A 72,089-nucleotide genomic window follows, 5' to 3' on the forward strand; every position below is an offset into this window, starting at 1 on the left:
TATTCTCACGGATTTGATGTTATGAAATGTGGCAGATTAAATATAATCTATCTTGGAAGAACTACATGTAATTACTCTTCATTAACATCATTAGGCTGGCCACCATGCCTCCAAAAAATCTGTACACCGTCTGTCAACAATGTGATAAGATCATTGCACTATTATCAATGCGGTAAGCAGATCCTGCTTCTCCCTCTGTGTTAGATATTCATTATGTCTTTCTCTCCCCATAAAACCTGACATATTCATCGGCAGCGTGACAAATCAGATGTGCAGTGAAATGGAGTGTGACTGAGAAGAGCAGTGGAGGATTATATCCAACAGGCAATCTCTCCACAATCCCTTCATTTGACTGGGGAAATACCCAGGGACGAGAATGAGATTGAATTTAACTAAAGATAGATGAAGAAAAAGCGGTTGGAGGACAGTGTGCTATAGTTAAGTAATCATATATGCCATACAACAAACTTGGATCCTAATTAATTCAACCACGTAATGCAACAAAATAGGAAAAATGCCAAGGGGGTGAATACTTTTGCAAGGCACTGTATATACAGTGGGGAGAACAAGTATTTGATACACTGCCGATTTTGCCGATTTTCCTACTTACAAAGCATGTAGAGGTCTGTAATTTTTATCATAGGTACACTTCAACTGTGAGAGACGGAATCTAAAACAAAAATCCCGAAAATCACATTGTATGATTTTTAAGTAATTAATTCGCATTTTATTGCATGACATAAGTATTTGATACATCAGAAAAGCAGAACTTAATATTTGGTACAGAATCCTTTGTTTGCAATTACAGAGATCATACGTTTCCTGTAGTTCTTGACCAGGTTTGCACACACTGCAGCAGGGATTTTGGCCCACTCCTTCATACAGACCTTCTCCAGATCCTTCAGGTTTCGGGGCTGTCGCTGGGCAATACGGACTTTCAGCTCCCTCCAAAGATTTTCTATTGGGTTCAGGTCTGGAGACTGGCTAGGCCACTCCAGGACCTTGAGATACTTCTTACGGAGCCACTCCTTAGTTGCCCTGGCTGTGTGTTTTGGGTCGTTGTCATGCTGGAAGACCCAGCCACGACCCATCATCAATGCTCTTACTGAGGGAAGGAGGTTGTTGGCTAAGATCTCGCAATACATGGCCCCATCCATCCTCCCCTCAATACGGTGCAGTCGTCCTGTCCCCTTTGCAGAAAAGCATCCCCAAAGAATGATGTTTCCACCTCCATGCTTCACGGTTGGGATGGTGTTCTTGGGGTTGTACTCATCCTTCTTCTTCCTCCAAACACGGCGAGTGGAGTTTAGACCAAAAAGCTCTATTTTTGAATCATCAGACCACATGACCTTCTCCCATTCCTCCTCTGGATCATCCAGATGGTCATTGGCAAACTTCAGACGGGCCTGGACATGCGCTGGCTTGAGCAGGGGGACCTTGCGTGCGCTGCAGGATTTTAATCCATGACGGCGTAGTGTGTTCCTAATGGTTTTCTTTGAGACTGTGGTCCCAGCTCTCTTCAGGTCATTGACCAGGTCCTGCCGTGTAGTTCTGGGCTGATCCCTCACCTTCCTCATGATCATTGATGCCCCACGAGGTGAGATCTTGCATGGAGCCCCAGACCGAGGGTGATTGACCATCATCTTGAACTTCTTCTATTTTCTTCTATTTTCTAATAATTGCGCCAACAGTTGTTGCCTTCTCACCAAGCTGCTTGCCTATTGTCCTGTAGCCCATCCCAGCCTTGTGCAGGTCTACAATTTTATCCCTGATGTCCTTACACAGCTCTCTGGTCTTGGCCATTGTGGAGAGGTTGGAGTCTGTTTGATTGAGTGTGTGGACAGGTGTCTTTTATACAGGTAACGAGTTCAAACAGGTGCAGTTAATACAGGTAATGAGTGGAGAACAGGAGGGCTTCTTAAAGAAAAACTAACAGGTCTGTGAGAGCCGGAATTCTTACTGGTTGGTAGGTGATCAAATACTTATGTCATGCAATAAAATGCAAATTAATTACTTAAAAATCATACAATGTGATTTTCTGGATTTTTGTTTTAGATTCCGTCTCTCACAGTTGAAGTGTACCTATGATAAAAATTACAGACCTCTACATGCTTTGTAAGTAGGAAAACCTGCAAAATCGGCAGTGTATCAAATACTTGTTCTCCCCACTGTATAAAGGGTTTGAATGAATTGTGCCCTTGGCCTCTCTCTCAAAGGAATGAGGATGACGATGTAATCGAACACATCGATAAATTCCAATCAGTTTCCCTTCAAACATTGAAGTGTAATTTCACTGTCTTCATGATCTGCACAATATAGTAATTCTTATTACAATACATATTGCACATGCTAATCTATCAAACAATTTCACCCATATACCTTTTAGTTTGAAAATTAAGGTTTCAATATAATATATTAACAATAGCCTATTTTTGTACCCTCTCTGTACCTTTAACACACCAGCTGGCTCTTGAATATTCTGGGTTTCAGTAAAGCACAACCTACCTTGGTTAACAACAATGGAGTGAACTAACTCTGTCTGTTACCATGGATCCATCTACATTACTATCAGCATTCCCAAGGTTATATTCAGACATAGCCCTTATCAAAATCAGCTGGCTTAGTAACTACAATATCCAGTTGATTTAAGTTGGGAAAGATCAGTTGGGAAAGATCAGGTATTTTAGGTCTACATTCACACAAAACTTTAGAACCTGCCAGATGTCTCACCACTACCACCAGATGGGGATGTTTTCCAAGCCTTGCTTGAGACCTTGTACCAGGGCACTACCAGTGGAATAACATACTGTAAAAGGGGCTAGTATAAGTACATGCTAGAGGAGGGTGGTGGGAGGAGCTATAAGAGCACGGGCTCATTGTAATGGCTTGAATGGAATACATGGAAAGGTATCAAGCACATCAAACATATGGAAACCACATGTTTGACTCTGTTCCATTACATCCATTCCAGCCATTACATTGAGCCCGCTCTCCTATAGCTCCTTTCACCAGCCTCCTCTGGTACATGCAGTTATGGAAAATCACTTTTGTGCTTACTTTAAGTATTTTCTGATATCAAATACTACCAAATACTTAAAAAATTCTTAGGGCTAGGCCCCTTTTTTCTCCACTTCCTGTCTGAATGACGTGCCCAAAGTAAACTGCCTATAGCTCAGGCCCTAAAGCCAGGATATGCATATAATTGGTACCATTGGAAGAAAACACTTTGAAGTTTGTAGAAATGTTTAAATAATGTAGGAGAATATAACACAATAGATATGGTAGGATAAAATCCAAAGAAAAACCAACCCAGAATTTTTTTGAGAGAGAGACCATCCTCTTAGAAATGCAAGGGAAAGGTCACGTTGAAAATTATCTTGCTGGATGCAATTCCTATGGCTTCCACAGGGTGTCAGCAGTTGTTGTTCAAGGTTTCAGGATTGTAACTTCAAAAACTAATAAGAAATATCAGTTTTAGTAGAGGGACTAAGTCTTGGATATTCGTTTTTGCATGCGCCATGAAGACATTATGCACCTGCTAAAATTGGTTTCCTATTGAACATACTTCTTTCCGAAATAAATATTATAGTTTGATTACATTTTAGGGTATCTGAGGAGTAAATAGAAACGTATTATGACTTGTTGAAATAAAGTTTAGGGGTAGATTTTCAGATTCCTTTCTCTGCAAGTTGAACGAGTGGATTACTCAAATCGATGGCGCCAACTAAACTGACTTTTTGGGATATAAAGAAGGATTTGATCTAACAAAACGACACTACATGTTATAGCTGGGACCCTTTCGATGACAAATCAGAGGAAGATTTTCAAAAAGTAAGTGAATATTTAATCGTTATATGTGAATGTATGAAACTTGTGCCGGTGGGAAAATATTTTGATGTGGGGCGCTGTCCTCAAACAATCGCATGGCATGTTTTCGCTGTAATAGCTACTGTAAATTGGACAGTGCCGTTAGATTAACAAGAATTTAAGCTTTCAGACGATATAAGACACTTATTAGTACATAAATGTTTCAAATCCATAATATTTATGATTGTTTATTTGAATTGCTCGCCCTCCAGTTTCACCGGAAGTTGTCCTCCTAGCGGGACACCTAGCCCTAAGAAGTTTTAAGGTGTGCTTGATTTAGCTTGCCTGTACACAATTAACCATCGAATCATGTTGAAGTTCCAAATTGAAAATTGTGCCCACTCTGCACATCAGTCAAGCTAAATCAAAAAGATATTTGACATGCAGCTAACTGCCAAGATAAAGGAAGCACCAACATAAAGTGTCTTAATAGGCCGATGGGCCACCACCAGCTTCCAGAACGGATTCAATGCTCCTCTGCATAGATTATACTGGTGTCTGTAACTCAATTGGAGAGATGAGACACCATTCTTCCACGAGAAATTCCATCATATGGTGTTTTGTTGCTGGTGGTGGAAAACGCTGTCTCAGTCGCCACTCAATAATCTCCCATAAGTGTTCAATTGGGTTGAGATCTGGTGACCGAAACACACACACACACACACACACACACGCACGCACGCACGCACGCACGCACGCACGCACGCACGCACACACACACACACACACACACACGCACACACACACAATTTTAAACCCACTATGCTCCTTTGAGTCGCCACTTTCAAAGTCACTGAGATCTCTTCTTCTAGCCATGGTAGCCCAAATAATGGGCAACTGAAAATTTTTATACACACTGCATGACTCTAAGCATGATGGGATGTTAATTGCTTAATTAACTCAGGAACCACACCTGTATCCCTCACTTTGTATCCCTCATTTACTCAAGTGTTTCCTTTATTTTGGCAGTTACCTGTAGGTACAGGACTGCTGTACTCTCAAGAGAATTTGGAAACATAGTTCATATTAGGCCAGTCTTGCAGAGACATCTAGTGGTTGCACAATTAATAATGTATCCAACTTTTTCCATTAGTGTCTAAAAGGAAATGGTTTGATAACAAATACTTTCTGTTATACTTCAAATAAATCTCCACAGCTGGTAACTACCTGGTACCAAATGGTGCCATGTGGTGCTACTATTGGGTTATTAACGTGTAATTACCATTTCACCATGTACATTCTCAATAACTACCTCGTAATTGATGTACCATAAAGATATGTTTCATAAAGTTAGTATGGAGGTTAATCAAATGAACACAACATTCTTAACACATCAATATCAAAAGAAGTACCATTGAGACACATTGAGAAGATCTGATTTTGGAGCACAGACAAGCATGGCCATATAAATTGCACCCATTTAAGCTTCTATGGCTGCGTTTACACATGCAGCCCAATTCTGATATTTTTTCCGCTAATTGGTATTTTGACCAACCACATCAGATCTTTTTCAGAGATGATCTGATTGGTCAAAATACCAACTAGTGAAAAGAATATCAGAATTGGACTGCCTGTGTGAATGCAGCCTATGTTTGCAGACCAGATACAGATATAAATCTCCATAAGGGCTGGCTGCCAGTATAGGGGGCCAGTGACAGACGCATCTCAGGTGCAGAGCGTGTGGTATATATACAGTGCACTGAGTGCAGGAGGAACCCTACAAGGGAAAGGGATCCACGGTGAGTGACAGCACTAAAGGAGGTTTGGGGCTGGCGCCTGTTGAGACCTCTGCCTAGCAGCAATGGAGAAGAGTGGCTGTTTCCTTGACGAGAAGCAGATCCCTGTATCCTCTGTCCCCTCCCCCATCTCCCAATGCTACAATGAGATTCCTCTCCAGGGAAGTCTCAAAGCGGTCTGTTAGACACCCACACTAAAGATATACCATTTATACATATTCCAACAAATGAATCTAATCCAAACCTTCTAACTTCTTTATGAAGAAGTTGTAAAAATAATGCAGGTTAGCGTTTTCATCATGATTCTTGTTCTGGAGGCAGCTCTGCAGAGTGGTCACTAGCTCACACAGCCACAGAGTCATACAATCTGATTTTAAACCTAACCCTATCCTTAACCCTAACCTTAACCCTAACCTTAACCACACTGCTAACCCTAATGCCTAACCCTAACCATAACATTAAGACCAAAAAGCAAAACAAAGTGCATGTATTTTTACAATATAGACAACTTTGCAGCTGGCCCATCTAGTGGAAATCGCTAATTCCTGCCTCCAGTACAAGACTCAACCTGAGAAAATATGGGGGGAACACAAGCGTTGTATGTAACATAACACCAGTGAGGAGGAAGAAGAGTATAGCTTGGTCTGCTACTGGCAAATTAATAATTTCCACCTCCACACCAAAAGTAGACCTTTGCACCATCTCACAGAGCAGAGGTCCATCCAGCACACCCAGACTAACCAGCCCTAAACTATCAGTCTGAGAGTCACAGCCTGTCATAGTACACGTCAGAAGCCCTACTGTAAGCTGTGCCAATAGTAATTCTTCTCACTCTCATGGATGTGAATCTCACATAACATTTTGATGAAGATCTTTGGTGACAAATTGGTCATGAGAGAGGGGATTCTGCTTAAGTCAATGGATGATGAGTCGAGCTCTCATTTCAGCTGCTATCATCTCCCTATTTTGGAGTATGATTAATTAGGGTATTTTGTGGTAAACGTTACTTAACTGGCTTCTTATGTTACAGTGATGGGACAATTGATGGGATTAAGAGGGAAGGCTGTGCTGTAAGAGAAGAGGAGCTGCAGAGACTCAGAGAGCACTGCCTTCTGTAGGCTAATCAGCTCCAAGCGTTCACAGAACACAGGTGGGGTGTCATTAAGTCATTTAGTCATCAAACTGGACACCTTGAAATCCCCAAGGTAGCCTACTGTCTGCCTTCAAAACATTCCAAACAATTCCCAGCTGAAATGTATGCCTATAGAGTTGCTACATGAATTGCAGTATAGGAGCTTTGAAGTTTTTGCTTGCTTGTGACTAGTTACAGTGTATTATGTGAAATGTGCCAAAATGATCCAAATAAACAACTTTTGTCAAACAAACCTTTTTACCTAATGGTATTGGTTAAATAGAAAAGGGGATTTTGTTATTTGATTTATGAATGCCTCATTTTGAATTCAGCTATTTTAAATTTAAAAGGACAGTCTATAGTTCAAACAATAACAAAGCGAACACCCCACCACTGTGTTTGGTAAGCAGATGAGGGAGGGATGGGGTTGGAGAAATGTACCACTCTCAAACTCATAGACTGAACTATGGATGCAAGGACTGACAGACCATCATATCAAAATAATACTTTTGGTTACAATTACATTGTTTATAAACAATGGAGTAAAACAGGCTTATATTTTGGGTTCTGATGCGGTATGATAGTAGAACTAAGCTCATGCAGCATTTATAAGTTATCTTCTACAAGAATCAATGGGTATATATCATTAATTTAAAATGATCCACCCCCGAAAATGTGTCATCACAATAATGCCCCAGCCCTGTGCCTCATAATAAAGTTGGTTATATTTTTCATATTGTATTCTTGTTACAGAAAAATTATCCTAAAATCTGAGTGAATGACAGGTGAATTTTTTAAGTTCCCTTAAAACACATGTTGCTTCGATCACGCAGACATTTATTTCAAACATACATTGACAGGTTTATATGCCTCTTAGAAAAGACACTGACGCGTGAAACGAGGAGACAATCCTGCAAGTAAACAGGAATTGAGAGTTTTGATAAACTGGTGCAGCTGGTCAATAAATCTGATTTAAAACAGTTAAATTAATATTTTCTGACACCAAATTGTCTAAAAATATTGACTAACAAAAAAGCATTGGTCAAATATATTTCACTAAATTGACTTGGGTCGAATTCTATATTGTATTAATAAAATCGTGTTCTTATTTATTTAACCTGTATTTAACTAGGCAAGTCAGTTAAGAAAAAAATTGGATTTACAATGACGGCCTAGGAACAGAGGGTTAACTGCCTTGTTCAGGTGCACAACGACAGATTTTTACCTTGTCAGCTCGGGGATTCGATCTAGCAACCTTTCAGTTACTGGCCCAGCGCTCTAACCATTAGACTACGTGCCGCCCCAGCAGGCATCACGAGTGGTTAAAACAGTAAGCCTATACATACACATAACATATGAAGTAGTATTTTCGATTATTTGTACTAGTCATTTCCAACTTGTTTTGATAAAGGTCAGGAAGGACTACATGGAACAATTTATTACGTTTGATAAATTGTGGAGAAATAGATTGGGTATGGATTGGGGGAAAGTATGCACAAATTATAAGTAATTATTTAGTCTGAATATACTGTAAGCATTTCGATTTTATTACTGACGATTTCGATTGTCATGACTGATAAATAAATGAAAGAAACATGTGCAGCTGTTGGCTATGCATCTTTGCTACTGCTGGTACCCTATTTGAATTCCTCTTGTTGGACTTAAACGGAAAGTTTGGTTTAAAATCATAAGATCTCATATGTGCAAGCTCTTCCTAATTTAGGAAAATTGTAGGAGGCATTGCAAAGCTTCTGGACGTTGGGGTCAACTAATTTATATCCCATTCACGAATTCGGATAAAATATGTGAATGTCTTTATTATTTACTTTCCCCTTCCCTGCATTAGATGAGATAGAAATTGAATTGAGACCCTAACCTGTCTATTTCGTTGGGGCAGTGGAAGAGCTCATTAATGGTAAACCCTGGTCTCTCTTTTCTCTTCCGGCGCGTCTCAGCATTAGCCAAGCATTGCAGGCTGGCGCCGCGGCCTCTCCACTTCCACAACATTAGGTGTAATGTTACTGTTTGTTGTGGCCTAAGCATACTAATAGGTCGTTGGAAGTCAGCATCAGTGTAAACCTGAGCGACATCCACCTTGCCGGGCAAGATCACTCAACCATGAAGACCTGAACAACAATTGAGTAACCTACCCTGTCTCAACAGAAGCTCATGAATAGAGAACCACTGGTTTGGCATCATGCAGTCCATCAGGTTATGGATAGTTATCGCAGCTGCGAGTTGAATTTAGTTTGCTGCGGCTGCTATTAGAAGCACATCTGCTTCAAATTCTAAAATCCTCTTAAAACGCAATCAGCCTAAACTCCTCTGCAATAATCTCAGTTATGATGTCTATATCATACACTATTAGAAAACAATTGTTATATGCTTGTCTTGCTTCATATATGGTACCCATAAAGGCTTCATTCCGCATGCTTCCCATCCGAAACAGTTCGGGTCAGTTAATGCATATATTATGACGCCATTTTGTGACGTTTTTGTTCGTTTTGGTCTTCGGCAGGGTTTTTTTCAGCTGTTCCTGAACAATAAATGTTTTCTCAAGGCAAGCAGAAGTTCTGGAGCTTAAGTCTACGCCCTTCGTCGGTTATTGGTCAACAGTAGAGGTTCTTCAACAAAGAGCTTGTTGTCATTCAACAATAAACCATTCCTGTTTTTTCGCTTAAAAAATACTACACCAAACAGTTTGATGTAAAATTACGCATCTCCTTGGCAAAAGCGTCAAAATCAATGACAGATTTCTTGAGTTATCTTAGATTAATTCTGACTATTTTGAGGAAGTGCATACTGGCTATGGTGTCTTAAGATGGGACAAACAGTAGTCTACTATTGCCACTTTTTCTAATTTTTCTAGCGAAGGTCTTTTAAGGGAGTATGCAACCACACTCGTTCGGTTCGCCTAGCCAAGACACCAGCCGATCCGAAGCATGCGGAAGCCTTATAGGTTCTATATAGAGTCGACATGGCATATAGAACCGGATATGGAACCAATGTTGGTTCAGTGAAGAATCCCTAGGGTTCTGATAAAAGAACCCTACAAAAGGGTTATATATAGGGGTGCCATATATGAAGAAAGCAATATAACCCTTTTTGATTCTATCCAGAACCATTTTATCTAAGACTGTCCAACAGCCAAACGTTCTTCTTCGTTATCATCATCATCCTCAATAGCTAGGAGAAAATGTAGGTCTAATAACTTCCCATCCTCGCACCCCACCCCCATTCTGTCCATCCTTACCCAGATAAAGTGAGATGTCTCGTGTCACCGTGTAAGATGAGATAAAGGAGTGGTTAAAGTGCATGAGACAGGCGCATCACACACTTGGCTATTGGCAGTTTGGAGACGGTTTCTTCGAGTGCTGAAAGGTATGCCCTGATGATACGACACACGATAGTGAGACCAGGTTGACTTTCAGACCGTGCTTATCAACTCACCTAGATCTAAGGAATTAATTCATCCCTATTGAAGAACATTTGGAGAGCATCGCTAATATCTGTTGTATGATTGATTTCACTTGACCACGCTGAAACTGTGCAGTTACACATTTGTCTGTCTTTAAAATAGGCCTCTGTATAAACTAGTGATGCTTCCCAGTCCAGTGACTTCAACGCCATTCTCGGTAAAGGATATTCTAAAGATGGAGCAGCAACATCACCCCCACCAAGGATTCTTCTATCCAGATCAAGACGCACAGATGTCTCTGCAGCGCATGCACAGTGCACTTCGGAGCCTCGACTTACTTGACAGTCAGGATAAATCGTGCTTCTCGGGAGCAACACAGATGAAATGCACCCTGAGTTCGGAGGACATTGACATCCTGAGGGGCAGTTGTAGTTCAGCGGCTGAGGAGGAGACAAATGGGGACCAAGGTAAATTAAAACGATGTCGTTAAAACACGCAGCGCTGACATCCAATGACAGATATTTGAGAAACAAAATATTCGATTGGGCTCTGTCAATTCAAGAACTGAATTAAAATGTTTAAAAAATAATAATTAATCATTTTGAAACAGACTGAAGTACACCCTGAATTAAGCTTTATGGAATTGGCCCCAAATCCTGCCTCTTGATGCTGCATGACAGCCTCATGCCCCAACAAAATCTATTTTCATTAACAATATTATCATCATTTTTAAAGGGGCAATGAGCAGTTGCTACATTCATTTGTGTACTTATAAATTAATGATATGTACCCATTGATTATTGAAGAATATAACATATTGGTGCCTCATGAGTTTGGTTCAACTGTCGTACCCTATCAGAACCAAAAATATAAGCTTGTTTTACTCCAATGTATCTAAACAAAGTAAATGTAAGCAAACACCATATAGCCTCAAAACATTGTTAAAACTGTAATGTGTATTTCATGGATTGTCAGTCCTTACATCCATAGCTCTGTCTATGAAGTTGAGAATGGTTAACAAGCTGCGGGATGAGGCTGTAGAAATGTAACCAAACAGGTGCGGGTACGATGCTTTGCTATTGTTTCTACTGCTGAATGCCATTTTAATAGGCATGCACAAAATGATTAAAAAAATATATATAAACAAGCTAAACCTCCTATTTTAAAAATGTTTTCCAAATATAAGTTAATGGCAATGACGAGGCCTACCTATAGGAGAAAATAAAGGCTAGTAAAGGGTAATGAATTGACCTTCTCACCACATTTAAATTCATCTCCGTGTGAGCTTCATATTGTGACATTGCTGATATGCATAATGCGTAATGAAGTTAATCCTACGGAGTGCATGTGACGCAGCAATTTCAATTGAAGTAGGCCTAACCCACTGTGCAAAAACTGGGTGAATCAACGTTGTTTCCACGTCATTTCAACCCCCAAAAAACAATGGGATGACGTTGAATCAACGTGGAAAACTGATTGGATTTGCAAGAAGTCATCAATGTAAGGTAATTTCCTATTTTTTTACCCAACTTTTAACCTAAATCCAATGACATGGTGAATATGTTTGTTAATTTCACGTTAGTTGACCACTCCACCAAATGTAAATCTGAACTAGAAGGTGAACTGACGTCTGTGCCCAGTGGGAAGTTTTTCACAGGACAGTTTTCCAATGAAGGAATGTGTCTAACATTGCTATTTCTAATTATTGCAGGTATGCTTCTTGACGATTCGATGGGTTGTGATGGGAAAAATGACAATACCTACTCAGGCAAGCCAAAGCAAAGATTGCGCAGAAAACCACGCGTGCTATTTTCCCAAACGCAGGTTTTTGAGCTGGAACGGCGCTTCAAACAGCAGAGGTACCTTTCTGCACCAGAGAGGGACCACCTCGCCAATATTCTAAAGCTGACTTCTACTCAAGTCAAAATCTGGTTTCAAAACAGGAGGTACAAGTGCAAGCGGCAAAGACAAGACAAGTCTCTGGAATTGGCTGGATACCCGCCTCTACCACGAAGGGTAGCAGTGCCCGTGTTGGTTCGAGATGGCAAACCGTGCATGGGAGGACCTCATTTAGCGCCATACAACGTGACAATTGGCTCTTACAACACCTTATATGGATATGGTAATAACTCACATGGTTGCAGTTATCCGAGTATGCCATCCATACCAAGTGCCACGCAAATGTCCAACAACCATATAGTTGACATGAACCTCATGGAAAATGTAGAGGGGCCATTCCAACAAGGACACTTTCAGGCAACTTTACCGGGGATAAGAGCGTGGTGAGAAACTATTCCAAAACAACCACCCAACTCTCATCAAGTTTTTTTCGTTTAGGTTTTTGTTTAGGTTTGGCTATGCAGCTGCAAGGTTACTTGTTGAAAACATCAACGAATAGGCCAATAGGCAAATCCAAGTGTAGGCATATACTGTTTAACACGTTTATATTAGACTATAGGTGTTTTATTCTAACTATGTGTATTGGTCTACTATAATTTCTTGTTTAACTATTTAGTTTTGTTTAGTTTATTTAACTAAGTTGATAATATTGCTCTAACGGACTTTGTTCAAGACATGGTATTTTTGTACATGACAATAAACCTTGATTTAATATTTTATTGTGCTGTGAGATCACGCCATCCTCTCTCTGCAACACAATCATATTATATTTAGACTTGTATTAGACCTACAAGTACATCTACAACAAATAACACAAACGATTAAAACGATTAAAAACAACAATATCAAACAACAATATCAACAGTCAAGGCCTAATTGTTGTAGATGTACTTGTAGGTCTAATTGTATTATACGTGGTATTCTAAATTGCATTATAATTGTATTATTTGTCTTATAATACAATTATAGTTTTATTATTATTATTATTATACGGCCAAATTGATAATAAATGTTTAGGGTTGCTCTATGCAGGGGATAAATGGTCCAAAACAAATAGGCTATAACGTTGCTTCATCTCTATTAGAAGCATATAGTTCGTTGATCTCTTTATGAAGCCATTATAGGGTTTTCATCCTTGAGCCTGAACTTAGCTTACGAATTTGAGTATGACTTGAGTTGACGTTGACAATTAATAGCCTAAATCTATACTCGCCACAAATTGAGATTGGGCTTCTTCAAATAGCCTATTTGTAATGAGGTAGGACTAATTGCTCATCCAATTAACGACAATTGCAATCAACACGCTACTGCTGTATTTTTTCCACTTAACGAATTAAGTTATGTTTTCTTTACCCTGAAAACGAGAAGGGAAAAAAAGCTAACTTTTCCTCGCTGATTGTAGTGTAAAATAGCATTTTCATGTTTTTCAAATATTCGTTTTATATTGTTAGACCATATAAATTGTTGCTAAAGATATCTCTATATTGACATATGACCTGGCATAAGCCCAACGATTTAAATGGTTCCACAATCTTAATGCTATCAACCCAAAAGGTCATTATTGTTCCGTCGACAAAGCCGCTGAACAATGCCACACGCGATAAGGCCGAGGAGCCTGTCCTGTCATGGACCTTGGGTAAAGGTAAACAAACTCGTAGACACAGTGGCTCTTTACCTCTTAACTTTCAATCAAATAGGGAAACAGCTTCCAATCTAACCTGTCAGCCATCGATAGGAGGGAGATACTAACACCACTTGTGCTAACTGGATTGCACATTTTAGATAACTATCAGTGAATGTAGCCTAAAGTGCACCAAATTTGCACATTCACGTCAAGACTTGAAAAAAAAGATTCATGATAAAATGATATATAGCCTACTGCATTGTATCTTATGTATTCATATTCTGCTGACCTAAAATCTAATTATAGCTCTATAATTATATTTTTATCAAATTTAAAATAATTTGTTGGTCGATTTATGTGTCATCAATTTAATCATTCAGGGATCCTGAGTGGCACAGCGTCTAAGGCACTGCATCGCAGTGCCAGTGGCGTCACTACAGTCCCGGGTTTGATCCCAGGCTGTATCACAACCGGCCGAGATCGGGAGTCCCATAGGGCGGTGCACAATTGGCCCAGCGTCGTCCGGATTAGGGGAGGGTTTGGCTTGGGTTGGCCGTCATTGTAAATAAGAATTTGTTCTTAACTGACTTGCAAAGTTAAATAAATTAAAATTGTTATTTTATTTGGTAGCCAACCTGTGAATATGGATTCCCTGTGTGGCTGCCTGCCTTAGCCCCGTGGGGCAGATATAGTGCTGAGCTGAGGCACATCAGAGCTGAGATAAGGGAGAGAGTGTCTCAGAGCAGAATTTAGCAGCAGACAGAGTGGAGACCAAGACCTCTTGAGAAGATCAGATAAGATGTGTGTGTCGGAAGCTCAGTGTGAGGAGGAGATGGAATAAGGTTGGCACTTTGTTAAGGGCGAGATGAGACTCAGAGAATGGGGATGCATTACATACCCTTTTCAAAGACCAGGGCTCATCAGCCGGCTTAGGGCTTACATCACGGACAGAATAGAGCAGACTATAAATGGTAGATGCTGTAACCATCTCTGATCTGTAGTCATCACAGAGAAGTCCACCCTTTTGAGGATTGAAATGAATGGATTTTTTTCACAATGTTGATTACAAATCAGATACCCAATTTGCACTGAAGTAATGTTATTTATATTGAGGTGCTTGTTTTGGAATTGAAGACTAGTTACCAGTATGCTGTAATCTAAATGATTCAAACTCCATGAAAATAACTTGTTCTAACTGAATGGACACAAAACACAGTTACTTTGATAAGGTGAGGGCATTACACACTGATCCAAATGTGAGCCATGCTGTCACAGAGATCCTTTTGTACTGGACTGGAGCAAAACAGTTCAGCCAGGGAAAACATCATACAGTGGTGTAGTCATTGGGACTTACAGATTCACCTCTGCCACCCAGTATTTACATCAAAGATATCAGACAGTGAAATGTATGTGTCATCAACCTGAGGTAATCTCAAAGAACACATGATCAGTCAGTTCAAGAATGTAAATACCACATAGGACATAATGTATATGTGTCTAAGAAAGGCACAAAATAGAATGTGTGTAGTGACCGGAAGATGTACTTACAATCTAGAATGTTGACAATTTAGTATTACAAAAAAATAAGTACAAATCAGCAAGAATTGATCAACCATTTTTAATACATGACATATTAATAAGTTGAAGCTCGCATCCGCTACAAGACCATGGTGCTTGCCTACGGAGCTGTGAGGGGAACGGCACCTCAGTACCTCCAGGCTCTGATCAGGCCCTACACCCAAACAAGGGCACTGCGTTCATCCACCTCTGGCCTGCTCGCCTCCCTACCACTGAGGAAGTACAGTTCCCGCTCAGCCCAGTCAAAACTGTTCGCTGCTCTGGCCCCCCAATGGTGGAACAAACTCCCTCACGACGCCAGGACAGCGGAGTCAATCACCACCTTCCGGAGACACCTGAAACCCCACCTCTTTAAGGAATACCTAGGATAGGATAAAGTAATCCTTCTCACTCCCCCCCCCCTTAAAAGATTTAGATGCACTATTGTAAAGTGGCCGTTCCACTGGATGTCATAAGGTGAATGCACCAATTTGTAAGTCGCTCTGGATAAGAGCGTCTGCTAAATGACTTAAATGTAAATGTAAATGTTAATACATAATGCATCCACACACCAATAAGAATTTGAGTTTAAAGCCAGACATATTTTTTAAGCTGTTCAATGCGTTAACATGGTTTTCAGCCAGAATAGAAGTCTATGGACAAGGTAAAACAGCAATCCATGGTTTGGTTTAATTTCCCTTGCACCGTTTCTACATGCTAACGTTTTAGCATTTGCGGCACAAATCCCATTCAAGTCATGGGACCGATATTAGCATTTTTCGCGCATCACGTTCCAAACATCTATAAGAGATTTTGTTGAGCTTCACAATACATTTTACATACTTTCGGATTATCTGGACATGATGCGTGAAAAATGTTAATATCGGTCTCATGCCTTGAATTAAATTTGTGCCGCAAATGCTAAAACACTAGCATGTGGAAACAGTGACAGGGAAATTTCACCAAAGCATGGACTGTAATTTGCGTGAATTACCCCTTTAAATCTGGATCCCCCAACTGGCAGTCTGCCCGCAGATGGTTTTATTTCCCCCAGAAGTTTTCTGAGCAAAAAATATATAATTATATATACAATACCAGTCAAAAGTTTGGACAAATCTACTCATTCAAGGGTTTTTCTTTATTCGTACTATTTTTTACATTGTAGAATAATAGTGAAGACATCAAAACTAGGAAATAACACAGATGGAATATTGTAGTAACCTAAAAAGTGTTAAACAAATCAAAAAATATTTTAGATTTTAGATTCTTCAAAGTTGCCACCCTTGCCTTGATGACAGCTTTGCACACGCTTGGCATTCTCTCAACCAGCTTCATGAGGTAGTCACCTGGAATGCTTTTCCAACCGATTTGAAGGAGTTCCCACATATGCTGAGCACTTGTTGGCTGCTTTTCCTTCACTCTGCGGACCAACTCATCCCAAACCATCTCAATTGGGTTGAGGTTGGGTGATTGTGGAGGCCAGGTCATCTGATGCAACACTCCATCACTCTCCTTTTTGGTCAAATAGCCCTTACACAGCCTGGAGTTGTGTTGGGTCATTGTCCTGTTGAAAAACGAATTATAGTCCCACTGAGCGCAAACCAGATGGGATGGCGTATCACTGCAGAATGCAGACACAGCGACTGGAAGCAAACATCTCAAATTTGGACTCATCAGACCAAAGGACAGATTTCCACCGGTCGAATGTCCATTGCTCATATTTCTTGGTTTAAGCAAGTCTCTTCCTCTTATTGCTGTCCTTTAGTAGTTGTTTCTTTGCAGAAATTCTATCATGAAGGCCTGATTCACGCAGTCTCCTCTAAACAGTGGATTTTGAGAAGTCTGTTACTTGAAGCCTGTTGAGCATTTATTTGGGCTGCAATCGGAGGTGCATTTAATTGCCGATTTCTGAGGCTGGTAACTCTAATGAACGTATCCTCTGCAGGAGAGGTAACTCTGGGTCTTTCTTTCCTGTGGCGGTCTTCACGAGAGCCAGTTTAATCATTGTTCTTGATGGTTTTTGCTGCACTTGAAGAAACTTTCAAAGTTCTTGAAATTTTCCGGATTGACTGACCTTCATGTCTTAAAGCAATGATGGACTGTTGTTTCTCTTTGCTTATTTGAGCTGTTTTTGCAATAATATGGACTTGGTCTTTTAACAAATAGGGCTTTCTTCTCTTTACCACCCCTACCTTATCACAACACAACTGATTGGCTCAAACACATTAAGAAAGAAAGAAATTACACAAATTAACTTTTAACAAGGCACACCTGTTAATTGAAATGCATTCCTGGTGACTACCTCATGAAGCTGGTTGAGAGAATGCCAAGAGTGTGCAAAGCTGTCATCAAGGCAAAGGGTGGCTACTTCGAAGAATCTCAAATCTAAAATATATTTTGATTTGTTTAACACTTTTTAGGTTACTACATGATTCCATATGTGTTATTTCATAGTTTTGTCTTCACTATTATTCTACAATGTAGAAAATAGTAAAAATGAACAAAAACCCTTGAATGAGTATGCCCAAAACTTTTGACTGAAACTGCATCTCTTCCCCATTGCAAAATGAGTAGAATTGCTTTAAAGGTGTTATAAAATTGCTAAATGTTTTCTCTGCCCCATGACAAAATGTATAGAATTGCAGAAAAATTGCTTTAAAACTGCAACATTTTCTCTATGCCCCATTGCAAAATGTGTATAATTGCAGGAATATATATTGTATATATATATGTGTGTGTGTGTGTTAAAAAAGAAAAACTGTATAGTTGGAGATAAAAGACTGTAAAAACACTAGGAAATCAGCTTCAAGTGATTTTAACTTTGGAAACCATTTCCCAAGTATTCCCACGCATAATAGAGAGACATATGATCGTATTCAAATGAAAGCAAAGTTTGAAATTATTATGTTTTAGTCAAATATTATATTTGTTTGTGCTTCTTGCAGTCAATTTGCAGGCTACAATCCATCCGCTCAAGAAAAAATGATCCCGCAACTGAATCTAGTTGATGATCCCTGCTTTAAATGATCTTCATCTGTGATATCAAGCGATGTTCAGAACAGTTTGTCAAGCGATGTTTAGAACAGTTTGTCAAGCGATGTTTAGAACAGTTTGTCAAGCGATGTTTAGAACAGTTTGTCAAGCGATGTTTAGAACAGTTGGTCAAGCGATGTTTAGAACAGTTTGTCCAAATCAAACCAGGACATAAGCACTTCCCCCTCATGGCCTAGATCTAAACATCTGCAGATGGACATACTTTTACTCAAGAAGCATCACTCAACTGTCTACCATTCATAAACACTCTTTTGTCCCCTGGCTAGGATGTGCTGCAACTTACTGAAATACTGGAAAGACAACATTCTCAACAACTTTAAACAACTCATTAGTGTGCTGTTTGTATTGACAAGTTGTTTGATGCTGTTGTGAAAACAGTTAGAAAATAACTTGGAGTTCTCTCTATTTAATCAAAACTCTTCCATCTATTCCACCAATGACTGAAATCTGCGTCGCAGGATTAAAATGATGTTGAATAGAATAACAGTTGTAAAACTATGTCAACAGTGTCCGTGACCAGAGATGTAATTGAAACAGAGGCATGCCATCTCAATGTTATCTGTTATTGGGATAAAAGTATGAAAGATATACACAGAACAATGCAATGCTATGGAATGTGGACATTGGAAATGGCTTGATACTGACACCACTGTTCATTCATGAGGATGACTACATTCACACCATGAGGATGTGATACAGGCAGCCCACCAAAGGCTTTTGACTTACTTACTTACTATGGGCCTAAGTAAGTCAGTAAGTAAGTCAGCAAATAACCAAAGTCTATTTAGTTAGGGATAAAAAAATCAGGAGAGATATTACATTTCAGTCCTTTTACTTTACTTCTATTGCCCAAACTTTAACCAAACAGTAGCCATAGTACATTTCAGATTTCCTGTCCATCTAGCTACAATAAGAAAACAGTAAAAGATACCAACAAAATTGCATGTGAAAGATAATTCAGGTTGGAACGTTTAGTGCAGAGGAGACTGGTGGGAGGAGCTATAGGAGGACAGGCTCATTGTAATGGCTGGAATGGAATAAATGGTACGGTATCAAACACATCAATCATATGGAAACAGGATGTTTGACGTCATTCCATTAATTCCATTCCAGCCATTACAATGAGCCCTCCTCCTATAGCTCCTCCCACCAGCCTCCTTTGGTTTAGTGTGCAAATCAACCTAATATATTTGCAATGGAGCCTTCTGCCATAACACTGCAACTAATTTCAAGATGACAACCAACCAGGCGTAATCCATATCCATCCCCATGTTCACTCTCGTCTACAGTATATACTGTACATGCAGTGTCTGATTACCTTTTTGCCTGGGGAGTTGAACGTTTTAAAAACATAATATGGCCTTGGAGCCCCCTCTGCTGGCGAGACCACCATACTGTATCTCTACAGACACACACACACAATATATAAACAGGCAGAACCAAGAGCCTGACTGGCTGAAGACAATGTTCAAAGCGGCTTTCCTCCTAAAATCATAACTGTCAACTATGTCAGACTCTGAGCCAACACAAATTAGCCGTTGACACACAAAATATCACTGACAGACAGGCAGGAGAGCAGGAGTATTCATTCTCTATCTACTAAATAAACAACATCTGAAATAATATTTTCTCAACTACTTAAATACAGCAGTAATCATAACATTTATCCTAAATAGAGATAACCAACTTCCTCAGAATAGCATGACCCCACTTTTATGACACAATTGCAAGGAAAACAGCAACAAAATGCTACTGCACAACAAAAATGCCACAAGACTTGTAAGTGTGAAAATCCTTTTAAGCCTGGCTGTCTTACTACAACTATCATTAAATGTTTCCTTTTTTACATTTCTCACTGAAACAAGACTCATAACATATTACGGTACATAAATTATGACAACAGTGCAGTGATGATCGGTTTCAATTGACCTTTTGCTATGTGTAGATTATTACTGGATTGATTCTTAAAAACAAAGAACAGATGCATATATTTGGTAGGCCTAAATAACCCTACACAGTATACATAGATTCTATCTACCTTTAGTGCCTATTGACGATAGTATGTATCTTCTGGCCAGAGGAATTTTGTTAAGAGCCACTGCGCTTGCTCTTACACGCATCGGTACGGTTTTGTAATGCGCCTGTGTGTAGCTGGTGTAGATGAGTCAGGCGCAGGACAGCAGATATGAGTAATGTACGCAATTTTACTCAACAATAAACACAATACACATCAAATAAATCCAAGGCCACAATAATGGACCGCAATACAATAAACAATCACTCACAAATACACATGGGGGAACAGAGGGTTAAATAATGAACAAGTAATTGGGGGATTGAAACCAGATGTGTAAGACAAGGACAAAACAAATGGAAAATGAAAAGTGGATCGGCGATGGCGATGGCTAGAAGGCCGGTGACGTCGACCGCCGAACGCCGCCTGAACAAGGAGAGGGACCGACTTCGGCGGAAGTCGTGACAGTAACCCCCCCGTGACACGCGGCTCCAGCAGCGCACCGACACCGACCTCGGGGCCGACCCGGAGGACGAGGCACAGGGTCGATCCGGATGGAGACGGTGGAACTCCCGCAGCAATGAAGGGTCCAAGACGTCCTCCACCGGCACCCAGCATCTCTCCTCCGGACCGTACCCCTCCCACTCCACGAGGAACTGAAGGCCCCTCGCTCGATGCCTCGAGTCCAGGATGGCTCAAACAGCATACCCTGGGGCCCCCTCGATGTCCAGAGGCGGTGGAGGAACCTCCCGCACCTCAGACTCCTGGAGTGGACCAGCCACCACCGGCCTGAGGAGAGACACATGGAACGAGGGATTAATACGGTAATCTGGGGGAAGCTGTAACCTAAAGCATACCTCGTTCAGTCTCCTCAGGACTTTGAATGGCCCCACAAACCGCAGGCCCAGCTTCCAGCAGGGCAGGTGGAGGGGCAGGTGGAGGGTCGAGAGCCAGACCCGGTCCCACGGTATGAACACCAGGGCCTCACTGCGGTGACGGTCGGCGCTCGCCTTCTGCCGCCTCACGGCCCGTTGCAGGTGCACATGGGCGGCGTCCCAGGTCTCCTCCGAGCGCTTAAACCATCCGTCCATCGCAGGAGCCTCGATCTGGCTCTGATGCCAAGGTGCCAGAACCGGCTGATACCCCAGTACGCACTGGAAGGGGGAGAAGTTAGTGGAGGAGTGGCAGAGTGAGTTTTGGGCCATCTCTGCCCAGGGGATGAACGCTGCCCACTCCCCCGGCCGGTCCTGGCAATATGACCGCAGAAACCTACCCACATCCTGGTTTACTCTCTCCACCTGCCCATTACTCTCAGAGTGAAAACCTGAGGTGAGGCTGACCGAGACCCCCAGACGTTCCATGAATGCCCTCCAGACCCTGGACGTGAATTGGGGACCCCGATCAGAGACTATGTCCTCAGGCACCCCGTAGTGCCGGAAGACGTGAGTGAACAGGGCCTCCATAGTCTGTAGGGCCGTAGGGAGACTGGGCAAAGGGAGGAGACGGCAGAAAACCGATCCACAACGACCAGGATCGTGGTATTGCCCTGTGAGGGAGGAATATCCGTTAGGAAGTCCACCGACAGGTGCGACAATAGCCGTTGTGGAACGGGCAGGAGTTGTAACTTCCCTCTGGGCAGGTGCCTGGGAGCCTTGCACTGGGCGCACACCGAGCAGGAGGAAACATAAATCCTCACGTCCTTGGCCAAGGTGGACCAAAAGTACTTCCCACTAAGACAGCGCACTGTCCGACCGATGCCAGGATGACCAGAGGAGGGTGACGTGTGGGCCCAATAGATCAACCGGTCGCGGACAGCAGACGGAACGTACAGACGCCCAGCTGGACACTGGAAAGGAGTTTGCTCTGTACGTAACGCCCGCTCGATGTCCACGTCCAGCTCCCACACTACCGGTGCCACCAGGCAAGAGGCCGGGAGTATGGGAGTGTGATCCATGGACCGCTCCTCTGTGTCATACATCCGGGACAGTTCATCTGCCTTAGCGTTCTGGGAACCTGGTCGGTAGGACAGGGTGAACACAAAACGGGTAAAAAACATGGCCCACCTTGCCTGGCGAGGGTTCAGTCTCCTCGCCGCCCGGATGTACTCCAGATTGCGGTGGTCAGTCCAGATGAGAAAAGGGTGTCTAGCCCTCTCAAGTCAATGTCTCCATGCCTTCAGAGCCTTGACGACAGCCAACAGCTCCCGGTCCCCCACATCATAGTTTTGCACCGCCGGGCTGAGCTTCTTCGAAAAGAAGGCACAGGGGCGGAGCTTCGGTACCGTACCCGAGCGCTGAGAGAGCACGGCTCCTATCCCAGCCTCGGACGCGTCCACCTCCACTATGAGCGCCAAAGAGGGATCCGGATGAGCCAGCACGGGAGCGAGCCGAGGTAAACAGAGCCCTCAGGTGACCAAAAGCCCTGTCTGCCTCAGCCGACCACTGCAGTCGCACCGGTCCCCCCTTCAGCAGGGAGGTAATGGGAGCCGCTACCTGACCAAAGCCCCGGATAAACCTCCGGTAGTAGTTGGCAAACCCTAGGAACCACTGCACTTCCTTTACCGTGGTGGGAGTCGGCCAATTACACACGGCTGAAATGCAGTCACTCTCCATCTCCACCCCTGACGTGGAAATGCGGTACCCTAGGAAGGAGATGGACTTTTGGAAGAACAGGCATTTCTCAGCCTTGACGTACAGGTCATGTTCCAACAGTCGACCAAGCCCCCTGCGCACCAGGGACACATGCTCGGTGCGTGTCGCGGAGTATATCAGAATGTCATCGATATACACCACTACACCCTGCCCATGCAGGTCCCAGAAAATCTCGTCAACAAAGGCCTAGAAGACTGATGGAGCATTCATCAAACCGTACGGCATGACGAGGTACTCATAGTGCCCTGAGGTGGTACTAAATGCCGTCTTCCACTCGTCCCCCTCCCGGATACGCACCAGGTTGTAAGTGCTCCTGAGATCCAATTTTGTGAAGAAACGCACCCCGTGCATTGACTCGATCGCACTGGCGATGAGAGGCAGCGGGTAGCTATACCTCACAGTGATCTTCTTCACAAAAAATAAACTTGAGGAGGCAGGTGAAGTGGAGTTTCGAATGTATCCCTGCCCCAGGGATTCGGAGACATATGTTTCCATAGCCGCCGTCTCCTCCTGTGACAGAGGATACACGTGAATCTCTTGGAAGTGCTGCGTCTACCAGGAGATTTTTTCGCACAATCCCCCCATCGATGGGATGGTAATTGAGTCGTCCTATTCTTACAGAAGGCGAGAGCCAAATCAGCATATTCTGAGGGGATGCGCACGGTGGAGACCTGGTCTGGACTTTCCACCGTAGTCGCACGATGGAAACCCCTACACACCTCCCTGAGCACTTTCATGACCACCCCTTGAGAGCCCTCTGTTGCCACGAAATAGTGGGGTCATGACAGGCCAACCAGGGTAGGCCCAGCACCACGGGAAACGCAGGAGAATCAATAAGGAAGAGACTGATTCTCTCCGTGTGACCCTCCTGCGTAACCATGTCTAGTGGAGCGGTGGCCTCCCTAAACAGCCCTGACCCTAATGGTCGACTATCTAGGGCGTGCACAGGGAAGTGCATATCCACCGGAACAAGGGGGATCCCTAAACTATGGGCAAAGGAACGGTCAATAAAATTCCCAGCTGCGCCTGAATCTACGAGCACCTTATGCTGGGAATGCGGGGAAAACTCAGGAAATTTAATAAACACATACATGTGAGCAACAGGGGGCTCTGGGTGAGCCTGGTGCCGACTCACCTGGGGTGACACGATAGTGCCCTGCCTGCCGCCTCGACTCCCTGAGGATCCCCTCAGCACCGACCAGCAGTGTGCCCTCTGCGGTCACAGATGGTGCAGGGAATGACCCCTCCTCCGGTCGCCCTAATCACACCACCTCCCAGCTCCATGGGCGTCGGAGCGGAGTTGCTGGGGGATGGAACTGACAGGCCCTGATCCGGACGTCCGCGGGTAGCCAGCAGGTTGTCCAGCCGGATGGACAGGTCCACCAGCTGGTCCAAAGTGAGGGTGGTGTCTCGGCAGGCCAACTCCCGATGGACGTCCTCGCGCAGACCGCACCGGTAGTGATCGATCAGGGACCTGTCGTTCCATCCCGCGCTGGCGGCCAGGGTCCGGAAGTCCAAAGCGAAATCCTGCGCGCTCCTCATCCCCTGCCTCAGGTGGAACAGACGTTCACCCGCCGCTCGACCCTCAGGCGGGTGGTCGAAAACTGCCCGAAAGCGGCGGGTGAACTCTGCGTAATGGTCCAACGCCGCGCCTCCCTCACTCCATACGGCGTTGGCCCACTTCAGGGCTTTGCCTGAGAGGCAGAGGGCGAGGGCGGACACGCTCTCACGTCCCGAAGGAGCCGGGTGGACGGTCGCCAGGTAGAGTTCCAGCTGGAGTAGGAACCCCTGGCATCTGGCAGCCGTCCCATCATACTCCCTCGGGAGCGCGAGCCGAATCCCGCTGGGACCGGGTGAAGGAGGGGTGGACAGTGGGGCCTGCTGTAGTGGGGCTGGTGGAGGCGTTGGAAGACCTCCTTCTCTCTCCCATCTATCCATCGTCTGCAGCACGCGATTCATGGCGGTCCGCAGACGTTGCAACATGGTCGTGTGCTGCTGGACACACTCCTATATTCACAATACACGTCAAATAAATCCAAGGCCACAATAACGGACCACAATACAATAAACAATCACTCACAAACACACATGGGGGAACAGAGGGTTAAATAATGAACAAGTAATTGGGGGATTGAAACCAGGTGTGTAAGACAAGGACAAAACAAATGGAAAATGAAAAGTGGATCGGTGATGGCTAGAAGGCCGGTGAAGTCGACCGCCGAATGCCGCCTGAACAAGGAGAGGGACCGACTTCGGCGGAAGTCGTGACAGGTTTTGGAAACATGAGGAACGTATCTTTCATATCAGCCAGCTATAAATAACGCATTTTTAAAAAAGTTTAAAATACTACACACCTTTATAGGGTTAGGGTTTGTGTTCCCACATGGCCATATCTCCATGTTACAGCTCTTGTTTATGGAAAACAGAAGGAAGACAGGCGACCACCTGTGCTAATTAGCTATATAACATGCTCCGAACACCCGTGTTTAAGCGTAACTCGGGAAGTGTAGCTGAAGTGTAGTTTCGTCAGATGGGGGCATCCATAGCTGTATGGATCTGTGCAAAACTGCTACAGTAAGTGTTTTTTTTTTTAAGGATTCTTTCTCGCTGATGAAAGATAAGGGCCATATGCTTTGAGAACTGTGTCGCAAGCGATGATTATTGGCATTTCTAAATGTTAAAATGCAGTTTAGGATTGTAGATCACATGAGCCAGTTGTGGATGAAGCTAATGGCTGAAAACTTTAGGGAGAAGGCAGAATGCGGTCTAGAGTTTTCGAAAGCTATATCATACCAAAATGTAACAAATGTATAAAATGTTGCAATAAACGGTAAGGGAATGGTGTAACACTAATTGTTGTCAGATAATATGCCATATAGATTTAACAAATCTAGTTTAACTTGTGAAAACATCATGCATTTTCAATGCTCTAAATTGGTGGGAGTTTGGAGAGGGCACTAGTGGAGAGACATGCTTGCCTCGTGCTTCTTCAACACAGTCCAATAACCTTACATGTTCTGTATAGAGACGAATTGGCTCTGGCAGGCAAAACAGCCAATTACTCCATCTAAACGTAAATCTATTCTCAAGTGTTATGGTTCTAGAAACATAAAGCCCTCTACACATCACATTAAAATAATTTTACTAATGCCAAATATAAACCTACTGTACACTATTTTAACCGGTTTTAACACAGTTGCAGCGACAATATTTTTCAGTGACAACACGTTTATGGCGTCCGTCTTCAGTTTACACACAAGTATTCAGAAACACAGATAGCTAATTAGCACAGGTAGTCGACTGTCTTACGAAAACCACCACTGTAACATGGAAATATGGCTGTGTGGGAACCCTAACCCTAAAATTTTTATTATTATTTCTTGCTGATATGAAAGATGAGGTCCTTATGCTTCCAATACCCGTACCGCAAGCCATGCCTGTTAATGTTCGGTCCAAGCGTCAGGCTGTTAACAAAACCCCCCAATACAGAAGACGCCTTCGTCCAATGACGTATGTGTAATGTCATGGAACTGAGAGTGATGATCAACGGCTAGGTATGATATGCTATTGGTGCATTTCATTTACCTACCATTTCGTCCCATCTGAGTAGACACAATGTTAATAGTGCACATGAACATTCTCAAGACTCACGAGGAAGAAGTTTATTTTATTTTATTTCCATCCTCTTCTGTTAAATGCCTGGTCCTGTAGCTGGCGCGTTCCAATCTTTATATGTGGTCTTCCCGCCAGGATGCCAATATTGTGAATGAGTGGTCTGTAAATTGGTAATTAAATGTCTGCTTTGGACTATTATTATAGGCTTACAATGGAGCCTAATGTAAATATGACATTTGATTACTTTGTAAATTGAACATCTGGATCCCTATTGTCATCTGTAAATACAATCACAACTTCTGCACCTGATCCTGCCTGCCTCCTGCAACATTTATGTTGTACATAGCCCTTTTTTTACACACCCCTTTAGACCATAGGCTATGTGCCAAGTGAGAGATAAGTATTGGATCCTTTGCTGTGCTGCATTTGCACCAATAGAGGGCATCTCCACTTCATGATACAGTAGGTGTTTTGAGAACTTTTGACAGTATTGTATTGAGGCAAAAAGTAGAGAAAAGTGATTTGTACATTAAATGTGTAATGTGTAATTACAAACAGTATGAATTACACAAAATACAATTGATACTGTAGGCCTACTAATAACACAGATAGAACAATGAGCCAGACACAGTATTTCACCGGATGTATAAATGTGAAGCATCCGGTTGTAGTTTCCACTCACTACCAAATATGGTGATGAGAAGAAGCCCAGTGGCCGGCATTGGGAGAAAATGGAGCAATGTCTTTGGCTGACATTCTGCTCATTTTCTCATCAATGAAACATTTGCTCTACATAAAGTTTTCTGTTTCCAAAACTAGAATCTGTAACAAACAGAGTGGACTGCATTTTGTAGACTTTACCCTTTGCCAAAGTTGTCAAAAATGGCATTGTTTAGAAGAATTCAAGGGCGAATTGAGTTATTGCACACACACACTTCACAGTGCCCTAACGGAAATATGATAATAAATGCTAGAACACGCTAATAGGATCTCACTAGCTCATGCTTGGCTCTGCTCACCTCCTTGCTTGTTCGGCCCACTATGATTAATTTGCTCCCATTGGAAACAACAGGCTTTGGTCTATCTTGGATTAATTATAAAAATCTTTGATAATAAGGCAAAATGTGCAAAATATCCACATCCATTTTGTTTCATATTCAACTATTCACTCATCTCAGTCAGGAACATAGCACTGAGGTACTGAATAAAAACAGAAGTCTGATAGTCCAAACCAAGACTTCCTGACTGGGTGGAAACAAAACAACAGACTGTAACACATTATTATGTAGGGTGGAAGACTAATGCCTTCCTAGGCTAAAGGGTCAGATTCTAAAAAGCCAACATCTGGTGTGGCCGTGTGGGGCCAGCCAAGTGAAAGCTACTACATATCTGCACCATCCTATGAACTTTAGGCACACAATGGTGGTCTACAGGAGAGACAGAGACCAGTGTCCACATGATATGAGAAATGCTATCTTAATTACACAGCTTGTTTAATAGTCAGGGTAGAGGATGACATAGCCAGGATAATGGATAAACAGGGTTTGTGCATTTACAATTAAGATAGGCATCGGGGGAAAACATTAAACAGGAAAGAGACTCAAAGACGTACACACGGGATAAAGACACTGTGAGAAGATACATCTTACAGTGAAACTTACTCACAGAGGGAGCTGGGGGAGAGAGGCAGACAGAGAAAGAATTCAAGGTGAACCTTATCAAACAAAACATCTTAATACAATGTTTACATGAAAGCAACTCATGTTTGAAATGAAGTTGGACACTAAAATATCCATGCACTGGTAAAGTTGTTCTACTTAAAGTACTAGGCTACATGATCTACTTAGAAAGTTAACTCAAATCAACCTGACCTCCGTTGAGATCCAATCTGTCATATAAAATAAGGGGAATAAACAAAACTGGGGGTATAATGAATTGACAATAAATTCAAGTACATCTCTAAAGCAAACGTGTTATTTACATTTGACCTGCAGTGTAATAAAAAAAAGGGAAAGTAAAATTTAACGTAGAATGAGTAGCTTTCCATGGTGTGGTGTGGTAGGGAAGAGAGATGTCAAGGGAAGCTGATGGAGGTAATAGGCGAGGGCAGAGGGCATGTGGAGGAAAACGGATCTGTTTGTCATCCCTAGATTATTGTTATTACAAACAGAGTCTCAATTCTCAGAGGACTAGTGCCACTGCAACACCCCCCTTTCCCAGGCAGAGGTCAGGCTGAAAATGGTAGAGCACAACAAACAAACAGCCGTTGAACAATGTATTTGTTGGTTAAGGAGCCGGCCTAAATCTGCTGAACACATTACCCACTCCAAGACGGCTGGCCACCCACCCTGACCCCTCCCTGGCACTAGCAGCCCACAGCAGGCGAAGACACAAGGGTCACTTACTCCCCTAGACCTGAGGTAACAGGGGCCTTAAACCCAGGCCATGGCTGTAATGAATATGACTATCCTGTTACAAACACTATAATAAATCTCTCAATAATACATCTCACAGCTGCAATAACGAGCACAAGACAAAGGGCCACATCCCCAGATCTTCCTAGTTCTATCTGATCACATCACAATAGTATTTCCACTATTGAACAGTAATATTTTATTAATTAATCCTGGCATTTCTAAAGATTTCTAAAGATCAGGGAGACACTGGTAAATGCAGTAGTGCATTGAATTTCTTATACTAACAAATAAATATAAATATAAATAATTTCATCCATGCAATAATATTTATAGAATGGTTCATTTTAGTCACACATATGTCACACTTATGAACTGCCATGACATAAAGAGATTTTAAAATAATAAAACAATGTAAACTGAGCACAGCAGGTCTGTCCCTATCATTAGTCATCTAGGTCATATGGGTGGCAGGTAGCCTAGCAGTTAAGAGTGCTGGGCCAGTAAGAAAAAAGTTGAATCCCCGAGCTGACTAGGTGAAAAATCTGTCTGTGCCCTTGAGCAAGGCACTTAACCCTAACTGTTCCGGATAAGATTGTCTGCTAAATGACTAAAATAAAATCTAATGACATCAACACAGGGCCGGCTCAAGCGAGTCGAATCTTTTAGTGGCCCCCCTCTGGTCTGAGGAGAGAAAAATGTACTTTTTAAAGATAATTTCCTGCAATTATACACATTTTGCAATGGGGCATAGAGAAAATGTTGCAGTTTTAAAGCAATTTTTCTGCAATTCTACTAATTTTGCAATGGGGCAGAGATGCAGTTTCTGTCAAAAGTTTGGACATACTCATTCAAGGGTTTTTGTTCATTTTTACTATTTTCTACATTGTAGAATAATAGTGAAGACATCAAAACTATGACATAACACATATTGAATCATGTAGTAACCAAAAAAGTGTTAAACAAATCAAAATTATTTTATATTTGAGATTCTTCAAAGTAGACACCCTTAGCCTTGATGACAGCTTTGCACACTCTTGGCATTCTCTCAACTAGCTTCATGATGTAGTCACCTGGAATGCTTTTCCAACCGTTTTGAAGGAGTTCCCACATATGCTGAGCACTTGTTGGCTGCTTTTCCTTCACTCTTCATGGTCGAATTGCTGCAAAGAAATCACTACTAAAGAACACCAATAATAAGAAGAGACTTGCTTGGGCCAAGAAACACGAGCAATTGACATTTGACATTTGCTTTGCTGGTGACACTGTCTGTGATTTATTTAGAATTCAAAGCACAGTTAACCAGCATGGCTACCACAGCATTCTGCAGTGATACGCCATCCCATCCGGTTTGCACTTAGTGGGACTATCATTTTTTTCTAACAGGATAATGACCCAATACACATCCAGGCTGTGTAAGGGCTATTTGACCAAAAAGGAGAGTGATGGAGTGCTGCATCAGATGACCTGGCCTCCACAATCACCCGACCTCAACCCAATTGAGATGGTTTGGGATGAGTTGGACTGCAGAGTGAAGGAAAAGCATCCAATAAGTGCTCAGCATGAGTGGGAACTCCTTCAAGACTGTTGGAAAAGCTTTCCAGGTGAAGCTTGTTGAGAGAATGCCAAGAGTGTGCATCCAATAAGTGCTCAGCATGAGTGGGAACTCCTTCAAGACTGTTGGAAAAGCTTTCCAGGTGAAGCTTGTTGAGAGAATGCCACCTCAACCCAATTGAGATGGTTTGGGATGAGTTGGACTGCAGAGTGAAGGAAAAGCATCCAATAAGTGCTCAGCATGAGTGGGAACTCCTTCAAGACTGTTGGAAAAGCTTTCCAGGTGAAGCTTGTTGAGAGAATGCCAAGAGTGTGCATCCAATAAGTGCTCAGCATGAGTGGGAACTCCTTCAAGACTGTTGGAAAAGCTTTCCAGGTGAAGCTTGTTGAGAGAATGCCAAGAGTGTGCCAAGAGAATGCCAAAACTTTTGACAGAAACTGCATCTCTGCCCCATTGCAAAATTAGTAGAATTGCAGAAAAATTGCTTTAAAACTGCAACATTTTCTCTATGCCCCATTGCAAAATGTGTATAATTGCAGGAAATTATCTTTAAAAAGTACATTTTTCTCTCCTCTGCAATCTAGGGATGACAAACAGATCCGTTTTCCTCCACATGCCCTCTGCCCTCGCCTATTACCTCCATCAGCTTCCCTTGACATCTCTCTTCCCTACCACACCACACCATGGAAAGCTACTCATTCTACTGTCATTAAGGCAAAGGGTGGCTACTTTGAAGAATCTCAAATATAACATATATTTTGACTTGTTTAACACTTTTTTGGTTACTACATTATTCCATCTGTGTTATTTCATAGTTTTCACTATTATTCTACAATGGAGAAAATAGTAAAAATAAAGAAAAACTCTTGAATGAGAAGGTGTGTCCAAACTTTTGACTGGTAGTGTACATTTGTGAACTTTCTGCAGTTCTACACATTTTACATTGAGGCTAGAGAAAATTGTGCAACTTAATTCAACTAATTCATGCAATTCTAATCATTTGCCATATGGCAGAGATACATTTGCGTCGACGAGGAGACCCGCCTCGCCAGTCGCTGCTGCTGTCATGACCACTACAGTATTAGTATAAATTGAGGCGCCAGTAAGATATGAGTTAGCCCAGTGTCCGGGACAACATTCCGTACTTGGCTTGCGCGCTTCTTTCAAGCCTTAGTCTACATTCGTTGGCCAATAAAGTGGATTACTAACTGCAGAAATGTCGGAGACTGTCAAGCCACTAACTTCATTTTTCATCGAGGACATCTTGTCCATTAAAGAAAAGACACGGCTAAACGTAAGGTGCTCTTCTTCACACAAGTCCAAGGAGGGATACGCTCAATGGAATAACCAACAGCACGATCAGGTATCACAGTCAGCGGAACTTTGCGCAAAGCATACCGCATTTGGAGCGCGGAAAGGTGAGCACATTGGATCTTATTTAGGCTACTTAAAGAAAGTGTAGGCCTATAGGCACATTTATATTTTGACGGTGGTGTCCCAGATTCCCTGGAATCACACACATTTATAAAAGGTCATATTCGATATATGAACCTGTGGAGTAGGCAGCCTGCCTGTCAATTGCCAACTTTTGACGCAAAGCCACCACACCACAAACGGGCTAATCATTACTTTCTTTTACAGATTCCATTGCCAGCTCTAGTTCCAGTATCCCAGATGCTATGAAAAGTTTTACATCAGCGGGCAAACAGAAACGCTCGCGCGCTGCCTTTTCGCATCTGCAAGTGCTAGAACTGGAGACTAAATTTAACCACCAGAAGTACCTGTCCGCTCCTGAAAGAGCCAATCTTGCTAACACGTTGAGATTGACGGAGACGCAAATTAAAATCTGGTTTCAGAACAGAAGATACAAAACCAAACGCAAGCAGCAAGCTACGGAGTACTGTAAGAATTTATTTCAAAAGTCAGAAGGACTAAATACAGAGGACGATTTAGTCAGAGCATCACTTCTCACCACGTTGTACAAAACATATCAATTCCGACCATATGTGTATGACTTTAATCGCACATGGACACCAACACTGTGGTGAACATTAAATCTACTGGATAATATTAATGTCAATATGGTCACTATTCCTTATGAGGGAGCATGTTAAGCTAATTATGTAACATAGGTATTTGATCTACTTTTCTATGGCTATACACTGTAACCTACCTATGTCATAAACTGTCAGCTGTCATTTTCTTATTTGTAGCCTATACCTCTATAAGTATGTTATCACGGCAAAAATAATTATTTATTAGTTTTTTTCCTGAAAATGTATGTTGCAAGAAAATAAAGAGTGACTGATTTGAAGTTGAGACTAAGTAATTCAAATGATATTGCAGTGTCAAGGTCTATGAAAAGTTTTGCCAGCTGTAGTAATAGAAATCGTGCTAAATTTGTCAGTACCCATGCAGCTCACCATTTCATTTAGAGAGTAGCCTAGTTATGGTTATTAAAAATGAAACAGTGTTTACTCAAGTTGACTCTTTCCATGTTGCTGAGTTACAGCTAAGCAAGCATAAATGGCACTATTCTGAGCTCTGAGATGATTCAGATAAAGAACACTATGTACTGGGCCATGGCTAGTTGTGGAAATAAAGTATGACTCAACAGTTATTTTGCCATTTCTTGACAAACACCTCTCCCTGTGCGAGCCATGAGTGTCGCTTTAAACTGAATGTATATACTTACATGCAGGAATGAATGCTTGAAATAGGGTCTACAGAAACTGTTGCTCGAGGCAAACAATGGTTGTACCTGTAGTTAAACTCTGATAATACTAGCAAATTGCATGAGCAGATAAGGGTTTGGCTGGAAAACCTGAGTGATGAGGGCCTTCTCTAAACAACTATGCTTGTCTTCTTTAACAGATAAATAGCCCCTATCCATCAATTTAAACTGAGACTCGATTCGACATCAACTTGTCTTTAAAAAAAAACTAGAGTCTAAACCCTGTCTAAGCCGGGGAGGGGTTCTACTAAACCAGTGGTTCCCAAACTTTTTAAAGTCCCGTACCCCTTCAAACATTCAACCTCCAGCTGCTTACCCCCTCTAGCACCAGGGTCAGCACACTCTCAAATGTTGTTTTTTGCCATCATTGTAAGCCTGCCACACACACACTATACGATACATTTATTAAACATAAGAATGAGTGTGAGTTTTTGTCACAACCTGGGTCGTGGGAGGTGACAAAGAGCTCTTATAGGACCAGGGCACAAATAATAATAATCAATAATTTAGCTCTTTATTTAACCATCTTACATATAAAACCTTATTTGTTCTTCAAAAATTGTGAATAACTCAACACAGGTTAATGAGAAGGGTATGCTTGAAAGGATGCACATAACTCTGTAATGTTGGGTTGTATTGGAGAGTCTCATTCTTAAATCATTTTCCACACAGTCTGTGCCTGTATTTACTTTTCATGCTAGAGAGGGCCGAGAATCCACTCTCACATAGACACGTAGTTGCAAAGGGCATCAGTGTCTTAACAGCGCAATTTGCCAAGGCAGGATACTCTGAGCAGAGCCCAATCCAGAAATCTGGCAGTGGCTTCTGATTAAATTCAATTTTCACAGAACCGCTTGTTGCAATTTCGATGAAGCTCTCTTGTTCCGATATCGGTAAGTGGACTGGAGGCAGGGCATGAAAGGGATAACAAATCCAGTTGTTTGTGTCATCCATTTCGGGAAAGTACCTGCGTAATTGCGCACCCAACTCACTCAGGTGCTTCGATATACTACATTTGACATTGTCCGTAAGCTTGAGTTCATTTGCACACAAAAAAATCATACAATGATGGAAAGACATGTGTGTTGTCCTTGTTAATGCAGACAGAGAAGAGCTCCAACTTCTTAATAATAGCCTCAATTTTGTCCCGCACATTGAATATAGTCGCGGAGAGTCCTTGTAATCCTAGATTCAGATCATTCAGGCGAGAAAAGACATCACCCAGATAGGCCAGTTGTGTGAGAAACTCGTCATCATGCAAGCGGTCAAGTTTTTATATATTTTTTAATGTGAATCACATTTTTATTTGGCGTACCCCCGACGGCATTGCGCGTACCCCAGTTTGGGAATACCTGTACTAAGCTATATGGGGTTGTTTTAAGAAGGTCATACCAAGGATCATTTAGCTGTTTGATTTTTAATTACGACCCCTTGAAGTATCAAAAAAATATTCAAAACATGTATTTGATGAAAAAATATTTTTGTCCTAACTGCTATTAGCCCATACAAACGCATTGAATAACAGATTCACTACATGGAACAACTGATAGTCCCCCCCAAAAAATCTAAAGGAAGTTTGTTATGAAGTGTCTGTCCTATATCTGAGAGATATAAGAAAGATCAGGAAACATTACTATATATTTTTTTTTACATGTATTTAACCCTTTTTATTTGGCACTAAACCTTGTCTATATATACACTTCCATTCATTTTTTCAACTGGTACTGGGGGACCTTCTGAGGAGTGGGCTTCCTAGAGCAAAACAACAGACATGTATGTGTTCGTGAGAGTCTCATCTTTCCATAGAGGGATCATAATAGTTCGGACACTACAGACGATTTTGTAAGACCAATTTTCCGGATGTCTCACCGTCGGACAAATACCGCTCTAGCTCTGTCACCTTTCACCGCAAATGTGGAAGTGTTACATAAGAGGATGCGGTTGATTGAGACACATCCCATGCAACAAAAACATATCTCTAGTTTAAACTGACAGATTTTTATGGGGATGTTTGTATTATGCTAATTAGATCTCCACGGTGGCTCGGAAATCGACCTTAGTTAATTGACCTATACTGAAGGCAGTTCCTCAATGTGGTGACTACGTGAAATGTGAAATGGTTTCCCCCACAATCACACTTGAGACAGGCAAGGGATGTGAGACAGGCAAGGGATGGACACATGGAGCTATGGGGGAAATCAAAGTTAGTGTATCCTTCAGGATCAAATATGGGGTAAAACTGCCCACAATTAAATGGTTGTTGAGTTAAGCATGTGACTCTCGCATGGCAGCCAGGCAATCTTACACGTAATTGTGGTGATACTTTGGTAACATTTTAATTAAGGTGCATTTTTATAATGGTTTATGAAGGTTTTGCAAATGCTTTATAAGTAGGCTACTATAGTTAGTTTTTGTTTATATTTTATAAATCAGTAATAAACACTTATAACATATTTGATGATGGAACAGGACCAGGAAATACAGATACTGTAGGTAGCCACACCTTCAGCATAAAAAACAACATCTATCTAGGAAATGTCTTGTCTAGATCTGTCTCTCTCAGACATTATTGTTGTCCTGTCCTGACGTCAAATTGATACACAAGATAGCACTATTGTCCTTGCCACTAGCATGTGGTTATGTGTAAAACAGAGCCACCCAAACTGTATTTCTCAGCAATGTCAAGCCAGTTAATAATAGCAATCTCTGTACTGACAATGTTTTCATTGAGATAGGCAGGGTAGCGTAAGGGTAGCCTAGAGTAAGATATCATGGTGAAAAATGGAATGCCACCCACTCACCTCTGTGGCAGCCATGGAATGTACTCTCTCCAGTTGACTGTTTCAAGCAAACTCTGAAATCCATGGCTTGTATTTGGTGCCTCCTCACCCCACTCAATCACATAGCCTCCTGTAGGCATGTTGCCAAAGGGCAAGGGTCTCGCTTTTATCAGCAGAGACAGAGACACTGCTTTCCCAAGCCTGAGGTCTCAGTGTCTGGAGGGGCTGTCTACTACTCCATCTCAATTTAGCTCAATGTACCTTGATTGTCATTGGCCTGTTCTTGTGACTCATTGTACATGACTCAGACGTGTTTTGAGTTGGTGGTTGTGTCCTCCAGAAGCCCCTCTCCTGGTGCTCTCCTGGACAGATGAGTTCTCATCCATGACACTCAGAGTGAGGGCAGGAACAATGGGCCATGACGCTGAGTCAGACCAAGCAGCATTCACCTGCAGCACAGGCCCACTCTGATCCCCTCCCCTGATAACCACTGGTTCCCCTTGCTCTAGCAGAGCCTGTCTTGATTTGATCTCAGATACAAAGAGGGTAGTGGGTGCAATGCATTTTTATCATCCCAGTGTAGTCAAAATTCTGTTTTCCTGTGTGAATCGTATCATATGTACAACAGCTGATGAAACTAACTGTAAAAGTATGAAAAAAAGTGATCAGTGTCATTTCCTATTAGTTGCTGGTTGAAAAAACAATTTACACAGGACCTTCTAGTCAGCAGGTTGTTCTTGGTTAGAGTTTTGGCCTGCCTGGTGACATCACCAGGCGTAATAAGTTAATAGACCAATAACAAAGAGCTATCCAAACGTCTCTGCCAATTACAGCTAGTTTTCAGGTTACATATCCCTTCCATTAGGCTCCTCCAATTAGGGCCATCAGTTAAACCACTCTCAGACAATCCTAGCAAAATTCATGCTTGAAATGTCTTTTTGTGCTAAAAAGCTATTTTTGTTTCTTAATTTCAAAGGAAAGATATTTTTATTTTTTTATTTTTTATTGATCCATTATTTTACCAGGTAAGTTGACTGAGAACACGTTCTCATTTACAGCAACAACCTGGGGAATAGTTACAGGGGAGAGGAGGGGAATGAATGAGCCAATTGTAAACTGGGGATTATTAGGTGACCATGATGGTTTGAGGGCCAGATTGGGTTATTACAGTAAGGTACTTAATTATTACCCAGAAATGATTTGATATTGAGATAAACGACTGCATTGGGCCTTTAAACAAACATGCAGAGAACAACATTTCAAAGAACAATACAAGGTAATTGTCATTCACAATATTTACAGCATAACTCAAATGGAACTGCAAGAGCCACTCAGCCAGACTGAAATTAAATAGTTTATGGATAAACAGGATTAACTTTAACTCTAATGAAGAGTTTGACTTATTTCACAATGTTTTTAAAGGTCAGGCAGAGTTTAAGAATGAGTGTCTCAAAACTCAATCGACTTTCATTACGTTTTGATAGAGCCATCGAATGACTACCGACATGCTCTTTAAGTAATTACCCAGTGGCGACCCGTCATTCAGGGCAGAGCCTCACCTGTTTTGAGCCCCACATTTTTAGATAAAAAAAAAAGTAATAATATATATATACATTTAAAAGAAATTGGGCTTGCCTGTTTTGCATGTTATTTTGCCATTAATACGTGTCACATATCAGTTTGCAAACAATGTACAAAAATATATATCTCATTGAGTTAATAAAGCCGCATACAAACATGGTCTCTTTTTTGTTTTCTTGAGTGAGGCAGCTCAAAAATGCAGGTGTTTCAGCCTAGCTCAGTGCTTTCTGTGGCGGTGCGGCGAGCCAGGAGAAAATAGGAGCATTGTGCCGTGATTGGCTCAGTGTTCTGTCACTCATGGGGACATTACATCATTGCCAAGTTTAAGTCCTTAGTAAGGGTAAACATCCAAAATGTCAACCCTTTGGGTTAGCTAGCAGTCATCATCATGAATCAAGTCGACATCGGCCATTGGACATAAAGATTACACAACAAGTTGGAAATCGCATATTCAACAATAAGTGGTTTGTAAGGAATCAGTGGCTAAATGCAAGCATTGCAAAGCAACCATTAACGTTAGCCTGCTATTCAATGGAGTGGAGTGGAGTGGCTGTGTGTTTTTATATTTCAGAGTTCCCACCATAAATCCAGAGAATGCCAGACTTTGATGACAAAGTTTGATGACAAAATTAGCCCACAAAGTACCGCCGCGCCAACTTCACAAGGTGAGTCCAAAAATATATTGTATGCTGCTGCATAAATGATGTGATATGCAAGGGAGATATGCATACTATAGCTAAGAAAGTAATACTAAGTTTATGTTGTATAGTAAGCTGTTAATAGCCCATGTGCCTCACTCTAATAATTTGGTCTATTTTCACCAACGCGGTATTGTAAACACATCGTTCGTGGCCGGTGTGTGCTTGTTTGCAAACTTTTTTTGTAACTTACAGCTTTGACAGTGCTACTGATAATAGTGGTGGCGCTTGGCTTGCACGTGCAAATTCACCACACACAACATTCTATAATAGAATTGTGCTATTTGATGTGTCAAATTAAAAGCTTATTTAACGCGTCAAATAGTGTTATATGACATGTATCTTTTTTGACACGGAAAGACCCAAATGCCGTTCAATGTGCCTCACCCTAATAATCTATTTCACTTCTTAATTTCCCCTACTGTTCAACTTGGTGGTGTACATGTAATCATCGAATATTGAAAGAGCTTTCATTGTCTGCTTATATGCCCCCTTTATTTATCCTACGGTTCTGACTTGGTGTAGAGGGAGAACACTGTAAGAACAGCCAATGTTCTGAATTCTGTCGCTGTACATTTCAAAAGTGCTAAACAAATAGTTATATTGACTACGTCCGTCGTCGCTCGCTCATTAATGTCTTAATCGAAATTACGGATTGCATCTTATCCGCTTGTCGTCCCCTTATGCCATAGTTTGTACATCTCAATTGTCAGTAGAAACCACATTAGTTGAACAAGTCAGCCATATCAGCTATGTTTTTTTAAAGGCGGTAAATGAGGCTGAATGAACTGTTTCGCTCCCAGACAAGGCTCCGCTGATAGCCAGGTGTAGCAGTGGTCAGGTGTTGGGACTGCTGTTGGGACAGATTTATGTAAGCCCTAACAATTTGTGGGCACCGTTTGTCACCGTTATAGTGCAATTAATGTATTGCTTCGTGTTGTGTAGTGTAGTGGCTTTTCTGGCATGCATCCCAATATGTTGTTGTTGTTTGCCCCACCAAGATTTACATGCTAAAATCATCACTGGAAGCACCCTTCATCCATCATTGAAGAGGTAATAAAGATTTTTCCATTTGGATATTGGAGAGATTGCATTAAAAAATATATATGAAATCGACATCACTTTACTTACAGCGCATTTGGAAAGTATTCAACCCCATGATTTTTTCCACATTTTGTTACGTTACAGTCTTATTCTAAAATTGATTAAATTGTGTTCTCCCACTCATCAATCTACACACAATACCTCATAATGACAAAGCAAAAACATTTTGGGGACATTTTTGCAAATGTATAAATAAATTAAAAAAAATATCACATTTACATACTGTAAGTGTTCAGTCCCTTTACTCAGAACTTTGTTGAAGCACCTTTGGCAGCGATTACAGCCTTGAGTCTTCTTGGGTATGACGCTACAAGCTTGGCACATCTGTATTATGGGTAGTTTCTGACATTCTTCTCTGCAGATCTTCTCAAGTTCTGTCAGGTTGGATGGGGAGCGTTGCTGCACAGCTATTTTCAGGTCTCTCCAGAGATGTTCGATCAGGTTCAAGTCTGGGCTCTGGCTTGGTCACTCAAGGACATTCAGAGACTTGTCCCGAAGCCACTCCTGCGTTGTCTTGGCTGTGTGCTTCGGGTCGTTGTCCTGTTGGAAGGTGAAACTTCGCCCCAGTCTGAGGTCCTGAGCGCTCTGGAGCAGGTTTTCATCAAGGATCTCTCTGCACTTTGCTCCGTTAATCTTTTCCTTGATCCTGACTAGTCTCCCAGTCCCTGCTGCTGAAAAACATCCCCACAGCATGATGCTGCCACCACCATGCTTCACCGTAGGGATGGTGCCAGGTTTCTTCCAGACGTGACGCTTGGTATTCAGGTCAAAGAGTTCAATCTTGGTTTCATCAGACCAGAGAATTTTGTTTCTCATGGTCTGAGAGTCCTTTAGGTGCCTTTCGGCAAACTCCAAGCGGGCTGTCATCTGCCTTTTACTGAGGAGTTTATGCCACTCTAGCATTAAGGCCTGATTGGTGGAGTGCTGCAGAGATGGTTGTCCTTCTGGAAGGTTCTCCCATCTCCACAGAGGAACTCTGGAGCTCTGTCAGAGTGATCATCGGGTTCTTGGTCACCTCCCTGACCAAGGCCCTTCTCTCCCGATTGCTCAGTTTGGCCGGGTGGCCAGCTCTAGGAAGAGTCTTGGTTGTTCCAAAATTATTCCATTGAAGAATAATGGCGGACACTGTGTTCTTGAGGACCTTCAACGCTGAATACATTTTTGGGGTACGCTTACCTAGATCAGTGCATCGACAGAATCCTGTCTCAGAGCTCTAGACAATTCCTTTGACCTCATGGCTTGGTTTTTGCTCTGACATGCACTGTCAACTGTGGGACCTTATATAGACAGGTGTGGGCCTTTCCAAATCATGTCTAATCAATTGAATTTACCACAGGTGGACTCCAATCAAGTTGGGGAAACATCTCAAGGATGATCAATGGAAACAGGATGCACCCGAGCTTAATTTCGAGTCTCATAGCAAAGGGACTGAATACTTATGTAAATATTTAGCAAATATTTCTAAAAACCTATTTTCGCTTTGTCATTATGGGGTATTGTGTCTAGATTGATGAGGACTTTTATTTATTTACCAATTTTTGAATATGTGGAAAAAGTAAAGTGGTCTGAATACTTTCCGAATGCACTGTAATATCTGGTAGATTTAAATAATTATTTGAAAAATAATCCCACACTAAAACAAAACATTTGTGAGGAACACAGCAACAAAGTGAAGTTTTAGCTATAAGAGTAGCCAGACAAACAGAAAAAGAAATGAGGACAACATCCTCCAAACAGTGCTGATAAGATGACATGGTCTGGGGCTGTATGAGGAAGGGGTATGTTTACAGTTGCACAACTCCAGTGTCGACAGAGGTCTGATCCAGTTCAGATAACCAAAGCCTTTATCTGGAGGTTTGAAGAGGCCATGCCAATAACCTGTTTGAGACCGATAACTAACTCACTGAGCTTAGGTTCCTCCTCAGGCAACGTACCCAACATGTTACATACAGTGGTATTTAACTGGTAACCCCAATATCAAATATAGGGATCATATCCCCATCTCAATGACATGCTGTGAAATCAGCTTCTTGATATGCCACACCTGTCAGGTGAATGGACTCAATGACATGCTGTGAAATCAGCTTCTTGATATACCACACCTGTCAGGTGGATGGATTATCTTGGCAAAGGAGAAATGCTCACTAACATGGATGTAAACAAATTTGTGCACAACACGGAATAAGCTTGCAGTAACCTGTTTACAAATAATGTGTAACTGTACGGTTATAAAAAGTGTAATACTTACATGGTTACATTGAATAAAAATATAAACGCAACATGTAAGGTGATGTTTCATGAGTTGAAATAAAAGAAAGCAAACATTTTCCATACGCACATACGCAAGCTTATTCCATACGCAAGCTTATTCCGTGTTGTGCACAAATTTGTTTACATCCATGTTAGTGAGCATTTCTCCTTTGCCAAGATAATCCATCCACCTGACAGGTGTGGTATATCAAGAAGCTGATTTCACAGCATGTCATTGAGTTGGGGACAATAAAAGGCCACTCTAAAATGTGCAGTTTTGTCACACAACACAATGCCACAGATGTCTCAAGTTTTGAGGGAGTGTGCAATTGGTATGATGATTGCGGGACTGTCCACCAGAGCTGTTGCCAGATAATTGAATGTTAATTTCTCTACCATAAGCCGCCTCCAACGTTGTTTTAGAGAATTTGGCAGAACGTCCAGCCGGCCTCACAACCACAGACCATGTGTAATCACGCCAGCCCAGGACCTCCACATCCGGCTTCTTCACCTGCGGGATCGTCTGAGACCAGCCACCTGGACAGCTGATGAAACTGTGGGTTTTGCACAACCGAAGTCAGAAACTGTGTCAGGGAACATCTTCTGCATCATCTCGTCGTCCTGTCCAGGGTCTTTTTTTTCAACAATTGTTTACAGACAGATTATTTCACTTATAATTCACTGTATCACAATTCCAGTGGGTCAGAAGTTTACATACACTAAGTTGACTGTGCCTTTAACAGCTTGGAAAATTCCAGAAAATTATGTCATGGCTTTGGAAGCTTCTGATAGGCTAATTGACATCATTTGAGTCAATTGGAGGTGTACCTGTGGATGTCTTTCAAGGCCTACTTTCAAACTCAGTGCCTCTTTGCTTGACATCATGGGAAAATCAAAAGAAATCAGCAAAGACCTCAGAAGATAAATTCTGGTTCATCCTTGGGAGCAATTTCCAAACGCCTGAAGGTACCACGTTCATCTGTACAAACAATAGTACGCAAGTATACACACCATGGGACCATGCAGCCGTCATACCACTCAGGAAGGAGACGCGTTCTGTCTCCTAGAGATGAATGTACTTTGGTGTGAAAAGTGCAAATCAATCCCAGAACAACAGCAAAGGACCTTGTGAAGATGCTGGAGGAAACAGGTACAAAAGTATCTACAGTGGGGAGAACAAGTATTTGATACACTGCCGATTTTGCAGGTTTTCCTACTTACAAAGCATGTAGAGGTCTGTAATTCTTATCATAGGTACACTCCAACTGTGAGAGACGGAATCTAAAACAAAAATCCAGAAAATCACATTGTATGATTTTTAAGTAATTCATTTGCATTTTATTGCATGACATAAGTATTTGATCACCTACCAACCAGTAAGAATTCCGGCTCTCAAAGACCTGTTAGTTATTCTTTAAGAAGCCCTCCTGTTCTCCACTCATTACCTGTATTAACTGCACCTGTTTGAACTCGTTACCTGTATAAAAGACACCTGTCCACACACTCAATCAAACAGACTCCAACCTCTCCACAATGGCCAAGACCAGAGAGCTGTGTAAGGACATCAGGGATAAAATTGTAGACCTGCACAAGGCTGGGATGGGCTACAGGACAATAGGCAAGCAGCTTGGTGAGAAGGCAACAACTGTTGGCGCAATTATTAGAAAATGGAAGAAGTTCAAGATGCCGGTCAATCACCCTCGGTCTGGGGCTCCATGCAAGATCTCACCTCGTGGGGCATCAATGATCATGAGGAAGGTGAGGGATCAGCCCAGAACTACACGGCAGGACCTGGTCAATGACCTGAAGAGAGCTGGGACCACGGTCTCAAAGAAAACCATTAGTAACACACTACGCCATCATGGATTAAAATCCTGCAGCGCACGCAAGGTCCCCCTGCTCAAGCCAGCGCATGTCCAGGCCCGTCTGAAGTTTGCCAATGACCATCTGGATGATCCAGAGGAGGAATGGGAGAAGGTCATGTGGTCTGATGAGACAAAAATAGAGCTTTTTGGTCTAAACTCCACTCGCCGTGTTTGGAGGAAGAAGAAGGATGAGTACAACCCCAAGAATACCATCCCAACCGTGAAGCATGGAGGTGGAAACATCATTCTTTGGGGATGCTTTTCTGCAAAGGGGACAGGACGACTGCACCGTATTGAGGGGAGGATGGATGGGGCCATGTATCGCGAGATCTTGGCCAACAACCTCCTTCCCTCAGTAAGAGCATTGAAGATGGGTCGTGGCTGGGTCTTCCAGCATGACAACGACCCGAAACACACAGCCAGGGCAACTAAGGAGTGGCTCCGTAAGAAGCATCTCAAGGTCCTGGAGTGGCCTAGCCAGTCTCCAGACCTGAACCCAATAGAAAATCTTTGGAGGGAGCTGAAAGTCCGTATTGCCCAGCGACAGCCCCGAAACCTGAAGGATCTGGAGAAGGTCTAGATGGAGGAGTGGGCCAAAATCCCTGCTGCAGTGTGTGCAAACCTGGTCAAGAACTACAGGAAACGTATGATCTCTGTAATTGCAAACAAAGGTTTCTGTACCAAATATTAAGTTCTGCTTTTCTGATGTATCAAATACTTATGTCATGCAATAAAATGCAAATTAATTACTTAAAAATCATACAATGTGATTTTCTGGATTTTTGTTTTAGATTCCGTCTCTCACAGTTGAAGTGTACCTATGATAAAAATGACAGACCTCTACATGCGTTGTAAGTAGTAAAACCTGCAAAATCGGCAGTGTATCAAATACTTGTTCTCCCCACTGTATATCCACAGTAAAACAAGTCCTATATTGACATAACCTGAAAGGCCGCTCAGCAAGGAAGAAGCCACTGCTCCAAAACTGCCATAAAAAAGCCAGACTACGGTTTGCAACTGCACATGGGGACAAAGATCGTACTTTTTGGAGAAATGTCCTCTGGTCTGATGAAACAAAAATAGAACTGTTTGGCCATAATGACCATCATTATCTTTGGAGGAAAAAGGGGGAGGCTTGCAAGCCGAAGAACACCAACCCAACCGTGAAGCACGGGGGTGGCAGCATCATGTTGTGGGGGTGCTTTGGGGCAGGAGGGACTGGTGCACTTCACAAAATAGATGGCATCATTTGGAAGGAAAATGATGTGGATATATTGAAGCAACATCTGAAGACATCAGTCAGGAAGTTAAAGCTTGGTCGCAAATGGGTCTTCCAAATGGACAATGACCCAAAGCATACTTCCAAAGTTGTGGCAAAATGGTTTAAGGACAACAAAGTCAAGTTATTGGAGTGGCCATCACAAAGCCCTGACCTCAATCCCATAGAACATTTGTGGGCAGAACTGAAAAAGCATGTGCGAGCAAGGTCTACAAACCTGACTCAGTTACACCAGCTCTGTCAGGAGGAATGGGTCAATATTCACCCAACTTATTGTGGGAAGCTTGTGTGAGGCTACCCAAAACATTTGACCCAAGTTAAACAATTTAAAGCCAATGCTACCAAATACTAATTAAGTGTATGTAAACTTCTGACCCACTGGGAATGTGATGAAACTATACTATTATTCTGACATTTTACATACATTTTTTACTAGTATTAAATTTCAGGAATTGTTGAAAAACGGAGTTTAAATGTATTTGGCTAAGGTGTACATACACTTCCGACTTCAACTGTATCTGTGACCAACAGATGCATATCCGTATTCCCAGTTGTGAAATCCTTAGATAAAGGCCTAATGAATTTATTTCAATTGACAAATTTCCTTATATGAACTGTCACTCAGTAAAATCTTAGAAATTATTGAATGTTGCGTTTATATTCTTGTTCAGTGTAGTTTCACTATGCATGTTTCATAGTCTAACAATAAGTTGTACTGTACAGGTGCTGCTCGCTTATGGTTTCTCATTATTATGTCAATGTGAAGTCAAATCTAAACAGATGTTCTAAATGAAAGAATAACTGTAAAAATGATGACTACATCCCCATTCAAGTGCTCAAAAAGTGGTCTCCCATCATCTCTAGTAAGCTATATTTTGTGAACAAGGCCCTTGGAGGACACAGGTAGTGAAGAGGAGATAGCATCTGTTTTGACGAATTAGAAATCTGACAGTATCTCTCAGTGTGTCTCTGGCAACATGGTGTAAAAGAACATGCCCATCAAGATAAAGGAGCTTGTTGACAGCCATAGCTGAAGGTTAGAACTATAATAACCCCACGTGCTATTGTGTAGCCTGCACTTCCAGGAGCTGTGAGGGACATGGTACATTGATTTACAAACACAGTAGAGTAAAACAACCTCCTCCCTGTCTGTCTCTTCCTCCACATCGTATTTCTTTATGCTCAGACAGAGGGAGTGTCTCTCCGCCACCGGTAGTCTTTTCCAAAGTCAAAGATGAGGGGTTGAAAAGGGGGAGGTCCCAATGCACCTTCCCAAACAGAGGCTCATAAGCCCCCATCGTAACATGGAGCCATCAAAGCATACCATGAGTACCATGAGTACATAGTTGCCATACTGTAGAAAGAGGATCTGCATGGAAACAGAGGGACACCACATAATTTTAATACTCATGCCTGTGATATCAATAACGAGGAAATAAATGTTGCTTTGAAGTATATCTATGACTATAAAGTGAAGTGAGAGTTCATGGAAATGTGCCCCTAATGTCTGAACAGAAACAAATAGACAGAATGAAAATTTTTACAAAAAATACCTGCACTTTTCCTCTGTGCTTTAACGGTCTGTCCTATCTCCCCGTGAATATGATTGGCCCTTAAGATTCAGCACATAGTGTTGTCGTGACGCCATCATGCTGCTCTTCATGGTACCCACTCATACTTTGGAAAACAAAGAGATTACTTCCTTTACTGAACTCCACCACAAAGACAGGCATTGTCAGTGCTCCAATATGCCGTGACTGGCTAACAAATTTGCTGGAGCTGATAGTGGTTTAAATCAGCCCTGATCGTTGCACAAAGGAAGATTCATAAACTTCCCTGGACAGCAGTGAAACTGGATCCCTAATGTACGTACCATGGCACCAGCACAGCTCCTTTTTTTCTCCCATCAGCAGATATACTCTTGCATCCGACTCGTCAGATGGTTGTCATTGATTTTATGCCCTGTCCTTATATTATGTGTGAGTGGTTAGTGATTACATTCATAGCATTGTGGTTCATGTATAACAGCATACATTTATAACAATGATACAACACAATACGCTATAAAAGTGATACTGCATTTTCCAGGAAGTAGCCTTGTCAAACTGTCATAGGCTTTTTGAAAGGTCTTCAACGGGCAAAAATGTAGCGCATTGGTCTTCAGCACAAAAACTTCATAAAAGGCATCTGGCATTTGTAAATTCACCCACAAACACCTAATTTTATATACATCTTAAGTGACCACATCTTCACGAATTTGATGACATAATCGACAAGCCCATTCAAAAGATTAGGGGACTGACCCCTAAAGTGCTGTAATGTCGCATCGCTTTCATAGCCTATACAAATAAAGTTATTTTAGATGTTATTCAAGTCACAACAGCTTTAAAAAAAAGGTCAAAGCATAGGTGAGACAAAATTAGGTGATTTCAAAATTATTTCACAAGGCATATAGGTCAATATTATACCTTATCAAATGCAACAATTAAACATAGGGAATTTTTTACAAACTCTCACCATAGAATATTAACCTCACAATTTTTAGAAATAGACACCTGGCTACAACTAACAACACATGTGAGCAGTGTGCTTTGAGGTGACTATCCATTATGAACTATAGTGCCCTCTATTGGTTCTAAAGCAATAAAGTTAAGGTACAGACTGGTCTTTCCACATACTTTAAGATTGAGAGCCCTCAGTGACACTCCATTAAATCACATTGTTTAACAATAATAATAGAATCCAGTACATAATCATTTATCACCTGCATTTTATTTCAGCTCCAGTGTTATATACACTGTAGCAGCATTACCACTATCATTTAACATTCTTGTGCTGTAGATGGCACTCTAGTCATAAATCTTCCCAGTTTCCCCCGGTGTTTTGTGCGCAAAAAAAGCAGCAAAGATGTAACATGATGAACATCCCTAGATAAGATATAAATTCACCAAATCTCCATTAACACAATCACTCTTATTCATGGGGCATACATAATAATTAAAAGTACATTATATTGAAATGATCTCACAGACAAGTTATACAAGCTAGACAATAAGCATGGGTTTAAGACTTATTTTTCCTTAGATCTCTAGGGCTAATGTAATGTGTCTGAACAAAACAAGACCTGTGTTCTGTGGATACTTTATCAAAAATGATTCAGAAGCTAAAGTAAGACTAAATACCTGAACAAGATTAGTCTAATGACCATTTGAAACATTTGATTATCATCCATTCCATGTAACTATCCATTTCTATCTCCAAGTTTCTTAAAAAGGTCAGTTCTGCTCAACATTAATGCATAGGAGCAGTATTGTTTGAAGGGGTTGAAATATCTGGCTAGTGGTTTTTAATGGAATTAATTATAATCAACTGTATGACCAGCATTTCTTAAAACATAAGATTCATTAAAATTGAATGAAATGCATAGAACAGAAATGGCATGTTGGCATTTGTATAGTAAGTAACATACATTACATTTGTCTGGAGTTCCCCTTTTCAGAAATAGTATTAAACGATATGCCAAAAAAAATCAAATGAATGAACTGTACAGTATTGTTGTCAATAAGATTGACTTTAATCAACCTAAATGTGTTACTGTGTTGCATATTCATTTACATAAACAATAGCTGTGATATTTAGCAAAAACATTTGTGTAACTCCATAAAAACACCCACCCACAGGGCTCAAAAGGACTTAAAATTGAAATGAAGAGAAATGGTCATGCAGTGGGCCAACTTCTCTCCATAATGAATACTGCAACATTGTAGGTTTGACCACTGCTCCCCTGCTAGTCTCAGTTCAGACTAAATGTCCCCTTTAACCAAACACTTCAGCCTTCACAGAAACATTTGAAGAAATTCTCATCTCTAACTCTTATGAAAATGCTGAGGCACAAAGTGACTTTTTAAACATCATAAGGCAATACGCCTCAAGACAGCTAAATGACCTGCTCAACTAAAGTAGTCCAAAGAATAAGAAGCTACAGCTTTTTTGGTTGCAGATTATGCTTGTAATGAGAGGACTGCCAATAAGTACGAGCACAAGAATGAGTGCTTCATTTTACAGGTATGTTCACCACTACAGGTTTGCAAATAGGAATCCTACAATACAATGCCTATCTTTGGGATCTTTAACAAGGAATAAACCTATATTTGAGGGACTGTGACCTTTGGAGATCTCATAGAACCATCCGTACTTCACTGGTGAAAAAACCCAACAACATTTAATTAAAAACCCAACATTTAATTAAAAGCAAACAAACAAATCTTCCAGCTTTGTGGATTACAGCAATATGTGGAGGAATGTCTGCCTTCTGAGTGGAAAACTCAGAGCCAAGAGGCTGGGAAGAGAGCAGGGAGAGCACAGGAAGTGACTAAAATGGGCCCAAAAAAAATTCTAATAAATAGAGCGTGCCAACCAGCTGATCTGGTAACCCATTAGTAATGGGCCCATTGTCACAGGCTGTACCCAATGCTTAAAGGAGTCGCCCGATTAACTGCCCTGGGCTGCAGTGGTACTCATTCCAAATTCTGCTGTCTGGAACATTGAATGTTTTATTTATTTAAGTAGTTTTTTGAGAATCTGTCAAATTTGCTCATCTCACATTAAATCTCTATTAAAAGGATTTTAACTAAGTACATTATTACAAGCATGATATTTTACTCAAAAGCTAAATATGAACATCACAGATGTGTCTGAATGCAGAGATGAGGCGGTCCATGCCACCAGCCTCTTACAGGTTTGGTGCTGAGGTTTGGTTCACCTGAGGACCTGCATAATGAAATGCCTCCTGGGAAACAATCACTCACTAAAATATACAAACGCTACCTCTTCTCTGCAACATAGATTGTTATATAATATACTCTAATACTCACATTGGTGAGAGTCCAGAGCATACTACTGCGCTCAAACAAGGCTAATATTTGGCCCGTTATGGCCTATACACCTTTATTATTGAGAGGGATTCCGGTAACCTCTCAGGAAAGGGAGGCAATACTCACTTCACTGTGTGGTCAAATTAAAAACTACTGAAACGGAACTACTAAACTACTGCAGACTTTGACTGGCGCAGAGGTTTGAATGAAGACCTATCTAAAGTGGAAAAACCCAGCACAACATTTAGGGGTTCAGCCAAAAGGAAATGTAACTCTCAGAACGGCATTTCCAACACAGAATAGAAAAAAAGCCCTCATCTTGAAAGGTTTAGGCTAGCTCAGATTATAGGCACATTGTATGATGCCAACCTTCTGGCCAAGGAAAAATAACATGGTCCTATTTCAGTACATTTGGTTTTGACGAGTGGTTTCTTGCTATGATTGATGAAAAGGTAACATACAAATCATATGATTTAATCTACATTTCAATGGCAAACACTGATTATGTTAATAGTGACTGATCCAATCCATTTCTATTAAGGACCTAGACAACACAAAGCTTTGAAGTTGTGGCTGCCTTCAATGCTAAAGAGGCACTTAAAAAGCGCAATTGTGTCTACTGTGCAGCGAAACTCAGGAATGTGTTCAATAAAACAGTCCTTTATAAATACACAAAGAAATAAAACAAGCAAACAGCTATGTGTCTCTTCCAAATCCATAAAATGCAAGCCCTGGTAAGCAAATCAAATAAATAAAAAGTTCCCATATCAGATCTACAAACATACTGTATGAATGTAACCCAACATAATCATGAAAATACTGTCACCAGATAGTGATAGACGAAGTTGGTAGTGTTGTGTGCTTAGTGAACGGGTGATTTGGGAAAAGGGCCTGTTGCCATATGAAGACAACCTTTTCTCTGTATACATCTCTGTACAGTTCCTGTAACAGCCTCCACTCCTCTAATGAATGACTGTGCACAATGGAAGGGCTTGCTGGGTAGGAAAGTGAAGGGTAAGGAGTGCCACGGTCTACCACAGCAAGTCTTTCAAAGTTCCTCCATTGCAGTGACTTCCCTTTGAGTTATTATACAAAAGCACACACAGATATAAATTATGAACACGATGTCACGATGAGGCTTTTTGCGTTGATTCCACAGGAGAACCAGGAGCCTCTAGTACAGGTGTGGTCACATGGCGGTCTCCACAGCCCTTCCTCAGACTGGGCCAGCTGGCCCAGCCTCTCGCTCCATCTGCTGCTTGGTCAGGACGTACTTAAAGAACTCATAGACTGACCAGGCGATGGCAGTGGAGGGCATCTGGTATATGACCCGGGCTTGGATCCCTTTGAAGAAAGCAGCCGTGCCACCGAGGCGATACACTGTTCTGAAGGCGTTGGCCATGCCTGTGAGGTGACCACTGATGTGTATGGAGCTGAGCGCTACGTTCTCCTGTGTGTTGAGCAGGGTCTTACACACGTCCAGCGGGGTGGTTATGGCTGCAGACACGGCCCCCGCCGCAGCCCCAGACAGCACGTGGCTGCCGGGGTGGTACTGTCTGTGGGGGTTGAGCCGCTCCTGCATCAGCTCATAGGTCATGAAGTGGACAGCCTGGAAGGGAATGTTCATGGCCAGCTGTGTGCTGTAGCTGCGATAGAAGGCTGTGAGCCCCTCAGTGCGCTGTATAGTCCCAACGCAGTCTAACAGGTTCCGGTAGGGAGAGTTGTACATCTGCATCCTCTGTTTCACCACTAAGACACCATGAAGGACAGCACCACCACACAAACAGGGGAACAAAGAGAAGGGGGTTAATATACTGTACAACCCCCCCCCCCCTCTCTCCCCTCCAGCTAGAACGGTTTGTTACCATCTTGATTTCTAATTGAAAAAGTCACAAAAAACCCAAAGCCCCCTTTGAAAGCCTTACCTTCAGCTGGGTTCATGACTGCGTCATGCAGCACAGTGGCCACACAGCCTGCCAGTCCTAGTTGGAACAAAGACAGTCAGTCAGGCCTCCGCATGTTACCACCCATCAACATACAATACCTCACGTAATAATACATCAGTTCTCACCAAGCCAATTGTTTATAATGTTAGTTTATCAAAACTGCCAGCACAACTACCAAAACAATTAACTTCTTCCTGTGCCATGTTCCCTGACCTTCCAGTGGTCAGTATGTAATGCGAGTTAGAATTCCAAGGGAAACAGAACTGTACTGCACCATTGGCTATGTGGCTGTTTCCTCCATTCTGAATGACCTCGCTGAGTGTGCGCTTGACATGTTCGTAGCAGGCAAAGTAGAGGGCGTGGGCAGGGCCGGCCCCCAGCATTGTGATGTTGAGGCCCCTCAGGGGTCTGAGGAGACCCTCCGTCCGGACGATCCTTCTTAGGGCCTCATACACGCTGCTGTACTGAGCCTTAGGGTCTGGCTGCAAACTTTGCATCCTGGTCTAGAGAAAGAAGAGGGATATTTTAAGTGAGAGACCCTAGCTTCTCATGAAGTAGTCTATACAACCTGCTAAACTACAGACTGTAGTCAAACCTACACACTCACCTGGGCTGTCTGTTTCTGAGGTAATTGTTTCTCCTGTGATGTGATGTCTCACCATGTTCTTGATAATATCTGTTCTTGGCAGAACTGATGTACTTTCTGAGTGATGCATGTCTGTCCCAGGCCTAGGGTGGGGGGCCGGGGCAGTTCTTTGTTATACCCTGACACGCCAATTTATTTGGACAGCACAAACAATGTTTTTTATTTAGCCCAAAATGTAGTGCAGCCCAAAAGACATGCCATTTTTATCTTTCTTAGCATATTGCCTTTATTTCCTTCCAAGCCCTCAACAATAAAATATCAATTACATTTGCTTCAGATACATCTGGAGGCTTGAGGGATTCATAAAACTTTGAGTTTAAGTTTGTCAAACTGAACTAAAACTCTACACAAATCACAGACATTGATGAGCTCTACCTCAAGAAGACAATGATTTCTGCATGTGCCTTCAAGACTGCTTCTGTAGTCATCTTTACTTATAGGTGACATTACTCATTTCTCTCAACGCATCTTTGAAAGGGTGAATCCAATGTCTTATCTGTAGTCTATACAAAACATTAACACCTGCTCCTTCCATGAAAGACTGACCAGGTGAATCCAGATGAAAGCTATGATCCCTTATTGACGTCACTTGTTAAATCCACTTAATTTTTTTAAGCATTGAAACATTTTTTTCACCTTTATTTAACCAGGTTGGCTAGTTGAGAACAAGTTCTCATTTGCAACTGCGACCTGGCCAAGACAAAGCATAGCAATTTGACACATACAACAACACAGAGTTACACATGGAATAAACAAAATATACAGTCAATAATACAGTAGAAAAATAAGTCTATATACAATGTGAGCAAATGAGGTGAGATAAGGTAGGGAAAGTTTAAAAAAGGCCATGGTGGCGAGGTAAATACAATATAGCAAGTAAAACACTGGAATGGTAGATTTGCAGTGGAAGAATGTGCAAAGTAGAAATGGAGTGCAAAGGAGCAAAATAAATAAATAAATACAGTAGGGGAAAAGGTAGTTGTTTGGGCTAAATTATAGATGGGCTATGTACAGGTGCAGTAATCTGTGAGCTGCTCTGACAGCTGGTGCTTAAAGCTAGTGAGGGAGATAAGTGTTTCCAGCTTCAGAGATTTTTGCAGTTCGTTCCAGTCATTGGCAGCAAAGAACTGGAAGGAAAGACGACCAAAGGAGAAATTGGCTTGTGTATGTTTGCCATTCAGAGGGTGAATGGGCAAGACAAAATATTTAAGTGCCTTTGAACAGAGTATGGTAGTAGGTGCCAAGCACACCAGTTTGTCAAGAACTGCAATGCTGCTGGGGTTTTCATGCTCAACAGTTTCCCATGTGAATCAAGAATGGTCCATCACCCAAAGGACATCCAGCCAACTTGACACAACTGTGGGAAGCATTGGAGTCAACATGGGCCAGCATCCATGTGGAACGCTTTCGACACCTTGTAGAGTCATGCTCAGACGAATTGAGGCTATTCAGAGGGCAAAAGGGGGTGCAACTCAATATTAGGAAGGTGTTCCTAATGTTTGAGATATATAGAGATATATATATATATATATATAGATAATAGTACTGTTATTACTTAGGCAAAATGTATGGAATAAGCTAGCCTACCCACCATAACAAGGCACACCAACTAGCCAGAGACAAGATTAGACAATTGAACTGGAAACAACTACCTTCATTCATTTATCAAACACGTGTACGTGCAGATTTGCTCAAACAATTCCGTACAAGGACTTTGATCCTACTCCAATATGTGGGCAGCTTTGGTCCTCAACTGTTAAGGTTTTTGTGTTAACCTTTTTTCCGCATCTGATCGACGCCTGGGAGAACAGAGAGATATTGTCACAAGGGGACAAATTAGTTAGCCTAGTGAGCGTACTTTAGTAAACAAAAAAGCCTCTACTCAGGAAAACCTGGCTCACTAAAGTGGCTCACTATTTAACAATGTAGGCCTAATCCTTGAGTGAGTTAGGATTCAGCCCTTAGTTACCAGTAGCAAGCCTACTGCATGTCTGTAGCTTACCTCCCCATTATGTTATTATGTCAGCCTCCACATCCAAGTAATTCCATCTACTTAGCAGCTTTGCTCTAGAGAAACCACCACACAGGACAGCTTCACAGTATTATCTCTGCATGATATCAGTTAGGGTGCATGATGTACTGTATTACAGACAAATATACCATTTTGAAGGTTTATATTTAATACTATTTACTTTAATAATATAATCAGATTCCTGCAGGAGTGCTACAGTAGTTGAGTTCTAAAGGGAAAAAACAACAACACACAAGCAGTTGATATGTGTGGAGGATGAGATACACCTGCAGACGGTAGGTGGGAAGGGGGCTCAAAGCTGTAATACTGATACATGTTTGACCTCTGCCCAGGTTCTGGCAGATCCTACTTTAAGTGATAAGAGTCTCTCTTAAGCACAACTGAAGCAAAATGTTTCAAAAAAAAAAAGAAATTGAGCAAAGAGGTGAAGAAAGAGTACAGAATGAGACTGCTGTCAAACATCTTACTATTGTGTGATACTCTATGCTCATTAAGTACGCCTGGGCTGTGTGTGTGTGTGTGTGTGTGTGTGTGTGTGTGTGTGTGTGTGTGTGTGTGTGTGTGTGTGTGTGTGTGTGTGTGTGTGTGTGTGTGTGTGTGTGTGTGTGAGTGAGTGAGAGACTTTGCCTGCCTCTGTCTGTAATCATTAGGCAACTTGACAAAACAGAGCTAGCTTTATCCCAGTTGGCGTTTATCACAGTGACGGTACAATGCCTCTGGCCATTAAAATGGCTACTCTTTCTGGCTGTGCCGTGCCAAAGAACCAGGAAACTAAACTATTGATTGAATATTAGACAAACTTGGTGACTTTACTTCATTTGGTTTATTTCCTCACCTTGTCCGACAATTAAGTAAATGTAAAATCTCCAACAATGTTATAATTAGGAGAAATAAATCTGTTGCATGGCACACAATGAGTCATTTGTTTGCGTTGTTCTACTGCCACTGATCTTAGTTTACTACCAGGAAATGCATTCCTGATGGGCTTAAAGGCACAGAGCAGTCAAAGATGTGATTTTCCTGTGTTTTATATATTTTTCCACACTACGATGTTGGAATAATACTGAAATTGTGAAAATGATAACACCCTTTTAGTGTAAGAGCGGTTTGAAAAGGCCGCCGGAAATATCAGCCTGCTTTGGTGGGATGGTGTTTTGGCCTGCCTGACAATATAAGTTAATAGACCAATAACAAAGTGGGTTCCAAACCTCTCTGCCAATAACAGCTACTTCAGGTTACATATCCCTCCCATTAGTCTCATCCAATGAGGCACCTCACCCACAGTCCTAGATAAATTCTTGCTTGAGAAATTGCTCTTCACCAAGAAGCGATGTTGTTTTAACATTTTAATTGAAAACAAAATCGCAGTAAGGTACTTATTTTTTTACTACAAATTATTTGATATTGAGATAAAGGTCAAATGCAGCTGTTTTTTTTATTTTAAGAACTACTTCATAAGAGGAAGCAGTAGATTACTCAAAATAAGACATTTTGGTGATGACACAGTAATAAAACTATTAGTAAATATATGCTACCAGGATCTAGGGCTAGGCTAACCCTGTGAAGCCATTATAACACAAGTATACCCCAACTCCCATCTCCAATACAGCCACCTGATCAACTCAAATAGTTTCAGTAACTGTATTTCTTACAGAAGATTTTGGTTCAAAAACTCTATCAGTTTTAACATTAATGGCACCCTTCCAACTGGCGAGGAGGAAGGGGACCCATTGGGTGCTGGAGTGGGAAAATCGCACCAGCTCATCCTGCTTGTTTTGGGCTGGAGAGAAAAGCAGGGCTGGCGACAGCAAAATTCATTAAGGTTCTATGGCCAGCATAAGAAGTACTGTTTTTCCCCCCCACTCTTCCATGACAATGAATGGAGGTTATAGTGTAGACATGGGGCAGGGAATCTCTGTTTCTGTGTGCCACCACTGCTTTAACTCTTCAGCAGGGAGTGACTCATCAGTAGCAAGCTAACTTCCGATTTTGATAAACCTCACACACTGTAGGGGTTAAAGTCTGTGATAGAACTGGGAGACCAGAACCTACTGGTGGCTGTGGACGTCAGTGTATTCTGTGTTTCTTTTAAACGAAAAGTAATGATTAAATGTGTGTGCATGGCATGAGTGTAAATGCATTTCAGGAGTTAATCCCATGGCTTGCAGAGGCTGTATGACAGTTTGCTAATCAGCTGTATAAGAGAAAGACAGTGCACACACCCTTTTTCTGACTGATTCCAAATGCTTACGCCCATTAGGACATGAAGATAACACTTCTAGTAGTAGCACAGAGGGACGTATAGTTACTAGTTATTAGAAGTAGGTCTATAGTATATCTACTTAACTCTAAACCATTCCTTCATAAAAAAAATAAGTTCATAGCAGGGTCGTCCACAAAATGAGTGCCTTTTGCATCCATTTCATACGTTAAGTAGAAATTGTACACCAATATTTAATTTTAAGAGGAATAAGACTTGCTAAAGTGCCAAAATGCAGCATTTTGACATGTTCCTCTGTGCATCCCTCTGTGCACTTCAACATTATTGTAAAGCCCTCGTTAATTTTGTTGCTTTGACAGTGATTTCTGAATATTACTTAGTTCATTTGATTAGTGATTCATTTTAAGGTTAAAAAACCTGTCCTCTATTTTAAGGTCAATCCTGTTACGTGAACACATTTTAATATGGTGAAACTATTCCTTTTGAAAAATGAAATTCTAAAAGAAACATTGAATAGCCAAATCAAAGTGTAAAAGCTGGTGAGCTGCTTCTACTCTTTTACTACATTTTCTGGTGGAACACTGAGCGGGTCAAGCATAACACATCAACCCTATTACCCATAGACAGGCTAGAAATGTTTTAACAATGTAAAATGTTTTGTGAAGCTTGCATTCAATTGCCCCTCCCTGTTTCACACAACAAGCTTCCATTCCCCCGTCACAAGGGGATTTTCAAACCTGTCACTTTATTTTGCACTCAAGTCATTTATTATTTTGTCTCAAGGGGAAAACATATATTTTTTTAATTGAACAAGTTGAACATGTGCTCTTTATGACAGAATGTTAAAATTAGGTGAAATACAACTTTTTCTCACCAAGTTACAGTGCTCAAAAAAGCACCTAATTGGTGGAACAACCCAGCAGCTGAGTTAATGAAGCACTGTGGCTAGGTTTGGCTGTGTTGACTAGACGTGTAAAGTCTGGCTCTAAAACCTTCAGTTGTAAGATAGGCAGCATGAAAGGTCCAACTACAGATTTGTGCAGTTACAGAGGAGGAAGTGGCGACAATGGCTTGTGTAACCCTGTTGAAGACACACAGGCTAATTTGGCTCCATATCCGATCATCTCATTCTGATGGTCTGACTGATTAAAATTGTTGGACCATGTAGCCTATGCCTTTTTTGCCACAAGCTTTATTCTCTGTAGGTAGTCAGTGTTCTCGATTTGTCAAGTCAAACATGTTTCAAATGTACATGCAATGTACTTAAATAAAAATGTATGAATGAACTTCACTAAATGATCTGGGAAATAACTACTGGTATGCAATGAGGGGGCATAGCGGGGTACAAAGTTCAAAGCCAATTACTCATTACTTGTATGTCCTCTTACACTATAGGTTACCTAGAAGCCTATAAACTTTGACCACTCCAAAAATAAATTATTTGGTTTAGTATATTTTACAATAACCACTTGCTACATTTCGCCACAATGTCACCTAAATTTGAGCTTCTTTGACAGCTTTAACCTGGCACACAGCCATGTGACCTTCACCTGTTTGCCTCAATTGTCTGACACCAGTTTAATAAGTTCAGATGTGGGTAAGATAAAGAATTGTATAGAACAAATGGGCACTGAGTGGGTAATGACAGATAGCTATGTCTACATGTCCATGCTTCACTCTGAACTTGAAGGTTGTTGGATTTTAAAGTTTTAGCAAACAAGCTAGCTAACTTAGCTAGTTAGTAGCTGTAGCTAAGTGTGCGGCAAAATACTGGAAACGTTCAATTGCATGATGTTTCATTAACAGGGTGAGTACTTTCAGGGAGACAGGGAGGATTTCACATATGCGAGCGAGTGTCTTGCTATGCTAAGGCATGTCTCATAACGCGTAAGTTGGCTGGCTAGTAGCTGGCTAATTAGCGCTAGCGTCTAGCTAGCTAGCCAACTAACGTTACCTAGCGTTCACACATTTAAACTGGTAAGGTTATTTCCTCCCCTGCGTACTGATGAGTTTGAAAGCAGAAATGCATAATGATACGAATGAAAAGTGTTATTGAGCCCATCACTTGGTTGATGGGCTAGCAAGCCTACCTTGACAGAGTCCACGGGGTACATCACCGTGTGCTCCAGGATTCCAGCCACGGCTCCTGCTGTCATGTGGATTGTCAATGAGGCATGAGCTGGCAAACTCTCGTAGTCACCGTCGCCTTCCGAAGGCTCCTCATCTTTACCTTTAATCTCCGACATGTCCAAGGTTGCCACCACCGGGTCAGCGCGCAACTCCATGCGGGGGAGACTGATCAGAAGGAGATCTTTACAAACAAGCACTGAATCGGCGGCATGGACAACCACAACATTATCAACGAGTTCCAGCGCCTAGATGACGTCAGAAGAATACACGATAGCTGTCTAGTTTGAGCAATGAACATCCAGAAAATCAAAAATGAGGCGGAACCAACAGCCGGAATTGTCCAATGAAAAGTAGCCCACTAGTGCTAGCTGTTTACAGAATTGACAGCGCTTTTCAATGAGGGGGTTCGATTAATCTCGTCCGGGCGCTCGTGTTGCACCGGCGGGAATTTGTTCGCATTCGATTTGGAACCGGGCTACCTCCCAGACGTGAGCCAGGTACCCCGCTCTGTCAAACGGCGAAGACTGCTCAAACAATAATGACGTAGTTGAACACGTGGGATTAGTAGGATTCTGTGTTTTCCCATGCAAAGGTGATTGCTTTAGAAAAAAACGCTTTATCTGCCTTCCTAGTGAAACTTATAATATAAATGGAAAAGTTGTATGTTTCTGGAAGATGCATCATGCTGCAGCTTTATTGACAACATGACCGAGCCCTGCAGATTACTGTTCATTTTGAGAAAGGTGCTCCTCCCTCCTTTCACCCAATGAAGTGATGGGCCATTGACCGGTTCAACCCTCGGCAGCTTAAATAAATCCCTCATTGACCATAATATGGACAAAGGGGTCACAAAGGTCATTGATTCCTGTCTATTTCAAAAGTAATACATGTTTACCCTTATTAAAACAATCTACATTGCCAATATAATACAGCATGTGGCATGAGGAATCACTCAAAATATCATCAACATGAGCTGAGTGCTGCTAGCATGGAGAAGCCTACAAGGAGTGGAAACAGGCTAGGCTGGTGCACATTAAAACTCCTACTGATGTATGTCATGATGATAGTGATGTAGCACTTTCTTTTCCAAGCCTTTTTTTCCCTATGAGCTTTATTTGTCAATGATAGTCCTACTTATGATGTTAAATGCATATGGCACTGCATACTGTATTCCGTATTGCATAAGGTAAACTGAATTAAGAAAGTTAACAGATTTACCCCGCTCTGGTTTGTTCGATTAAAAAAAAAAAATGTTTTGGTGGTATGTGGTGCTATTCAATACCAGTGTTTGGTAGTAAATGTATATTATGACTGGGCTGGGCCATAGTGCTGTAATCCCATCAAATAGTAAAGTAGGGTGTATTCTTCACCGAGGGTGGGTGCCTAGGGGTGGGTGTGTAGATTAGCAGGGTTGTGGTCCCTTTATCACACACCATCTGTTCAGTACATGGTAATAGAGCAATCTGAAACAGACAATGTTCAACCTCACCCTTTTTAGTAGAAGCGTGTCTACCCCAAATGTGGTTTCCTATGTGGTTTTCCCAGACCAACAAGCCTGTATGATTGAGACTTGAGACTTGTTGCTTTGAAGTTACAGATATAGGAATTTATTTTAAGCCAGTTTGCTACAGTAGGAAAATAATCCTGCAGGCTACAGCAACAGAAAATATGAATTATTATGTGGATTATAATTTATGGACATTTTGGTAGGGGTTAGATACATTTTTCGAAAGGGAAAATCAAGCCTTTTTAAACCTCAAAATAAAATAAAATAAATGTGCATTTGTCACGTGCCGAATACAACAAGTGTAGACTTTTACGTTAAATGCTTACTTACAAGCCCTTAACTAACAATGCAGAGTTTTTTTTTAAGTTAGTAAGAAAAATTTGCTAAACTAACAGAGAAATAGTATCACATTAAAATAACAATAATTAGGCTATATACAAGGGGTACCAGTACCGAGTCAATGTGCAGTGGTACGGGTTAGTCAAGGTAATTTAGGTAATATGTACATGTAGGTAGGGGTAAAGTGACTATGCATAGATAATAAACAGAAAGTAGCAGCTGCATATGTGAAGAGTGTGAAGGAATGGGAATGGGTGTGTGTGGCATCAATATGCATGTGTGTGTGTTGGGGGAGTTGTAAGTTTGTGGTTTGAGACTTTATTTTTACTATTTTCTACATAGTAGAATAATAGTGTAGAAATCAAAACTATGAAATAACACATATGGAATCACATAGTAACCAAAAAAGTGTTAAACAAATCCAAATATATTTGAGATTTTAGATTCTTCAAATAGCCACCCTTTGCCTTGATGACAGCTTTGCACACTTTTGGCATTCTCTGAACCAGCTTCACGAGGAATACTTTTCCAACAGTCTTGAAGGAGTTCCCACACATGCTGAGCACTTGTTGGCTGCTTTTCCTTCACTCTACAGTCCAACTCCTCCCAAACCATCTCAATTGGGTTGAGGTCGGGTGATTGTGGAGGCCAGGTCATCTGATGCAGTACTCCATCACTCTCCGTCTTGGTCAAATAGCCCTTACACAGCCAAGAGGTGTGTTTTGGGTCACTGTCCTGTTGAAAACAAATGATAGTCCCTCTAAGCGCAAACCAGATGGGATGGCACATCGCTGCAGAATGCTGTGGTAGCCATGCTGGTAAAGTGTGCCTTGAATTCTAAATAAATCACAGACAGTGTCACCAGCAAAACACCCCCCACACCATCACACCTCCTCCTCCGTGCTTTACGGTGGGATCCTCACATGCGGAGATCATCCGTTCACCTACTCTGTGTCTCACAAAGACGCAGCGGTTGGAATTAAATATCTTCAATTTGGACTCAGACCAAAGGACAGATTTCCACTGGTCTAATGTCACTTGCTCGTGTTTCATGGCCCAAGCAAGTCTCTTCTTCTTATTGGTGACCTTCAGTAGTGAATCCTTTGGAGCAATTCAACTATGAAGGCCTGATTCACACAGTCTCCTCTGAACAGTTGATGTCGAGATGTGTCTGTTACTTGAACTCTGTGAAGCATTTATTTGGGCTGCAATCTGAGGTGCAGTTAACTCTAATTAATTTATCCTCTGCAGCAGAGGTAACTCTGGGTCTTCCTTTCCTGTGGCGGTCCTCATGAGAGCCAGTTTCATCATAGTGCTTGATGGTTTTTGCGACTGCACTTGAAGAAACTTTCAAAGTTCTTGAAATGTTCTGTATTGACTGACCTTCATGTCTGAATGTAATGATGGACTGGCGTTTCTCTTTGCTTATTTGAGCTGTTCTTGCCATAATATGGACTTGGTCTTTTACCAAATAGGGCTATCTTCTGTATACCACCCTACCTTGTCACAACACAACTGATTGGCTCAAATGCATGAAGAAGGGGGAAAAAATCCACAAATTAACATTTAACAAGGCACACCTGTTAATTGGAATGCATTCCAGGTGACTACCTCATGAAGCTGGTTGAGCGAATAAAAAGAGTGTGTAAAGCTGTCATCAAGGCAAAGGTTGACTAATTTGAACAATCTCAAATATAATATAAATGTTGATATGTTTAACACTTTTTTGGTTACTACATGATTCCATATGTGTTATTTCATAGTTTGGATATCTTCACTATTATTCTACAATGTAGAAAATAGTAAAAATAAAGAAAAACCCTTTAATGAGTAGGTGTGTCCAAACTTTTGACTGGTACTGTACATCAAGCCTGTGCAAGAGTCAGTTAAAAAAATAAGAAACATGAGGGTCAATGCAAAGCAGTCTTACGGCTTGGGTATAGAAACCACTAAGGAGCCTTTTGGTCCCAGACCTGTTGCTCTAGTACTGTTTGCCGTGTGGTAGCAGAGAGAATGGTCTATGATTTGGGTGGCTGGAGTCTTTGAGAATTTTAGGTGCCTGGTGTAGAGGTCCTGGATTGCAGGAAGCTCGGCCCCAGTTATGTACTGGGCCATGCGCACTACCCTCTGTAGCTCCTTGCTGTCGGATGCCGGGCAGTTGCCATACCAGGCGATGATGCAACCAGTCAGGATGCTCTCAATGGTGCAGCTGTATAATTTTTTAAGGACCTGAGGTCCCATGCCAAATCTTTTCAGCCTCCTGAGGGGGAATAGGTGTTGTCATGCCCTCTTCACGACTGTTGGTGTGTTTGGACAATGATAGGTCCTTAGTCGACACCAAGTAACTTGAAGCTCTCAACCCGCTCCACTACAACCCTGTTGATGTGAATGGGGGCGTGCTCGGCCCTCCTTTTCTTATAGCCCACGATCAGCTCTTTTGTCTTGCTCAAGTTGAGGGAGAGGTTGTTGTCCTGGCACCACACTGCCAGGTCTCTGACCTCCTCCCTATAGGCTGTCTCATTGTTGTAGGTGATCAGGAATACCACTGTTGTGTCGTCGGCAAACTTAATGATGGTGTTGGAGTCGTGCATGGCCACGCAGTCATGGGTGAGCAGGGAGCACAGGAGGGGACTAAGCATGCACCCCTGATGGGCCCGTGTTGAGGATCAGCGAGGAGGATGCATTGTTGCCTACCCTCACCACTTGGCCCGTCAGGATGTCCAGGATCAAATTCACTACAAGTTTTAAATGTCCTGCATTGCAAGAAAGTTCTCCTGCAACAAGGCGATCAAATTAAAATCCTACAGTTTTACTTAACTATAAGTAAATGCACAGTTATGGCAGACATGAAGGCCATGAAGAATACATGTAGATTAGTAGCAAGCAACATAATCAGTCATGCTTACTATAGTGGAAGTATTTTTTTCAACATTTAAAATGATATACAAATTATTTTTATTTATTCAAGTGAGCAGATTGTTTCAAGTTTCAACGTTTATTTGCCACGGGCACAGCATACAATAGGTGTAAAAGAGTACAGTAAAATTGTTTCCTTGAGAGCTCTTTCCCAACAATCCAGTGATAATAATAGTGTAGATAATAATAGAAAATAGAATAAAAAAATAAACGTATGAATAGAAACAACACAAGAACTACGATGAGAGTTAAAGAACACAAGAATGCAAGTATATACAGGTCAGTGCCAGTACCTTATTCAATGTGCAGGGGTACTGGAGTGGTTGAGGTGTGTTTATATGGGGGCGGTAGGTAGCCTAGTGGCATTGGGCCAGTAACCGAAAGGTTGCTAGATCAAGTACCCGAGCTGACAAGGTTAACATCTGTTGTTCTGCCCCTGAACAAGGCAGTTAATCCACTGTTCCTAGGCCATCATTGTAAATAAGAATTTGTTCTTAACTGACTTGCCTAGTTAAAATAAATAAATACTTAAAAAGTGACTGGAAGTAGGATGTGCATGTAAACAGAGCTGAAAAGTGGCAGGTAACCAGAATATATAAATAGTTATGATAATATAGTAATAAACTCAGCAAAAAAAGAAATGTCCCTTTTTCAGGACCCTGTCTTTCAAAGATAATTTGTAAAAATCCAAATAACTTCACAGATCTTCATTGTAAAGGGTTTAAACACTGGTTCCCATGCTTGTTCAATGAACCATTAATGATCATGCACCTGTGAAACAGTCATTAAGACACTAACAGCTCACAGACAGTAGGCAATTAAGGTCACAGTTATGAAAACTTAGGACACTAAAAGAGGTCTTCTACTGACTGAAAATTACCAAAAGAAAGATGCCCAGGGTCCCTGCTCATCTGCGTGAACGTGCCTTAGGCATGCTGCAAGGAGGCATGGGGACTGCAGATGTGGCCAGGGCAATAAATTGCAATGTCCGTACTGTGAGACACCTAAGACAGCGAGACAGGATGTACAGCTGATCGTCCTTGCAGTGGCAGACCACGTGTAACAACACATGCACAGGATCGGTACATCCGAACATCACACCTGCGGAACAGGTACAGGATGGCAACAACAACTGCCCAAGTTACACCAGGAACGCACAATCCCTCCATCAGTGCTCAGACTGTCCGCATTAGGCTGAGAGAGGCTAGACTGAGGGCTTGTAGGCCTGTTGTAAGGCAGGTCCTCACCAGACATCACCGGCAACAACGTTGCGTATGGGCACAAACCCATCGTCGCTGGACCAGACAGGACTGGCAAAAAGTGCTCTTCATTGACGAGTCGCGGTTTTATCTCACCAGGGGTGATGGTCGGATTTGCATTTATCGTCGAAGGAATGAGCGTTACACCGAGGCCTGTACTCTGGAGCGGGATCGATTTGGAGGTAGAGGGTCCATCAGGTCCATTATGGTCTGGGGCGGTGTGTCACAGCATCATCGGACTGAGCTTGTTGTCATTGCAGGCAATCTCAATGCTGTGCGTTACAGGGAAGACATCCTCCTCCCTTATGTGGTACCCTTCCTGCAGACTCATCCTGACATGACCCTCCAGCAAGACAATTCCACCAGCCATACTGCTTGTTCTGTGCGTGATTTCCTGCAAGATAGGAATGTCAGTGTTTTTCCATGGCCAGCGAAGAGCCCGGATCTCAATCCCACTGAGCACGTCTGGGACCTGTTGGATCGGAGAGTGAGGGCTAGGGCCATTCCCCCCAGAAATGTCTGGGAACTTGCAGGTGCCTTGGCGGAAGAGTGGGGTAACATCTCACAGCAGGAACGGGCAAAATCTGGTGCAGTCCATGAGGAGGAGATGCACTGCAGTACTTAATGCAGCTGGTGGCCACACCAGATACTGACTGTTACTTTTGATTTTGACCCCCCCCTTTGTCCAGGGACACATTATTCAATTTCTGTTAGTCACATGTCTGTGGAACTTGTTCAGTTTATGTCTCAGTTGTTGAATCTTGTTATTTTCATACAAATATTTACACGTTAAGTTTGCTGAATATAAACGCAGTTGACAGTGAAAGGACGATTATTTTTTTGCTGAGTTTAGATACATGTAAACAGGAGCAATAGTGACTAGTAGCAGGATAAATAGATAAATATTAATGGTAACCAATAATCAATGAACAGCAGTGTAATGGAGTAATACATCTAATCAATAATAATTTTAGCAGCAGCTTAGGTTGTATCTGAGTGGGTAGAGACCTATGGATAGGCATAGAGTCAGTGTGGATAGTCTGTGGGAGAGCAGTGGTTGTTAGCCATTTAACAGTCTTATTGAAGCTGTTTAGGATTCTGTGTGTCTGAGCCTTGATGCACAGGTACCGCCTGTCGGATGGGAGCATGGAGAACAGTCCATGTGGCTGGAGTTTTTGGAAATGTTTTGGTCCTTTCTCAGTTGCCATACCAGACTATGATACAACCTGTCAGGATGCTCTCAATGGTGCCACTGTAAAAGTTCCTGAGTATAATCAACCACATCTCACTCTCCTGACCGACAGACGTTCAGCCCCACTGCTGGCCATGTGAGTGGTAGTAATATGAATTAGCCTCGGGTGAATACAAGCCCTTAACAATGTACAGCATTTTTACAAGGAGGAGCAGCATATCAATCCTTTAGTTTCAGATACTCTAAAATACCATAATAGGAAATTATCAGTCACAGTTGGTCTGGGAACTTTCAATGGGAGGTTTATTGCTCCCAAACTGTAACTTTGGAAATAGTCCATTTGTGATGTGTGTTCAAGAACCATTCTCAATTTTTTTACGTTACATCTCTCAACAATTCATAATCTGGCATTCTGCTATCCACTGACTCTTGTTGCAGACCATCAGACCATGTACTGTGTATATACAGTACATATATACAGTGCCTTCAGAAAGCATTCATAGCTAATGACTTATTCCACATTTTGTTGTGTTACAGCCTGAATAAAAAAAAATAAAAAAAAAAAAGAAGAAATATCAACCATCTACACACAATACCCCATAATGAAAAAGTGAAAAGATTTTTTAAATCTTTGCAAATTTATTGAAAATTAAATACAGAAATATATCATTCATACCCCTGAGTAAATACGTGTTAGAATCACCTTTGTCAGCGATTACAGCTGTGAGTCTTTCTGGGTAAGTCTCTAAGAGCTTTGCAGACCTGGATTGTTAAATATTTGCACATTATTAGTTGAATAATTATTCAAGCTCTGTGAAGTTGGTTGTTGATCATTGCTAGATAGTAGAGGTCGACCGATTAATCGGATTTGCCGATTAATTAGGGCCGATTTCAAGTTTTCATAACAATCGGAAATCGGTAATTTTGACGCCGTTTTTTTTTTACACCTTTATTTAACTAGGCAAGTCAGTTAAGAACACATTCTTATTTTCAATGACGGCCTAGGAACGGTGTGTTAACTGCCTTGTTCAGGGGCAGAACGACAGATTTTTACCATGTCAGCTCAGGGATTCAATCTTGCAACCTTACGGTTAACTAGTCCAACGCTCTAACCACCTGCCTCACGAGGAGCCCGTCTGTTACGTGAATGCAGTAAGAAGCCAAGGTAAGTTGCTAGCTAGCATTAAACTTATCTTATAAAAAACAATCAATCAATCATAATCACTAGTTATAACTACACATGGTTGATGATATTACTAGTTTATCTAGCGTGTCCTGCGTTGCATATAATCGATGCAGTGGGCATTCGCGAAAAAGGACTGTCGTTGCTCCAACGTGTACCTAACCATAAACATCAATGCCTTTCTTAAAATCAATACACAGAAGTATATATTTTTAAACCTGCATATTTAGCTAATAGAAATCCAGGTTAGCAGGCAATATTAACCAGGTGAAATTGTGTCACTTCTCTTGCGTTCATTGCACGCAGAGTCGGGGTATATGCAACAGTTTGGGCCGCCTGGCTCATTGCGAACTAATTTGCCAGAATTTTACGTAATTATGACATAACATTGAAGGTTGTGCAATGTAACAGGAATATTTAGACTGATGGATGCCACCCGTTAGATAAAATACGGAACGGTTCCGTATTTCACTGAAAGAATAAATGTTTTGTTTTCGAGATGATAGTTTCCGGATTCGACCATATTAATGACCTAAGTCTCGTATCTCTGTGTGTTATTATGTTATATTTAAATCTATGATTTGATAGAGCAGTCTGACTGAGCGATGGTGGGCACCAGCAGGCTCGTAAGCATTCATTCAAACAGCACTTTCGTGTGTTTTATCAGCAGCTCTGCTGTTTATGAATTCAAGCCTATCAACTCCCGAGATTAGGATGGTGTAACCGATGTGAAATGGCTAGCTAGTTAGCGGGTTGCGCGCTAAAAGCGTTTCAAACGTCACTCGCTCTGAGACTTGGAGTAGTTGTTCCACTTGCTCTGCATGGGTAACGCTGCTTCGAGGGTGGCTGTTGTCGATGTGTTCCTGGTTTGAGCCCAGGTAGCGGCGAGGAGAGGGATGGAAGCTATACTGTTACACTGGCAATAATAAAGTGCCTATAAGAACATCTAATAGTCAAAGGTATATGAAATACAAATCGTATAGAGAGAAATAGTCCTATAATTCCTATAATAACTACAGCCTAAAACTTCTTACCTGGGAATATTGAAGACTCATGTTAAAAGGAACCACCAGCTTTCATATGTTCTCATGTTCTGAGCAAGGAACTTAAACGTTAGCTTTCTTACATGGCACATATTGCACTTTGACTTTCTTCTCCAACACTTTGTTTTTGCATTATTTAAACCAAATTGAACATGTTTCATTATTTATTTGAGGCTAAATTGATTTATTTATGTATTATATTAAGTTAAAATAAGTGTTCATTCAGTATTATTGTAATTGTCATTATTACAAATAAAATAAAAAATAATTATAATTTTTATTTATTTTTTAAATCGGCTGATTAATCGGTATCTGCTTTTTTTGGTCCTCCAATAATCGGTATCGGTATCGGCGTTGAAAAATCATAAATCGGTCGACCTCTACTAGATAGGCATTTTCAAGTCTTGGCATTGATTTTTATGCCGATTTAAGTCAAAACTGTAACTAGGCCCTCCAAAAAATACAAAATTAAAAAGCAACTCCAGTGTATATTTAGCCTTTGGTTTTAGGTTATTGTACTGCTGAAAGGTGAATTTGTCTCCCAGTGTCTGTTGGAAAGCAGATTGAACCAGGTTTTCCCTCTAAGATTTTGCCCTGTGCTTAGCTAATATGTTTCTTTTAATCTCCCCCAAACACTCCCTAGTCCTTGCCGATGACAAGCATACCCATAACATGATGCAGCCATCACCATGCTTGAAAATATGAAGAGTGGTACTCAGTGATGTGTTGGATTTGCCCCAAACATAAAGTTTGTATTCAGGACATGAAGTGAATTTCTTTGCCACATTTTTTGCAGTTTTACTTTAGTGCCTTATTGTAAACATGTTTTGGAATAGTTTTATTCTGTACAGCCTTACTTCTCTTCACTCTGTCATTTAAGTTAGTATTGTGGAGTAACTACAATGCTGTTGATCCATCCTCAGTTTTCTTATTACAACCATTACGCTGTAACTGTTTTAATGTCGCCATTGGCCTCATGGTGAAATCCCTGAGCGGTTTCCTTTCTCTCCGGCAACTGAGTTAGGAAGGACGCTTTTATCTTTGTAGTGACTGGGTGTATTGCTACAACATCCAAAGTGTAATAAATAACTTCACCATGTTCAAAGGGATATTCAATGTCTGCTTTTTTTATTTTTACCCATCTACCAATAATACTGTAGGTGCCCTTCTTTGCGAGGCATTGGAAAACCTCCCTGGTCTTTGTGGTTGAGTCTGTGTTTGAAATTCCCTGCTTGACTGAGGGACCTTACAGATTATTGTATGTGTGGGGTACAGAGATTAAGTAATCATTCAACAGTCATGTTAAACACAATTTGTTAAGCACATTTTAGTCCTGAATTTATTTAGGCTTGCCATAATTGACTGAAGCTTTTCATTTTTTATTAATTTGTAAAACTCTCTAAAAACAATTCCACGTTGACATTAAATTCAGGCTGTAACACAACAAAATGTTGAAAAAGTCAAAAGGTGTGAATACTTCCTGAAGGCACTTGAAAAGAACGCCAGTCTCAAAAAAAATAGTAATAATCCACTCATTATCAATCAAAAAACACTTAAGATTAGGTTACGTAAATGATCAGCAGTTCACCCTAGTCTAGTCACCTGTCCAAATACAAGATACTTGTAACTGTATGTCTCATATGTAAATTAAAATGTAATATTCTGTCACTACAAATGTTTCCCAATCTAATCCAAGTGGTAAAGCTGTGGAAATAATGAATTACCTCATTAGTTTATGGTTTATTAGGCATACTCTTGTTTTCAAAACAGTGAATGAAGAGAAGCAGAGGCAGAATCAGATGGGGATCCCCCCTCACACTACTACCATCACCACCTTACAGTTTGTAACATAAGGTCCTCAAACATCCCCTTGCAACTTCATCACTTTTAACGGACTGCAGTTCCACTCAGAGGCAAGCGCGGAAGCTGAAGTGTTATGACAAATGTGTAGATGGAGGATGACTCAGCAGATGGAGAGCAGTCTCTGAAAGTATGCCTACTTTCAACATTGATCAGATAGGGAATTTTTTAGCAAAGATTGGACTATATTCCATCTCATTCACAAACTTTGGCTATTACATGACTATTACTGATTTTTACAATTTCTACTTGTTTTTATACATACATCTGAATTATATATGACATACAGTAATTTATGAATGGTAACTGTGTAATAGGCATCCAAAACTTTTATACTTTTTTTGTAATATGAGACAAAAATTGTGTGAGCATTTGGGCAGTAACACAATGCCACCTACTGTAATTAACATATTTGGCTGCTGAGAACTTGCTGTTTTCAGGGGTTTAAAATGCTCTATGGGGTTACACTATATTTAAACTGTACATAATAAACCATTTATAAAGGCATTTACAAAAACATTGCACACCATTTAGGGTTAGGGTGAGGTAAGCGTTAGGATCAGGGGGGAAAGTAGATTTAATTTCTTATTGTATTTTTGTCCCCTATGATGAAATCGGGGAGGAGACTGGATCTGTCTCCGTTATTATGTTCATTTGTATGTTTGTTCGGTGGTCACATGCAATATCTCAGACAGCACTGGTGTCTTGCCATAGAGATAAGGGATTTACAAAATTATACTGGTTAGCCAGATGGTGGCACCATAACAACAGATTGAAAATGCTAACTTTAAAAGATCACACCCATCACCCCGTTTGACCTAGTCATGAAATTTAGTACATAGGTCCCTCTCCTCACAGGAACAAATTTGCCCCAGGGACCCATAAGGTCTGCCATGATATATTTAGCATTTTGTGAAAAATACTTAAAACGCTACTCTTCTGGCACCGAATGACCGATCTGCATGAAACTTGATATGTGGCATCTATGGACAAAACTCTCAACACAATACTTTCCAGACTAGTACCTAAAACAACATGGCCTCTATTGTCCAAAAAACATTCACATGAACGTGGTCTGGCACATAAATGCAAATAAATCAGTCAAGGATATTCATATTGGAACACAATTTGGTACACATGTTGCAAACACAGTCAAGACTCAACATATGCAAGAACATACATATCGCCCATACGGTGGGCACATGTTTATATCTCTTGATCTGTTTGACTTGGAGTGATGAAATGTGGCACACATGCTCAAGGATATGAGTCTCGCTAACCCACGTGATATCGCAGACACCACTGGCCCGATTTTGACTACTGGCGTCTTGCCATAGAGATCCAGTATTTACTTAATTATACTGATTAGCACAAGCAATAGCGAATTTCCATGGAGGCTGCTAGCTAAATATGCTGACGAGCACAAATGAAAATAAACAAATTGCAATCCCAGGCAATCCAGCTCATAAAGTTTATATATACACTGCTCAAAAAAATAAAGGGAACACTTAAACAACACAATGTAACTCCAAGTCAATCACACTTCTGTGAAATCAAACTGTCCACTTAGGAAGCAACACTGATTGACAATAAATTTCACATGCTGTTGTGCAAATGTAATAGACAAAAGGTGGAAATTATTGGCAATTAGCAAGACACCCCCAATAAAGGAGTGGTTCTGCAGGTGGTGACCACAGACCACTTCTCAGTTCCTATGCTTCCTGGCTGATGTTTTGGTCACTTTTGAATGCTGGCGGTGCTTTCACTCTAGTGGTAGCATGAGACGGAGTCTACAACCCACACAAGTGGCTCAGGTAGTGCAGCTCATCCAGGATGGCACAACGCGAGCTGTGGCAAGAAGGTTTGCTGTGTCTGTCAGCGTAGTCCAGAGCATGGAGGCGCTACCAGGAGACAGGCCAGTACACCAGGAGATGTGGAGGAGGCCGTAGGAGGGCAACAACCCAGCAGCAGGACCGCTACCTCCGCCTTTGTGCAAATGGGAGCACTGCCAGAGCCCTGCAAAATGACCTCCAGCAGGCCACAAATGTGCCTGCTGGAGGTTTGTATTATCTCTTACCAGATCCCAATATGTTATATTCTCTGCCAGGAGTTTG

At 41.6% G+C, this 72,089-nt stretch overlaps 3 protein-coding genes across 3 annotated transcripts; 2 read left to right on the forward strand and 1 right to left on the reverse strand.

The window, feature by feature from the left end:
• Nucleotides 1-10,441: 10,441 nt before the first annotated feature.
• Nucleotides 10,442-12,771, forward strand: nkx2.7 (NK2 transcription factor related 7). The gene is made up of 2 exons (XM_071354231.1): nucleotides 10,442-10,620; nucleotides 11,865-12,771. Exons 1-2 carry the CDS (start codon nucleotides 10,446-10,448, stop codon nucleotides 12,437-12,439), a joined length of 750 nt encoding a protein of 249 aa, XP_071210332.1. The 5' UTR covers nucleotides 10,442-10,445; the 3' UTR covers nucleotides 12,440-12,771.
• Nucleotides 12,772-31,619: 18,848 nt separating this feature from the next.
• Nucleotides 31,620-32,734, forward strand: nkx3-1 (NK3 homeobox 1). Its single transcript, XM_071354232.1, has 2 exons — nucleotides 31,620-31,954; nucleotides 32,178-32,734. Exons 1-2 carry the CDS (start codon nucleotides 31,753-31,755, stop codon nucleotides 32,582-32,584), a joined length of 609 nt encoding a protein of 202 aa, XP_071210333.1. The 5' UTR covers nucleotides 31,620-31,752; the 3' UTR covers nucleotides 32,585-32,734.
• A 14,846-nt stretch (nucleotides 32,735-47,580) lies between these two features.
• slc25a37 (solute carrier family 25 member 37) lies at nucleotides 47,581-59,357 on the reverse strand. Its single transcript, XM_071353194.1, has 4 exons — nucleotides 58,637-59,357; nucleotides 51,922-52,150; nucleotides 51,627-51,683; nucleotides 47,581-51,450 (listed from the first exon to the last, which is right to left on the reverse strand). The coding sequence occupies exons 1-4, from the start codon at nucleotides 58,829-58,831 to the stop codon at nucleotides 50,918-50,920; spliced, it is 1,014 nt and encodes a 337-aa protein (XP_071209295.1). The 5' UTR covers nucleotides 58,832-59,357; the 3' UTR covers nucleotides 47,581-50,917.
• Nucleotides 59,358-72,089: the final 12,732 nt, after the last annotated feature.

The sequence above is a fragment of the Salvelinus alpinus genome, chromosome 19 (genome assembly GCF_045679555.1).
Source record: "Salvelinus alpinus chromosome 19, SLU_Salpinus.1, whole genome shotgun sequence".
In the NCBI taxonomy this organism is placed as follows: domain Eukaryota; kingdom Metazoa; phylum Chordata; class Actinopteri; order Salmoniformes; family Salmonidae; genus Salvelinus; species Salvelinus alpinus.

What these genes read in the sequence shown, in the direction of transcription:
- nkx2.7 (XM_071354231.1), top strand. Translation starts at nt 10,446, where the DNA reads ATGTCTCTGCAGCGCATGCACAGTGCACTTCGGAGCCTCGACTTACTT. An exon ending in GGAGACAAATGGGGACCAAG is followed by an intron (nt 10,621 to 11,864) that starts GTAAATTAAAAC and finishes TAATTATTGCAG; the next exon opens with GTATGCTTCTTGACGATTCG.
- nkx3-1 (XM_071354232.1), top strand. Translation starts at nt 31,753, where the DNA reads ATGTCGGAGACTGTCAAGCCACTAACTTCATTTTTCATCGAGGACATC. An exon ending in CGCATTTGGAGCGCGGAAAG is followed by an intron (nt 31,955 to 32,177) that starts GTGAGCACATTG and finishes TTTCTTTTACAG; the next exon opens with ATTCCATTGCCAGCTCTAGT.
- slc25a37 (XM_071353194.1), bottom strand. Translation starts at nt 58,831, where the DNA reads ATGGAGTTGCGCGCTGACCCGGTGGTGGCAACCTTGGACATGTCGGAG. An exon ending in ACCCCGTGGACTCTGTCAAG is followed by an intron (nt 52,151 to 58,636) that starts GTAGGCTTGCTA and finishes TTCTTTCTCTAG; the next exon opens with ACCAGGATGCAAAGTTTGCA. An exon ending in AAACAGCCACATAGCCAATG is followed by an intron (nt 51,684 to 51,921) that starts GTGCAGTACAGT and finishes TGTTCCAACTAG; the next exon opens with GACTGGCAGGCTGTGTGGCC.